Source organism: Apus apus, chromosome 1 (assembly GCF_020740795.1).
Source record: "Apus apus isolate bApuApu2 chromosome 1, bApuApu2.pri.cur, whole genome shotgun sequence".
NCBI lineage: Eukaryota > Metazoa > Chordata > Aves > Apodiformes > Apodidae > Apus > Apus apus.
In genome coordinates, this window is record NC_067282.1 from 99,250,594 (window position 1) to 99,322,682 (window position 72,089).

General features: G+C 42.5%; 1 protein-coding gene across 1 annotated transcript; it reads left to right on the plus strand.

Annotated features, from left to right (window-relative positions):
* Positions 1-2,271: 2,271 nt before the first annotated feature.
* On the plus strand, positions 2,272-55,552 carry UMODL1 (uromodulin like 1). Its single transcript, XM_051614358.1, has 22 exons — positions 2,272-2,359; positions 7,242-7,484; positions 15,520-15,681; positions 16,056-16,162; positions 17,272-17,464; positions 18,361-18,501; positions 18,990-19,113; positions 20,548-20,671; positions 20,783-21,086; positions 22,515-22,627; positions 24,713-24,932; positions 28,644-28,781; positions 29,318-30,052; positions 32,274-32,386; positions 38,736-38,949; positions 40,474-40,611; positions 42,258-42,715; positions 43,415-43,557; positions 44,688-44,924; positions 45,686-45,845; positions 52,208-52,292; positions 54,533-55,552. The coding sequence occupies exons 1-22, from the start codon at positions 2,272-2,274 to the stop codon at positions 54,718-54,720; spliced, it is 4,428 nt and encodes a 1,475-aa protein (XP_051470318.1). The 3' UTR covers positions 54,721-55,552.
* Positions 55,553-72,089: the final 16,537 nt, after the last annotated feature.

Below are 72,089 nucleotides of genomic sequence, written 5' to 3' on the forward strand. Positions count from 1 at the left end.
GGCAACTGCAGTAATAAGAAGAGCACATGCTACTGTCTGGGATGCAGGGCATCATCTTAAACTTACTGCAGTTAATGCAGTGCAAGAAATTGTCTGGAAGATGTGAGAATTGTTGTATGGGACATAGGATGCATGTTTAATTGCCTGAGTGGTCTCTTCCAGTATCTACATTGCTAGAAAGTAAGTTGCTGTGTGCCTAGAAGAAACAATGCAGATATATATCAGAACCTCAAAGAATTAGCAAGTTACAAGGTAAGTCCTGAAATACACATACTCACTAACTTAACTTACAGTGTTGTTTGAAAATGGGGTTCTTCAAATCCTGTATTTAGGAACTGTTTTGTTCACTGCTGCAATAAAGTTGCAACTCACTGTTGGTTGCCTGACCCTGAGCAGAAACCTGCTACAGCTGCCAGCCGTAAGACTGAGCTGTAAATACACGAAGTTTTATCCATGTTTTTTAATAGTCGTAAAGATGAGCATGTATACTTAAGTCTTTTAGAACAGGAATGCTAGTCCTTTACTGCAAGTTGGAAGTTCATACTTCAATCATAGAAGTCCTCAGCAGTGAAGATGATGACGTGTTTGTAGCTAACTCTGGAAAGCAGCAACTGTTTCAGACATATGGCAACCCTATCCAGCAATTTAGGATTGTAAGTGCAAGATGTAATCCAATTCAGATGCCAGTCTGGAATTATGTATATTTGAATTTGGCCAGGACATACACTTCTTGAAGAAGGTGCCAAATAATTCTTAAGTTCTATAGATCTTTTTTGTTGGCACTAGCTGAAAAAAAATTCAATCAAGACTTTTTTTTCTTTTTCTTTCCCCTATAAAATTAGGGTAGTCTGTTTGAAAACAAATCATGTGAAAGGCCAAGAAGAAATATTACTATTTGCAGATTGAGCTTCACTGACTCAAGTCCTCTTTTTCCTATTAGTGGGGCTTTTGAGTCAAATTGCATCCCCTGTGCAATCTACAGCCAGGGACTCCCTGTTGCCTCCCTGTGCTGGCAGGAGATGTAGATGGTGCACCTGGAGGAGCCTGACCACACATCCTGTTGAGTGCAGAAGAAGGATGTTAAGGTACACATTCTCCTTAGGCAGAGCAGTAATACTTCCAAACTTAAATATCTTTTGGTCGGTGTTGTTTTTTTTTGATGGGTTTTGTTTTTGTTTGGTTTGTTGTTTTTGTTTTTTGTTTGTTCGTTTTTATGTTCTGCTCTACCCATTTTCTTATTTTAGTTGAAGTTTGGGAAAACCTTACTTTTATTATTTTTTTTAAATTTCTTTTTTTTCTTGATGAACTTGGTATTTTATCTTCCAAGCCAGAAAAACAAAAAAACCAGCTCTCAAGTGCCTCAACACTTGAGAGAGTTCTGTGGTTCCAGCTCTGTTATGTCTGGCTCTTTCCTCCGCATGAAATTGTCTACAGTGCTATAGTATGTATTTAAGTGCTGGTCTGAACGTACCGCCTTAGCTCCAAGAACCATACCTGTGATTTTCCACAGTTCACTGTCAGCTGCTCATAAAATACCATATTGTGTTTTCTCCTTTCCTTTGCATGAGCCAAGTGATGTTGCACTGAATTTATTGTCTTGCATTGTGAAACTGCAGGCACATCTATCTTGGGAACATGGCTTCACAATTTACACAATGAAAAGGAAGGGATTTTGGTCTCTCAAATCTCCTGAGTCATGCCCTGCCTAATAAGGTTCTTGTTTCCCTAGCATTGCTCTCGTTTATGTGAGCCTGAAATTGCAATGAATTGAGGAGTTCAATGAGAGCAGCTTATGAAACAGCTTAAATTCAGCGAAAAAAAAAATAAAATTGACATAGACATTTGTCTCTTAGTTTGTTTTCAAAGTATAAAATAAAGACCTAAAAAAGTATCACCTGATGTGTGGAAGGAAATGAAATTCAAGATGCGTACACCTGACATTCGAGTTATCTAAATCTGGCTCCTATCTGTCAGTGCTCAGAAGGATAAACATGGACTAAACCAGCAATTTTGAAATGCCTTTTTCTCAAAATGAGGTGGAGAGGTGGGGCCAAGCTGAACAGGTAGAAGAGGCAGGTTCCCCGGGGAGAACATGGAGGAGAGAGAACTGGCAAAATTCCCACCGGAGCCTCTTTGTTTCTGTTGCCAGTAGTTATCACCTGCAGAAGGTGAAAAAGCAGAGCACCTTTTCCCCTAATCCAAAACCCTGCATGTAAGGACGATCAAGTTCTACAGCCTTGGAAGCAAAGCAATATGGGGGGCTTATCCAGGATGGGAAATAAAATGGCCAGGATCAGTCTTATTTCTGTTCTCATCGTCTGGGCAGCCACACAGCAAGGAAGGGGAAATGAAATTACAGGTGAGTGATGCAAACCTGGTCAGAGGACCACGGCTCTTATGAAGGGCAGCTTAGCTTGGATGTAGGATACTTCTTTATTTGAAATAAATGGGCCAAGGTGGTCACTCTGGAGGCCAGGCAGTGTCTCAGCAACCATTTAAAATCTTCTCTTGATAATTAAAGAAAAGCTAACCAAATCCAAATGCAACCTTTTTCCCAAACTGTTCACCCCCAGGCATAAGCCTTGTCATTTCCTTTGTGCCAGAAATGAATGAATAGGATTCCTGCTTTGTGTTCAGTAATGTGCATTGTTTTCTGACAATTGTCTTTAAAATAAGCTTTTGGAGGAAACTGTAATAAGATAGCTGGCAAAGTCCATAAAATGAGGCTGTAGAAAACAAGTTTAGCTTCTGTCTATGGTATGGACTGTAATTTGGAAAAACCTAACCCAATTGCTAGGTTGTAAATACTGAATTAAATAATAGTTTTCTCTTAATTTCTGGTTTGATTTATTTAGATGAGAAAAGATTGTGATTTGGGGCTGCTTTTTATTGCATTTTTTTACTTAAGTGATTTGCAAGTCTCAGTTAAAATATCAACCATATTTTTTAAAGCCTTGCAGACTCTCCTGTCATTCTGTCAAGGTGCATTTAAGAAAGAGGCTGTTACAGACTGGGGGCTCAGCAGAATCCCGGTCCTAGTGCCATTTAAAGTCAGTGGTGTTGTCTTTAAAAAGGATTTGGAATACCCAGAAAAAACTGAGCCTTGAATCCCCTTTTCCTCATGTTTCAGAGCCTTTGCATTTTAAATTAGTTTGAATTTGCCCTCTGTGAACCTGTTCCAACAGATTACTTTTATGGTTACAACAAGACTGGAAAGGGGCTTGTCTTTAGCTTTTGCTGTTCTCCAGCAAGAAAAGATTTGCAGATCCCAGCTCAGAGTGGCATTTCTGGCACTTGAGCAGTGAAGTTTCCAGAATAGCAGCTAAGTCTCTAGTATGAATGCTATCAAGCATTTTTTATTGCTGATTTTTTAATCATGCACTCAGATCCGATCTGGGTTTGACCTTGAATTCTAAGCAGCCTGTTCCTAATGCAGACTTTCAGCCTTTTCTCTCAGTATTTGTTTCTATTAATAAAGTATTTGAGCTAATTGTTTGTACCCTTGCTTAACATGATAAAATGCATACTTTCACTGACAGTGCTGAAAGCTGGTTGTTTCTAAGACAAAAACCTGAAGTCCAGAGATGACAGGTGTAACGTAGCCCTACTAATGTCAGATGACTGCCTTCTCCTCCTTTGCGATTGGCTTCAGCTTTGTGCTGCTGGAAACAACAGCCCATGCATTTTAATTCCATTTGATAGTGCCATAATCCCATAGATGGGGGTAATGAGAACCAGAAAGCCAATTTGCTAAAGAGCCCAAATTGATCTAAGCCACGTTGCTCAGCAGGAGACTGCTGTCAGCAAATAATTGAACTCTGAGAGTGTCAAAGCTTGTTTTAAACTGGATGGAAGTGATGAATGACAGCAAGGTTGGCAGTGCTGCACCTTTCCCTGTCCCCTTCAGGCTAAGCTCTTCCAGTGAGGGTATCTTTTTGTACCACCATAGCCATATCTCAGACTCTTTTTTGGCTTTGGAAGACTCATGCTATAGCTAATATCAATGTTTAAGTATGAAATATGATTTCATATCTGCTCAGACAGCTGTAGCTTCTAATTATAAACTATATCTAATTCTATACCATTTTATTCTCAGTTTCATACCTGTATTTATGTTGCACATTGCTGTAGAGCCTAAGCCAGCTCAGCTGACTCTGGAATTTTTAGTTTTCCAGTGCTACATCTTTGCTACAGCCACAGCTCTGCAGGGACAACATGAATCTTCAGTGCTCTCTGTACTCAGTTGTTCTCTCCCAGTGCCTGCTTTGCTGTGGCCATGCTGATATGGGAGCTCTGGAGAAACGGAGGGATCATACTAATGAGGAGCCAGGCTGAAATCTTCTTCCTTATCTGCCCACCCACCTCTCACTTAGTTTTATACTGTAACAGTATGATTTCTTAGCGCAATGTTTTATTTTTCTCATTTTCACAGAACAAAACTTGTCCTGTTCCTCCCACCTTCACTGATCACTAATAGGTGTTTCTGCACTTTCTCCAGCTGGAGGCTTGATCAAAAATGATTTATGTACTCTTTCCATCCCTCTTCAGGTATTTAGCCATTCAGGTCCCAAACTAATGAAAAAATAACCCAACTGAAACAAGATATTTTATTTATTTATTTGTTTGTTTTCCCCATGCCTGCATGTCTAGAAGCATTTGCTGGGGAAAACATTCTTGGAGCACTAACATGTGGCGAGGGAATGATTTACAAAATGCAATGACAGCTACCTGTTTCTTGTAAGGCACTTATGCCTCATGTGAAATCATAATCAATCAAATGCATTGGATAAAAAGCTGCCCTTGATCTCTGATTTCTGCTCCAGAACCCACCTCACATTTGTTCTCATTTCCCCTCTTCTGGAGGGATGTCCTAAATCCAACCAGGGGAGCAAGGCCACATTACTTTCTCTGGCTCACTTCACCTTAAGTTTCCTTCTGCACAGCAACCTACATGCCACGGCAGGATATGGGCTTTTAAGGCCCTGGTCAGACCTCCATCCTGGCCATTGGGGTCCTCTCCTGGGTCAGGCAGGGTGTGGGTTTCAGTCCCTTAGCTTGGGACTGGCTGGGTGTCTTCCTTCCTTCCCCTCATCACCATCTCCTTTCACTCACTTTTAAGGACGAAGAACAGCCCTGGTGCTTTTTAGTGACAGGAAGGTCTTTCAGTTGCTGTCTCTGCAGCTAGCTTCAGGGACCAGATGCAGCGATGTGCTGCTTGAAGCTGGGAAGGAGGAGGAATGGGCAGGGGAATTTCTAGATGTGCTGTTATTCTTTATATTTCCCTGCTGACCTGCTCTAAGCATCAGCACGGGGCTCCCTGGAGCCGGCTGGGAGATGTCTTGCTCTCACACGCCCCTTCTGTAGTTTGACACCCTGGCATCGAACTGCCTTTTGCTGCAGGGTGAAGGCAGAGATGGGTTAGGCAGAGCAGAGCTGGACTCTCAGGGGCCCAAAGCTTTCCCTGGGTCAGGCCAGACACAGTTTTTTTATAGTCTAGAGGGAAGGCAGGGAGTGACCTGTGGTCAGTCCCAGCTACCCTGTCCTTCCTTCTGCTCTTCTAAAGTGCCCTTTTCCTCAAGGAGGTGTCTGTGCCTCTGTCTGGGAAATGCACCAAGCAAATCTATTTTTCTTAATAGCCTTTTGAATACCTAAGGCAGGAGGTGTCTTTCAGGCTGTTCTTATTGGAGCAGTTCCTAGGATTAGGGCTGGAGGAACATTTTCTGGGTGATGTGGTTGAGCCAACTTTAGGGACATATTGTGTCCTATGGTGTGTGTCCAATGCATTCTTCAGGACTGCCCTTGCACTACAAATGGATCACCCTGTTCAAAGCTCTTTTACCACTTCTGTTCAAATTCCACAGGTATCTCGTTTGCTACAAAAAAAAGTTAAAGAATCATGTTAAAAGCACATGATTCCTAACAACCTGACAATTCTTTCTTCTTTAATTGGTTTTACATGTGTCATCTTTTCAGGTAGATAAGCTGTACAAGTAAGATTAGCTGTAAATATTTTCATTGTATGCTTGTTGTGTATGTTATGTTAGCTTCAGTCTGTCTGTTGTCTGGCCCTGCTCCCCTCAGAGCTGTCAGAAATAACAATCCTGCCATACTTGAATCTCAGCAGTTAATTAATATTTATCCTTATAAAAATTTCTTTTACTTTGTCTAAAGGTTGATACAGGCATTTTAATTCTATCCCATCTGTTTCCCAAATGGGACACAGGGTGACTCAGCCCCTCTGGCTTCTGTAACATCTCATTAGGAGACAGCCTGGTGTCTGTGACATAATTGTAGGTTGCTTGCTGCTAATTCTTAAACTCTACCTGGTTTTGTTCCTCTTGTTTGGGTTTCATTGTGGTGGGTTATTTTTTGGTGTTTGACTGTTTTTTTTCGTGTTGCTGCTCAAGTATTTCAGTTTTAAGTAAAGCATGTAACAAGTTTATTCCTCATCAGGACTGTTTTCATAACTCCAGAAACTGAGTCCTATTCCCTGACTTGCATGAAGTTATGTAGTTAATGAACTTATTACTGATTTCATTTATACTGAAGTCAATGAATCACAGCAGTTCACAAAGGGCCTGGTCTAATATAATCTGCTACAAATGCAGATAGGAGCACATAAGAGCTCCAGGAATACTTTTTGTGTCAGATACCTGTAAGTTCTTTCCAATGATGCATGAGTACCCAGTCTAAGCCTAGGGCAATGTCTGAAAGATGTCTTATTCCAGACATCTACTGTGACTCATCTGCCCCTGAGTTCTTTGCCCTTCGTTCCCTTTATAGTCAGTGGAGAAAGATGAACATTTTGGCAGCATAAGCCTGGAGTGGACATCTGAAGTACTTGGATGACTCTGCTCTGAAAGTGCCTATTTCTCCACTGCTGTTAATTTCTATTAATATATATTAATTTCCTTTATACTTACTTGAGTTAAGTTGCCCTTTTCCTGCTTTGTGCCTGAAGGCACTTCTTTGAATTTTCTGCTAATCTCCATCCTTTTATGACTAAAGTGATGCCTATGACAAGTAGTCACTACTAATTCTTTCTTCTGTCCGTTTTCTGAAGTGATCTTGTTCCTAATGTCAGCTTTCTTGGAAATCACTCATCTGTGTTGATTCTGTCACAGCTTTCTCATAACAGGATTTTTAACTAGATATTGTGGGGAACTTATGCTCTGCAGTGACAAGTTAGTGCTGATCCCTTTCTTTTCTGTTTTTTTTTTTGTTTGTTTATTTCTTCCTAGAAAAAGGCCTCTCTTTGCTAGGGTACCATCTGTGCAACTATAGCCTGACCAAAAATGTGTTTAAAATGGTTGCCTACCAAAAATCCTATGAGAAAAGTACTTCCTGTGGAGGATGGATACCTTGGATGGTTTGTCCCCGGACATACTACAAAACTCAGTATCATACTGTTGAAGTCCCTGAAATCATCACACTTACAGATTGCTGTGAAGGATATGAGCAAGTTGGACTCTACTGCTCTTTAGGTAAGTTTTAGTCAGGTTAATTGTTGAAATAAATGTCGGATGGAAGAAGATTCACTGAAATCGAGACATGTAAAGGCTTGATTCACTTCTGGGCAATATGTTCCTGTTCACTGACATCACTGAGTCTGCAAAAATCTACAGTAAGCTTGGTCCAACCTGGTAAGAAGTATATGTGCAAGACTAACGCTCCTGATTTTTGGACTTTGCCACCCCTAGTCACAAATTCACTAAAGATCCAGGGTGACCATGAAGAAGGCACTTGCTTGTTGTCCGTACAAGGACTCATTACTTGTCCTAATTCAGGTCAGGTGCAATAACTTGCCTTGCCTGGTGCTGTGTCTGCCCTGAGCATGGTGAGCTTTTCTCAGAAGTAATTCAGGAAGCACTAGTGTTAAATGGTACTCAGAATGACGGTACCAAAAAGTGGTAATTGCTGGCCTGCCCAGGGCTGATAGGCTGGCTCCACTGCAGGGCACAGTCTAACAGGATAACAGGAGGTTATTATCAAGGTAAAACACCCCTACTTCGTTTTAGCCCCACCTCCTGTGTATCAATCAAGGACAAGAGACAAGTGTGATAAGCATGGTAATTGGATCTCAGCTTCTACTGGATGAATGCTCTCTGTTCTGTCAGCATGGGGTGCTAGTTATTTGGCATTAGCCTGCTGGCACCCAACCTTGCCCAATGTTGTAATAAACCTTATGTCTCATCCCTGTGTGTGGATTGGACTTTGCGCCCTGGGAAAATAACCTATTTGTGGATCTATTTTTGGGACAAGACTAGGATAATATCTCCTTTGATTTGGAGCAGGGTCAGTTCCCAGCATGCAAACTCAGTTTTGGTGTTAATTTAAAACAATCTGTGACCTCAGGACAAGTTGGTACCAGCTGCTTACCGATCAAAGCTACATTAGAGCCTATTTTCTTAGGGCCTCTTTGGTTACTTAGGGCTGTGTTGGAGGACTGGAATCTGGTGAACCTTTTGGTGTATCTGATCTAAGTTATGAATTTTAAGAAGAATACTTAAGAAGCCTTAATGATCTTCAACTGAAGGTGGGAGTTTTTTTCCCTTTCCCACATCACGGCTACAATTTCTTGTCAACAAGAAATTGCTAAGTTTTAGCAAAACTTGGGTCGTAAGTGCAAGGGATTCCTTGGGGAAAAGGAACTTAATTTTTTTCCCAATGAATAAATCTACATGCTTTATAAATGAACAGGCATATTGGATTAGCTAGGCCAGACTGAACTGTTCCAGCATCCAGGAAGGTTCTGTAGGACATAACTCTCCTATTTTCAGCATGACATTGCATTTTCTCTTTTTCCCCTTTTCAAGTTATTGTACTGGGAATTTGCACAGTCTCAACACTGTAATGAAAGATTTAAAAGGAAAGGTCCTGTTGCAATCCTGGCCCTGGCTTTGGGTCATAAGACTTGGGTGACTCAGTTATCTGGGAATGTCCCCGAACCTGCTCCTGCATCAGATCATGTAACGTGACATGAGAGGATATGAGCCATATGTCTTGTCATGGGATCTGTAAAGAAAAATGTGTTCATCCTACTTATAAGTTGCTTCAGAGCATTGGAAAATGAACTTCCAAACAGGTTTTCAAGGTATTTTCTCAACAGTTACTAGTAGAATATTGTGTCTAGCAGGGAAATTCCTTTACCAGAAGGGGGAACGCAGAAGTGGCCATTGTGTTTTACTTGTTCTCAAAATTATTTGCTAGAGAAGAGGAATGTAAGCATAATTAGACACATATCATCCCTCAGTTTTTGTATCCTGAAATTATTTGGCTCTGAGATGTGTTATGGCAAAATTGGACCTGCAGGTTACAGTGTATCCAGGCAGCCTTCTCAGACTGGCAATGGACCTGTTGTTGATGTTACGTGGTTTCCACGCAGCAGTTCCATGCTGGGGAATATCTCCAGTAGATCTAATTAGTGTTGAATAATCACTTCAGTAAGGTCTCTTTGATATACATGCATGTGCACACGTGTGCATGTTTGTATCAAATGACAAGGCTGAAGAGCAATCTGAGAAAATAGGTTTTAATTCTGTAGTGCAAGGAAATAGCTGTGTCGCCTAAATGTTGAAGAGTCACTAACTAGTTATGTTTGTCTCTATTTGCACAAGAAACTCTAGGAGTGATCAGGATGTTCAGGGTGTTTCAAAACCTCTGAAAATCAAAACCAGCTTCTTGGGTGGAAAAAAAGACATCCTGCTAACACCTTCAATATATTTTTTCCCAATATGATTCCATGCCTTTTAAAAGCATCTCTAGGGATGTTTTAGGCTTGAGAGCTGCTGCTGAGTTTAATTTATTTAACATTAACTAATCTGTAAATCTCTTGTAAAGCTTAGCTGCAGAATTTCTGCCTTTGCCACTTTGTTGTTGGGCACTCTGGTCCATTGAACACTGTGGTTGCCTTGACACTTTTTCCTGTCAAAACTAATTTGGGAATATTTTAAACCATAAAAGAATTTACATGGCTTCTAGGTGATTTCTGTGTGTACGTTATTCCAGTATCTTTGCTTTTCAGGGCATTAGTCATAAATTCTGTGAATGGTAATGCACTGTCTAGACACAGTCTTAAATAAATGATGAAAAGAGAAAACTGGAACTGGTGAAATTACTGCACAGCATGCTGTTGAACTACTGTTATTTTCTTCTTGACATTATTCATGCTGGCATGCTCTCCATCCTGCTAGGAGTGGAAAGGTCTCCATGACCTTCCATGGTAACTGCTCCTGGCCACTCCCCACCTTTTCTTCCTAGAAGGAAATATTTACCCCCACCCGGGATATGGCAGGCCCTGCTTTTCTTATTTCTTTACTGTTGGGGGAAAACTGTCTATCAGTAATAAAGTTACTCCAGTTCTCACTAGTTGCCTGTGAATCCCTTAGGATAACATTACACGTGCACATGCAAACTACTGTAACTTTAAAAATAAAAATCGCAAAGTTAAGTATCTAAAAGTTAGGAAGTGCTAGAATTAATTCTAAAGGTGGAATTAAATAAAAACTAATCTTGCTTTCTCTCTTTGTGCCTATTCATGCATATTAGTACACTGTAATTGCCTGATTGGGCACTGCCTTGTCCCCAGACTCTCCTTTACCTATGGTGCTCAGGGATGGGGGAGCCCCTCTAAGGAACTTCCCAGCAGCTTCTTTCGTCCTGACCTCAGCAGTGCTCAGCTGAGCCTCTCTCTGAATAGAGAATTATTTATCACCTCTTGAAGTGAATCCTGGGGTGACTCACAGCATTTTGTCTTCCCCGTGCCTGCGGGAAGGGAGGTTCTCTGACTTTCACGGTTGTGCAACTGAGCTGCAGAGAAACTGAGATCAAACCATTTCGTGTGCCCACTCTCAGGGTGTGGTTTCAATTTTTTCTTAAATTTCTTTTAATTTTCAGTGCACTCAGCACTACCTTTAACAACTTTTGTTAAGTGAGGTGCAGAGCCTCATGTCCTCGATGGTGACTGTTAAGCAGTGCCCCAGTTGCTAATCAGATTCCAGGCTGGCAGATTAGGTTTCTGGACTTGTGAAACCCATGGCTCTTGAAAGGCTGTTACGGGTTTGCTGTACAAAACTTTCCCAGCATCTTGCAGGATTTATTTAATATTTATTTATTTAAGGTACAGTTAGGGTCCAATTCCCCAGGCTAGTTTCCAGCTGCTTCACTTAGTGGCATGGTTACTTCTCCTGGTAGCTAGTTTACTGCCTACCTTCCACCAGAGAAGCTATAGGCAAGAGTCTCCTTCCTTACCTTCCATCTAACCCCACTGGATCACAAGCCAGGGACCAGAAGAGTGCATCAGCATGTGAGGAGGGCTGGTTTTAAAGCACATGTATACAAAAATATATTGAAGTAAGAAGGCCCATACAATTTTAATCCTGGAGTTTATTAAACTGAGAGCACTTGATTTGCAATGTTAAGGCCCCTCTTGGGCTGTCACCAGAAAGCCATGGGACAGTATTGTCACTGGAGGCATGCAGGCAGCACTGCAGCATCCCCCCGGGGTGGGAAGTTGCTAAATTCCCTAAGGGGCCTCACCCAGAAGCAGATGTCTCTGGCTGCCCACCACTTTGGGTCCCTTGTGTGCCTGCAGCAGTCACAGAGCTGGGATTATGGGTGTTGGAAGGTATGACCCTTCCTGTTCCCTGTGGTGTCTGCTTATGGGCCTGCTGCCTGGGAACTGTCTTGTCTATTTTGGAGCCCAATGAAACTGTCAAGCTCTGTGCTCTCCTGTGCTGACACATTGCAGAAGTTCACCCCCCTTTGGGTAAAGAACTCTGTGCTTTTGCCCGTCTTATTATTGTGGACTTTGGTGGGTACCAGCTCTGCTTTCACCTTACCCCCTGCTTTTGGGATTTTGTATATTTGTGCATCCTCTCAGCTTTCTCCTTTCTGCAGCAAATTTGCAGACTTTTTAGTAGTCTTTCTGTCCAAGTTATCTGCTCCATTCAGTTACTGTAAGCTCATCACCTGGTGGCTCTTTGCTGATTGCTGGTGTGAGCACCAAGGAGGTGCTGCTGGCAGGAAGAACCCTTTGGAGGTGGGAGTGCCTAAATTTCATTAAGTTTATTCTGAGCATGTAGACTGTTTCTGTGCTTTGAATGCCATGTTCCTCTATGATCCAACAGCTGCACCCTTGACAAATTTCAGCTCGTGGCTCCTGAATGTGTTCTAGTGAATTATGAGGGAAGGGTGTTAAATATTTGTCAGGTGCTGAAACAGAATATGTCCTCCATCCTGACTAACCCCCAGACAGGTAATTGGGATGGAAGCATCTGAGTGGGTAAAGATTAGCAATGCTCAAAGACCCCCAAAACAGAGTAATGTGACAAATCCTCTCAGTCTGCCTTTGTAATAGGCTTTGCCAGGAGTTCTTCCTATAATATCATTTTCTGGTGACTTTGACAAATGCAAAGCTTTGGTCCCCAACTCTGCTGCACCCGCAGGATGAAACCTGGCCCCTCCAGGTGGAAGGAAGGAGAGGAATGAGGTTGTGGCTGAGATAATAGAGGCCCTCAGCATTTGTCTCCTGGGAGATCTGCTCATCCTGCAGTCACAGCAGACCCGAGGGCTCTCGTGTGGGCAGGCTGGTTACTGAGCTTTTGTTGCTAAGCGCTGGATGCTGCATTTCTGCTTCTGTATGTTTATGCAGACAATGGAAGAGAAGAGCCTAAACTTTATCTGACTGATGGAGGAGCTGGCTACCTTGCTCCCTAGTGCTGGCAGTGTTGCTTGGTTGGTGACTGTCCCCAGGATGATTGAAGCGGAGGGAATAAATCAGATTCTCAAAGCGCATCTGTACAATTAGGCAGAAGTGTGATGTGAATCCATCTCTGTTTCCGCTGATGCGAAAATGATGACCTTTTGATTTTAGAGAAATGGCTAGCATGGCACGCGGCCAGGATTCAATAGTGTTTTCTGAGATTGCGTGTGACTCATTAAATCCTTTACACCACAGTTAAACATGCCAAAAAAAAACAAAAAAAAAGGAAAAGAAAAGAGAAGTAAAGAAAAGACCTGGGTGGAAAAAGCGTCTTCGAACCTTAAACCTACTTGATCTGTACCTGAATCTCAGAGCTGGAGGGATTTACGTGCATGAGTCCATTTTTGATGTGGTGTTGGTAGATATGGTTTAGGGGAGAACTTTGTAGAGTAGGGATGATGGTTGGACTCGGTGATCCCAAGGGTCTTTTCCAACCTGAATAGTCCTATGGTTCTATGATTCTATGAATAGTAAAGAGCACTGATGATAAACTAACACAGTAAAATCCCTTGGTGCTCATAGCTGGCAAGCTCCCAATGTAAGAGGCTGCTTAGGTTCCCTGCTTGGGAGGCTAAGACAGAACAGTTGCATGAGATATGTGGGGGACTCATCCAAGGGCAGCTGAGCCTGTATCACACATTATTGTGGCTTCAGACTAGAAATCAGGAAGAGGCTTTCTAGCAGTAGGACCTGTTTGGGGAAATGGCCCATAGTGCCAGCCCCAGAACTAGAAGTGGTCCCTGGTCCAGGCTGGGAAGCAGAAGAGGTCTACTGGAGCTTGCTGGATCCAGAAGTAACATGAGTAAGATTGCACAGGGTTTATACTTTTTTTTTTTTTTCCCCTCAGCCCCACATTGCAAACCTACGCGTATAACTCAAAATGAACTGTGGAGGTAGAGCTGGTTGTGTGGAATGCTAAGGCTGCCAAGGGACCATGGTTTGAAGACATGATGGGTCCCACACCAAGCTGCATTAGGTAGCAGGAGAAATCCTGCTCCTGTAAGGCAGTCAGCTGTTCATTGGGGTTGGGGGTAGTCTTTCCTAATTTGCTGCCAATAGCTCTGGTGCGTCTAACACCAACTCAGCTTGAAAGGTGCTCACAGCCCTGTTAAAGCTTGTGCTCATTGACCATGTGCACACGAAGTATACACACAGAGTATATAAAATACAATATAAAATAGAATATTAGACAGGCTGAGAGAGTTGGGGCTGTTCAGCCTGGAGAAGAGAAGGCCCTGGTGAGACCTCATAGTGGCCTTCCAGTGCCTGAAGGGGCTGCAGGAAAGCTGGGGAGGGACTTGTACAAGGACTTGTAGAGATAGAATGAGGGGGAATGGTTTTCAATTGGAAGAGGGTAGATTTAGATTATATATTAGGGAAAATTCTTTAGTGTGAGAATGGTGAGACACTGGCACAGGTTACCTGAAGAAACTGTGGCTGCCCCCTCCCTGGAGGTGTTCGGGGGCAGGTTGGATGGGGCTTTGTGCAACCTGGTCTAGTGGGAGGTGTCCCTGCCCATGCAGGGGTGTTGGAGCTAGATGGTCTTTAAGGTCCCTTCCAAACCAAACTGTTCTGTGATTTAATGAACCTATGAGTGTAGGCAAGTGCTGTACCAAGTATTCTGCATGGAAATCTTTACATTTACACCTGCAAGTAGCCTGAATACTGCTAACAGGTCTCAACTCAGTGCCTTTCCTGTTTTCCAGCTTGTGGTTTTTGGCAGGTTTTTCAGTGGAGGTGTGGACCCCCATAATTAAGCTATGCTGAGTTTTCTTAATTGCCTTTCAGAGACCCTTGACAAGCATATTGTGGGCCCCCAAAAAGACACAGATCACTGTCTTAAAACCACTGGTATTGGCTATTTCTTTATGCAGATATGACTGCATGTCCAGTGGATTACTTTAATTGCCCTGTACTGGAGCAAGGGTTTGTAGGACCAAAAACCTGTAGACACAAAATGGATGGAAAAGAGAAATCTTTTATGTTGATTGGAAAGACCAAAAATGAGCATTACTTGGGGCTATGTATGAGAGCATGGATGAAAATAATGTTTGTGGAGATTAGAAATATTTTATTCTTCTCATCTGGAGAAGAGTATGTGCCAGTATTGAGCCAGGACCAGTGTCTGCCCTTGGCTTGAGAAGCAGTAACCCTCTGACTCAGCTGCCCTTTCTCTGCAGGGCTGTCTGGTGTGGGCTAGCAACCTCCCAGAGTGGCTAGCTGGCTGATATGGAGCAGGTGCTGCCAGGGTGCTACCATGGGCTCAGTTCTGGTCTCCAGCCACTGAAATGTACTTTTGGTCTCCGTGCTCACATAACGCCTTTGATTATTTTAACTAAATGTTAACTTTGTTGCAACAAAAGGTTAAATGAAAACTCCCAATTTCTAGCTTAGATATTACCTGTTTCCTTTGATTGTTGTATATTATTTGGCTTAGTCATAGCTGACACCAGACACATCTTCTGTTCTGCAGTGCTTCGATGTCTCTATATTTAGAAACTGTCTGTCTATGCATAATTATTAATGGAAAATTATGAATTCAAAATTTCTGTAACAGCAATGTCATAGACAAGAGAAAAATCTGAGAACATTTACACTCTTGAAATGATATAGTGGTATTTTAGCCTGCTGTTTTATCCCCATGAAACCTCGGAACAGACAAACTTGTAGAATGGGGAGGAGATGTTTACTGTAAATGAAATTTTATGGAAGCGATTTTCTATATTTTTGTTCTCAAAAATGTTTTTATTACTTAGCACTCAATAGATCCAGTGTATTTGCCTCAAGACCTGGTGTTTGTCCAATGGAGAATATGAAAACATCTGATTATCCTTGCACGTTTGATACTGAATGTCCAGGGCTTAAAAAATGCTGCAGCTCATCCAAAGGAGGAGGCTGTGTGGATCCCATGCCAGAGGGTATGTTACTGATAAATTCAAGACTGCTTCTAATAGGAATATGCTTATTTTTTCCTTCTGAGCCTGGGAATGGGCAGGAAAACTGTTACCATAGCTCTTCATAAAACAAATATGGGAATCTGCCCTGCATCAATTTCAGGTTATTAATTTTCAGGTGCTGCAGGTCCAATGAACTTTGCTCAGGTTTTTCCCCTTCACTGGCCCTGCTGCCTGTGGTATCCAGTGAACGAGGCTGTAGCTGATGTCTGTACGTGGGCCTTTCCTATTTGCCAAGTTTAAGCTTGCTCTCGTTTCTCAGAACCTTCCTATGACTCTGTTGCTTTCTGTAGCATCAGACCTCAGATGACCTGGTTGTTTCATTTTGTATGCTCCAGGAAGAACATTCTGGTACAACGTGACAGTGCTTGTGAAAATGGATTTTGGCGAGTTGATCAGAGTGGATTCCCACCTTCTGAATCATTCACGCCTTTTGCACTCCATGGTATGTGCAAACATGAATGTTTCTGTGTGTTCCTTTTTGCATCCATGTTTCTGTTAGTAACCACCACTTGCTCCAGCCCAGGAGGGACCTCACAGTCCTCTGTGCTTGGCTTAACCTTGCCAGACAGCCACTGTCCCTTTGTTCTGCCAGATAATTTTTTGGGGCCTCAGTTTATCCCTAACTGGTGAATGTCAGCCTCATCCTCAAGGAGCTCAAGAAACAGTGATTTATCCACGTCTTTAGAAAAATGTTCAGGTCTCTTCCAAGGAAAATTTAAAGATATTCTGAAAGATAGGATTTTTTTCCTGCTTAGGTGTTGCTTAGTCCAGGTCTGTCTCAGTTCAATTTTGGGTCTATGACTGTCTGGGTCCAGATTTCAGGGCCTGCAAGGCATGATGTTTTCTGATAAGGAGCTTTCAGATAAGCCTTTCACGAGACAAACCCGACCTACAGCACGGGGAACTACAAGGCAGATGGGCTCAGCAGCACCCCAAGTTTTGTTGTGAAACTTCAGGATTATGGCAGGGGACTATGTCTGGGTCAAGGGCATTTCATTGTCATTCTTTTCACAGCAGCAGTGCTCTGGGGGGGATAGCCGGGTGCTGCTTTTGCTGTAGGACCAAGTCCCTGCCCCACGCACAGGTTAGCAGTGGTGTTGGCAGCAACATGTGCACATCCAGCCAGCAGCAGCACAATGTGCCTCTTCCCATCCCGACATGGCAGGTAGGAAGAGTCTGAGGCAACCGAGGAGAACACAGCCATGACAGAGGCTGAGGTGTTTGTCTGCTGGCATGCTTCCCAAAAGGAGGATCTGCAGGAACATGGGTTGCATCCTCCTGCCTATGCATTTGAGATCTGGCACGCAGCTCTGTGCCTCCCTCAGCTTGGCATTACTGAACTGTAACTCTTTTGTGTAATGGGATGCTAATAAGAAGCGCTTACCTTGCACAAGTACACAGCTAAATGTTTCCACTTTGCTATGGTTTCTGAATTGGTGCCTTCTACACTCAGATTCTGATGATAATCATTGCCTAGTTTATGCCTCATGGGTATACAGCTGTGCTGAGAAAGGAATGAGATACTGAAGTGCTTGTTTCCCTGTTTTCCAGATTACTGGTGCATTACAGCCCCTGAATGCCTCTGTGCACCATATCCAGAGTAACCGTGCAGAAGTATATGCTGGGACAGTGGCCTCTCAGGTTCTCATTGGACTACACCAGCTGGCTCCACTGGTAGAGGTTTCTTCTTCCTTGAAGGACATTGTGAAGCGCACATATGAAGTGATTAACATAGAAGTGCAAGGTTAATTATTATAATTATAATCCTGTCATAGGGGGAAGCTTTTTCAGGGGGTTTAATCCTTTTTGATGTGTAGTTTTATCTGTATGACTATCCATTTTCTTTCAAAAGTACAGTGTAGTGAATCTTATAAAATTTGCAAATATGGCCCTAACCTAACCATTGATGAAGTCAATGTTGATGAAGCGGTAGTCAGTTAATAATTATGTTGGAGCAAATAGTTTGGAGGAGAATAGTTCTGCTTCCTCAATTAAATTTATTTTCTCCTCATAGCATAGCCCAGCTTCAAATGAAAAAGCAAAGGTGTTCAAAATTGTAACACAATAATTAATGGTATTAAACAGGCTCATAAAGGAAATGTTTTCTTGGAAAGCATATACACTTTGCTTTTATGTATTACTTCCAGTAGCTTGCATGAAGCAATAAGTATTTATAGACTGTTAATTACTATAGTGTATTATTACCTTTTTAAAAAAATGATATCTAAATATTTAAATATATTTGGTTTAAATTATTTTAATCTACTTATTTCTGTGTAGTAATCTGAACATTTCCACTCCTGAAATGCATCCATGAGCACTGCTGTCATCACTTCTTATTCTGTGTTTACTTTTGAAAACTCAGTCCAACTTTCAGCAAAGTCACTGGGTAGATCTCCTTTCCCCTGTGCTGCTGTCTCTTAGTTTTGCATGACACCCCGGAACTGTAAGCAAGAGCTGCCACTAACTGTCCTCTTATTCCAAGGAACTGGAGAAAAGGTGATAGCATTGTAACTGAATGGGGGGTAGTTTTGGGGAAGGGCAGCTGAGTTTGTTGTATCCAGAGCCTGGTTTACACCCACTGTAGCTCAGTCTTGACACTGCTATCAGTACCTGTGCAATGTGTTTCCTTTTCCTTAGATGTCAATGAATGTTCCTATGCTGAATTCAATGCTTGTCCTGAGAACAGCACTTGCATAAATCTGGAGGGTTATTACAGCTGCAACTCTCAGCATGAACATGCAGATGTCAACCCTCAACGTCTGAGCTCAAGCGAGGAAGGTAGGAAATGTAGGTCTCACCTTGGGAAGTGCTGAGGATGCTTCTGCAGAACCTTGTGGTCTATCATAGGAGCCACCTACAAAGCAAAGAGGGACACAGTGCCCCTTCTCCTCCTAGTGGGAGAAGGTGCCACATATGGCAGCTGTTGGGTGAAATAATACTTCGTGGCACCAGTTCAGCAAAATACTAAGGCAAAATACTTCCAGCCTACAGACATCAATGATCTTGCTAATAGGCTTAAAGATAATGAGATAAGTAAGTGCATGCAGTTCAGTGCTTTAGTTAGAATACAATTTTACAATCCTTTAATCTCAAAAATTAAGATATTATATTACTTTATGCTTTTGTGATATGATAATGTTTATTTTGATTTCTATTTATATTACTTGTATTGCTGCTTTTCAGCTGCAGAAAACATGAATGGTATTAGTTTGGATTTGCTTTGCTAGGAATGTTTTAGCTCTTTGATAATACTGTTTTTCCCCTAGGCATGGCAGCATCTGCTCTAGGTTCACTGTTGGATCTCATTAACATTAGCAATAGCTCCCCATCTATAAGTAACTCAAGTGTCTTGCCCATGACTAACCAATCTGCAGATGCTGAGTGCTGTAAGTAACCTTGGATTTGAATGAATATCTTCTTGCTTTTAGTTCAGCCACTCTTTGATCCCTTTGTCCTGGGGCTGGTTGAGTTACAGGAAGGTGTTCACAGAAGCTGATAATGGTTTTGGAGTGAATCTCCACCTATGGAAAGAGAGGCTCCCCCAGTAGATGGGGACTGTGATGCTGAGGAGTAACCACTGGTGAAGGCCTACTATTATTGCCATGGCTGCTGAAGGGAACTGGCCTCCTAGAAGTGGAGGTGGCCACGCTGGGCTCCTTGAGCCACTTGTGCCTAATGAGCCATTCAAGTGCAGGTCCCATCATAGGGCTTGTGCTGGGTAATCCTCCAGCATGAGAAGCCTGCCAGCAAAGGTTGTGCAAGGCCAGCACCACTCACTCGCCCTAGACTCAGCTCACCATGCATCCCAGGCTTGTCCTGGAATGAGGTATGGGACGACCTGCTGCTGACACCAGGAGCTCCTCCTGGTCATGGCCACAGGAATGTGATTCTCTTGATTTTGAGTCCATGAAGCTGTTGGTGGCTGACTGGTGAGTCAGAGAGGTTGGTTGCAGCTCCCCCACACTGGAGTTAGCCTTTGTGAGCACGGTCCCTGCTATACATGATTGCTGTCAGAGGGACTACAGTGGGAGCAAAACCCAGTAGATTTGTCTTTATATGGGTGACTTGAGCCCTTTCAGGCAGGAGTCATTATGATTCTTCTAGTGACATCCTGTTCTTGTGGGAGGAAACAGCTTTAAGTAGTTCTTTGCCTAGGTTAGAGACACAGACTGGATATTCTTGAATTTCACCCACAACTTTTGATCCAAGCTGAAGCTAAAGGAATTAAACTGAAGTCCCTCTAGAGGAGGGGTGACATGGCTTTGGGGGCACTTGGCTGCCATATGATTCAGACACCTGGAAACAATTGTGTCCTATTGAAAAAGAGCATATATTTTTCCTCAGGCTAGCTGTTAGCATGAAGGAGTTGAAGTTGTGGCAGCAGCATGCCACAGTCTCTAGGTTAACAATGGGGATGATGGTCATCTCACCTGACTCCTGCTTTTTACAGGAGTGTGTCTAGTCTCGGCTGTCTCTCTGGTTAGTGGAGACAGACAGGATCTGCTGGAGGGCACTTATCCCTACCCTGTTTAGACACTTTCTCCTCCTTCAAGGAGAAGAATAATCTCTGAAGGTTCCTGTCTTTTCCCATTGACATGATAATGATTACACCGGACTAGAGTGACATGAATATGTGAAATACTGCCCACCATTCTGCCTCCAGTCTCTAAAACTTGGGGTCTGCAGGGTTTTTCCAGGCAGGAATCAAGGCAGCCTTCGCCCAAAGAGGTGCATTTTGATGATTAAAGTGACAAGAGGCACAGCAGGTGTGAACTTATGTAGAGTGCACAGATTCACTATTCTGAACTTATTTCTGTCACTTAGACCTGTAACTCACTGGCTGATTATTAGTGGAGATTCAACACAAATACAAATAGTAAAAGGAAATAAAAAGAGTGAGCACCCAATTAATTACTCTAGTGGGATGCTTCATGGACAGGGGGGCCTGGTACTGTGTTAGGGGCTGAATCTGTCCTGACCTAATGTGAAGAGGAGCCTCTCCTACTTATTCTCAAAGTGCTTGGCTGTAATAGATTTAGGATAGCACAGTGCTTTAAAGATTAAATGTTGTTGTTTTTCTGTGATGACTTATCTGGGGACCGCAATAGATCCGTCTGAAGTTAGAAACCACCGAATCTTCCAAGTTACCAGCAACAGCTTTGAAATGTCCTGGCATGTTGCTTCAGCTCTGAACCATACTTTCCAAGTCCAAGTGTTCAAGGGCAAAGAGATAGTCCAAAACCTGAAGACAGAGGAAATGAAAATGGATGTGTCTGGACTGGAAGCAGGTGTGATGTATTCAGTAGAGATCAGCTATGAAACCTGTGGAAAAAACAGCGTCTCCCGTCAAAATGTTAAAACAGGTAAATAGCCACTTTAAAATAGAAATTATTCTTTTTTTCTCCTTCACTCTCCCTCTTTCCACTCATTTGCAGTTCAGCAATCATCCATTTGGTCCTTCCTGAGCTGCATTTCCTTCCTCTCTTCTCTACCCCAGCATTTACGCAACCGGGACTATCAAGCAGCACAGGTCTGGCGTTAGTTGATAAAGCAGGGCTGGAGCTGACTCAGACTGTTACAGATATCAGGCTAAGCCACAACACTTTTTTTTCCTTATTTATTTATTTATTTGGTTTGGTTTGGTTTGTTGTTGGTTTTGGTTTTTTTAACCTGGCACTGCATTCTGCTGCCACCCCTCTCCCATCAGGCCCCAATTTTTCCTGGTTGATGGATGTGGCCAGTGAGAAATACAGTCAACTGGTTTGTCAAGGGCTCAGCTGAGCTAATGTGAGTGCCCAAAGGAAGGCCAGATTCTGTTGAATATTTATGAGTGACCAGGATTAAAGGGAATAACAAAGGCTGTGTAAGAAAGCTTGCAGAATACTTGCATAATTTTGTTCAATTAGCCAGTGATGCTAGCTTCACAAAACCCTAGTGTGTTGATCAAGCATTATTTTGTTTTTTCTTTATCCTGAAATTATTCCCTAAGCCTTTATGCAAATAAAGAAATAAATCTCTCCATGTTTTCTTCAAAAAGCAGGCAGTGAACTATTTAGTACTGGCCACAGTGAGAATGCTGCTGTTTATGTTTAGTCACAAGAGCCTTTCCTTTGATCAGATGAGGGATTACTCCAGTTTGGGTCAGAAGGAAATTACTCCCTTTGTAGAGGGAAAATGGGAGGTCTAGTAATTACGGAGACAGGAGGCTGAACTTCAGAGTATGAAATTGGAGCCCTCGAGAAGAAGAAAAAGTTTTCCAAAGATCAGTCCAAAGAATAACAGCCTCACATTGTTTATACAGGTTAAAGTGTTTAATAGATTCCTTGGCTCATTGTTATGGCTCACATGCTCTGTACGTTACCTGTCAGGGCTTACCAGACAGAGAAGTGCTGTGCACTGTTTGTTTCTTGTGATTATTTTAAGTTTAAGAATATACTTACTATCCACACTATCAAGATCAGGAAAAAATGATTGTGACTGGTGGACCAGAAATGAACTCACAGACAACTCAACTGTTATGTAAGGTCAGGTCTGCAAGAATTAGGGATATAACTGGTCCTCACGCAGTTGTAATTAGACACCTAAATATCTTTTTGGACCTGGTGTAAGTGCATCTTCTCAATGTATAGGAAGCTTGTGGCAGAATATTGGCTTTATTTTCTTGGTTTAATACCAAAATCTCTCAACCTTCTCCCTCCTTTCTCCCTCCACCATCTGAGACTTTGATCTGGGTACATCAGTTTTGATTGAATCCTCCTCTTCTGCTTTGTGTGTTTTATTGTGTCCTACAGAGGCCAAGATATTTGGTATTACTATGAGGATTCTCAACTACAACTTCACTGATGATTTCCATAATGCCAGCAGCTCAGCATATGAAGAATTTTCAAGACTGTTGCTTACACAGGTAATGCTAAAATATCTATGGATAATATATTTTTTTTTCAATTTAGCATGTATTTAATATAATAAAGGATTTTATGCCTGGCTGAAGTATCCCTTGAAAATCATCCTACTGTTCCCTCTGACCTTTCTTTATAATTAAAATAAAATTCAACTGACTAAATAGATCAAGTCCTTGGCCTTATTAGCAATGGAACCAATGAGAATTTTCCTCAACAGAAAAGTAAAGGGATTAAAAATGCAGGCATGCAACAGGGACTGCTTTCCTTGGATCTTTAGTTTGGCAATAAACTCACACTAAATTGACTTGAGGCTTTTGAATGGATTATTGAAATGACATTGCTGACATTTATTTCAATGCTGTCTTCTCAGTAAATGACTGCTCTCAAAGCTCTTTCTTCTTTAAGGAAAAGTGACTAGGTCAGGCTTTCTTCTCCAGCCCCATTCTTTGCATGCACACATGTAGCCACTGCTGAGGTGTAATCAGCTGTAGAAAAAACTTGAGTCATGAAGTCTGTGGGCAGCTCTCAGCTTTTCGCAAACAGGGGAAGTGTTTTAGATACAGCATTCTCCTACAGGGTTTTTGTAGACAACAGGGCCCAAAGAGAGTAGCTTGGTTCTCCATCCAAAACGAGACTTTCCCAAAACAAAGGGGGGCTCATAGCATATGTGAACATAAATCTCAGTTAAAAACCCCACAATATCAGAACTATATTTTCAAAGGCATGAGAAATTGCAAGGTGAACCTCCTGACATGGTTTTGTTTCTCACAGCTGCAAGTATTTGCTTTTTGTTGTGAAGGAGGTTTTTTGTGGGTGAATCTCCTCTGGGAACAATGCAGACCTAATTGGCATCATGGGACTGAGAAGGAAAAGGGGCATTGCCCATCTGTGTTGCTTCTGCCTCCTTGGGTGTTTGGGAGAACAATAACCCCCTTACTTCCTCTCTCCTTCCTTTTTCATGCATCCCCACCCTGGTCTGAATTTAGACCAATTAAAACAGCTGGTTTGTAGGAATTCTTGGAACAAAGGCTGGCTGGGAACAAAGTGGTGTTGATTTGTGGCACCACACGTTGTGTGCTCAAAGGCATGCTTTGAGGTGCATATAGGAACAAAAGGTTCAAGCATGGAAATTCCTGCTGGACATGTAAGGTGAAACTACCAGTTCCTGCACAGCTCAAACACTGACAGCAGTGTGCCAGCTTTAGTGTTCAGAGTAACACCATTTGTAACTGATATATCTACTTGGCCCGATTGGTAAAGATTAATTATGATACTGCCTTGAAGTTGAGTTGCCTCGAACTCATTTTTTTGAGCTTATCCAGCCACATTTTTCTTGTCTCTGATTGTGAGATTGATCACCAGACTCATCTTCAGGCTGGACTTGAACTGGAGAGTTTGAAATAATCCCTGGGATGTAAAGGGATTCCCATACTGGGAAATTAAACATTTTTTTAAACTTCCTCTGGCACTGACAGCAATTGGCACAAACCAGCTTGCATCCGTGCAGTTGGGTCTTCCAAAGTAAGGTGGTCACATTCACATTGCCTGTTGGAACTGGCCCCTGGCCAATGCTAAGCATCATCCCCTGCCTGGGCACTGCCTGCGGGACTGCTAGCTTGTAGCAGCCAAAATTCAGCCAGAGTTTGCTCCTATGGAGATGACCAAGTTCTAGTGTCTGGGAGCTAAGGTGGATGTACAGGAGGCTTGGGATGAAAAGTTTACATGACATGCAGAGCTAATATCAAGAATCTGGTGCATGCAGATCTTCCAGGCCAATTCAGCTGTGAGGCAGGGAAAAAGGGGCAGAAGGCATTCTGCTCCCTTGAGCCAAAATGAAAATAGGTTTATTAGACCAGTGGTCAGATGGGTACCATTTTCAAGGGTACCTAAGTGCACCAAGGAAATTCACACTTCTTTGTGACTCAATAATGTCTGAAAAGTAAAATTTCTGAAGCCCTGAAACTTTTCTTTTTGCATAACTTTCTACATTGTGCATATATAAATCTTTAAAATGGCACCACCATAGTTTTAAAATTAGTTATTCTTGTTGAGCTTCTGGTTGTTGATGCTTCTCTCCCTTTACTCAGCTTGAAAATTCATTTCCACCCAACATTTCTGCTTTATACCAATCTGGGAATCTGAAAGTGCAGATTGAATCCCTGCAAGCTGGAAGCATCATTGTGAGGCTCAGAATCACTGTGCAGGATCCTGAGTTTCCAGTCGATGCCTCCACATTTGCCCCAGTGCTTTCTTACCTGCACAATGGCTCTACAGTTCTGGTGGATCAGCAAAACACTGTGGTAGAAGGTAATTTTTATTATTCTTATCTTTTCAAAGAAGAAAGCAGGGTTTGTATTTTGATCATGCACTGTATCGCCAGCATTCTCCTTGAAAAGTACTTTACAGAGAGACTAGGTATGTGATTTGTTGAAGGGAAAACCATGGGATGAAAACTCCTCCTTGGGCTTTTATCCATAGGCCCAGAAGGGGTCCGATGAAGGAGCCCTAGGTTTCCCTGTTAATTTTGCTCCCTCTCCTCTTTGTAGGCAGTTGGAAGTTTGCCATATCTTTCTCAAACTGAATTGCAGATATGACTACTGTAGAATATTTGTAGCCTTTAGATACACATGCCCTCTAGACAGTTTTGTGCTTCACGGCTGTGGGGTTGTATTTGGGTCAGGGTTTAAGAAAAGAAGTCTAACATCTTCACTATAGAAATCCAGCAAAAGAATTTCCCAAATGTCCTCTCAGTTAATAGGACTAAAGAAACATGTATGGAATTTATGTTAAACTAGGCCTTTGTTTGACCTTCAGTAATCACCATTTTTATCTTCACAGGTTTTGGCTTCAGGTTTCCCAGCTGGCAGAGCCAGAGTTCAGGAAGTAGCCAAAGCCAACAAAATGGGTTATTTCTCTTTGCAGTGTATTGTGCCCTTAAAAAAGTTTATTTACTGTGATCAGGGAAAACTCACTTTGTAGCTGAAGAGCCTATGGAGGTTAAGGGAAACAGGATGGGAAAAAAACAAGTTGCATCTGAAGCCAACAAATATGGCAGTGGTAGCAGATATTAAATTGCAAGATGCTGATGCCAAAATGCTTTACAAATATTGATCCTGGACTGAAAGAATGGGGAGGAAGAAGGCAATAGCTCTGGACTCGTTCTTTAATTGCAGAAAACCATCTGGCTTCCAGTAGCACTGCTCTTAGCCAGGAGCACAGCCCTGGCCTCCACTCCTCCTTAGTCATAGAGAAAAGAGGTCTATTTCTTAGCTCTGCCCAAATGAGCATTTGTTTGACAGGAGTTTCCTAAAGTCACACGTGAAGAATGAGATGAAGAACTGCAGTACATTAAGGAAAGATTTGTACAATGAGCTGTTTTGCTTCCTGAACCACAAGAGTCCTGGGATGTGCCCTGTGACAGTAAACCTGCACAGATCCTCTTGGCCCAGTGAAGCAAGGCCACCTGGATCCTCTGTGGAGCCTGGCCACCAAAAGGTTACGTGCTTGGCTTAGTGACAGTGACAGAGCAGGGAATTCAACTTTGAAACAGGAAGGATGAGAAGTCAGAAGGGAGAGCGCAGCTGAAGGGAATGGAGCAATGCACCTCTCTTTGAAGACTCATGAATTATTAAGTTTACTGCCATGATGAATAGAGACACTAAAATGTCTGTACCTTGTGTGAGGCATGGTGAGAAAAGAGAAAGGGATGTGTGCTGAGTCAGGTCCAAGATAGATCTAGCACAATATCATGTCCTTGGTAGCAGCCAGGAGCCAATTCCTGGAGAAGTGTAAGGATGCAGCAAATGTAGATGATGACTCACTAAATACTCTCTTAGCTACCAACTGCTTTCAGCTCCAGAACTCCCTGAATCCAAAGTGATTTATTTGGGTTTCTCCTCCATGGGTTTCCCATGCAGTCATGCAAACCTTTAGCATGTGCAACATCATTAGGCAAGGTATTTCACAGATTTGTACCTATTACATGTACTTCTTACGGGTATAATGGATAATGAGAGAGAACAAAAAGGTGGGAATGTGTGGGGATGACACTTCCCAAATGTCAAAGGCCAGAGAGGTGCCAAGAGTGCAGAAGGAGAGCACATTGGCTGAAGTGTAATGTTTATAGAGGAAAAAAGTGCATTGTGTGTGTATATATGTGCAAGTACTACGTACTAGTGCCAGTGAGCACTGAGAAGAGATCACAAGTGCTTTAGCCTGATGCGTGACTGAATGTGGCCATCAGAGGTGAGGGAATTTGCTCAGACAGCCATGCTAAATGATGAAAAGGAAACCCTTAGAGAAAGTGGAGCCAGTGAATGTAAGCTATTCGGCAGTTAGCACGGGAGCATCTCTCAGATAGTATTTGAAGCCATGGAGAGTCACAGTTACTTTATAGCATAGTAAGACATTAATGAGGGCACTTTCATTGCTGGTGCTTTAGTCAATCCTGCATGTTTGTGTATTCCCCCTAAGTGGCTTAGCCTGTAATGTAAGAGGCAGATGCTGGCCATAGGCACATGAAATTGTCTAATGAAAAGAATCATGGATTCAACAGCTATCTAATGAGGAAGAAAGGAAAATAAATTGAAATATTAGCTGGAAGAAGACGAAAGAGGAAGGCTGTCTGCAAACAGAAAGATGAATGCATATATGTGCATGCACACACCTGCTCTGTGCTTTCTGTTTCTAGAATGGGACTTTCCTTTTTTTCAGAGAAATGATCACAGTGATTAGTCTCTGCATGTTTTCAGAACAAACACTTACGATAATGTGTTGTTCAAAACAGTTTTCTAGCCTCTGATCAGAATTGCTTGTCCCAAAACACAGTTTTCAGTCTAGTTTTCTGCTCTTCTTCACTTACAGCCCTGGGGTAGTGAAGGTGTATGCACAAGAGAGTGCACACAGGAGCACTCCCATGGGATTCACTGAGATTATTTATGTCCAAAGCATTAACCTGGCCTTTACATGTTTGCTAGAACAGGGTGTGAGTGGTAATATAAGACTCCAGATCTAAATCTTTCAAGAATGAAGAGACTCGGCAATGAAATAGGTCTATAACTTTACGAAAGAAGCATCTCTAACTGATCCAGGGCAGCTGAAATTAGACATAAGGAACACCCTTAGAGCATATTCATGCATTGATGAACCAGGATCTCTTTTTCTGAGGCTACCAGAAAGAGAGTCACAGTTTTAAAGTATTGCCTTTCAGAAGAAATCTTTTACAAAATGAGGTTTTTTGCTGTTACCACTTCCTCTGTTAAGATCTGAAGAGTGCTTCTCGTGGGAGTTTCTTGTCTTTTATTTGAAGCAGAAGATTATTTGGATTAACTCTCTATTTCAGATTCCATCTACTGGTAGCTAGTGGTAACTTATCTATTAATTACCTGACGTATCTGAAGGTACTGTACACAGAACTTGGCATAATGTGTGCTTTTGCTGTAGCAATAGTACAAACCTATGATATTTTTTTCACTTCAAGTAAGTATTTACTTCTAAACAAAAAAGGCTTAAAAATTCTTTACCTGGAGAAAAAGTTTTTCAGAGCACAAGGCCAAAGGTTGTTTTTTATGTGAGAGAACAGGAACACAGGTCATGTACTGCATCACTCAGAGCCTGTCTATCAGGTAAGCAATGAAAGAGGAAGACCACATCCATAAATTGAAGAACTGAAGAAAGGTCTATTTTATAGAATCACAGAATTGTAGAATACCCGGTTAAAAGGGATCTCAAGGATCACCTGGTCCAACCTTTCTTGGCTAAAGCACAATCTAGACAACATTGCCCAGTGTTCTGACCAGCTGAATCTTAAATGTATTCAATGTTGGAGGATCCAGCACTTCCCTGTGGAAATTATTACAGTGGCTGATTGTTCTCATTGTGAACATTTTTCCTCCTTTCTTCAGTTGGAATCTCCCCAGTAGCAACTTGTACCCATTATCCTTCATATTTGTGATTTTTTCTAGCATAATGTAGCCAGAAGAGAGGCTGTCTGACTGATTTTGGTTTTGTTCTTAACAGACTGGGATGAATGTGCTTCTCTTGCTGAGAATGACTGCTCCACATTTGCAGAGTGTATCAATTTGATGGGCTCGTACCTGTGCAGATGCAAGACAACGATGGATACCAATCCATCCCGACCTGGAAGAAACTGTGAGGGTGAGCAGAAGATTGGAGTGTAGTTCCCCTTTGCCCTGAAAGTTTGGCATAAATAGAGGTGTTTTACCTCTACTTTTATTGCAACTGTTTATAGAGCACACTATATATATAGATGCACCTTTGCAATCTCTGGCAGAAGGACTGGATATGATCTGTCTCAGAACATGAAGGTGACCCCTTCAGATGAAATCTGAGATTCTTTTTGATTAGCCTAATAACTGACTGTTGAGCAACATGAAGTGTACTTTTTACTCCTTTGGAATGTTTGTGGCTAATTTCCTCTCACTGAAATGATCCATGACCTGCCAACCAGGAGAGGAGACCAGGAATCAAATCTGCTTCTTTGTGTAGGTACAAACCAGATTCACCACCAAAAAAATCGTGTATGCTACAATGTGTTCAGGAGATACCCAAGACCTGTTTCTCTAATGCTGTTATGGGTGGCTGAGTGGTCTCAGTCCCATTTTCAGGTCAGACCCTGGTGCCTCTTTGTCCAGTGTGAGGTCCCATTTCAATGTGCATTTGCTGTGTTGCAGGTGAGATTGTGGACCCTCTCACTGAAATGATGGCTCCTGAAGTAACAAACAGCACAGAGCTTGCTCCTGAAGAAGCGAGTCCTGCAGGCCCTTCTTCCCCTGCCACCACGGAGATGGTGGAGGCTGTAGGCTCTGAGCTGAGCACTGCTGTACGCCTCCCTGTTGCCCTGCCCCTGGGTGACAAGCAAGCACCCCATGGTCGTTCTCCCACCGACGCTCCTCCAGCAGCTTGGAGAAAAGTTCCAGCAACACAGATGGGTTTCAGCAGGGACAACAACTCCATGTCCAAAGGAACTGCAGCCAGTGAGGAACCAGCCATGAGTGCAGAGCAGCAGCTGGCTGTAAGTCCATCACAACAAAGTTCTGCAGCAGAGGCTTCCTCCAGTGCATCGCAGCAAGAGGCTGCCCTCACAAACGTGCCCACAGGCACAGCTGGCCAAGAGCAATCCAGTCCACCATTGCTGGTCTTTCCAAACCAAACAGCCTCTGCTCCCACCAGAAGTCGCACTACTTTTGGTGTGCCTCAAGCCAGCTCTCAAGATGGCTCCAGTATCACTCTGCCAGCCACTGGGGATGCTGGTGTTCCCACCCTCAACACCACTCTCAGAGCGCTTGTAGAGATTAGAAGAGAGAACAGCTCTTGGGCAGAGCAATATGCCAGATCCCTGGGGCCACCAACTTTGCCAGGCATCTCTCCAGCTCCCAGCCCAGCACCGAGCCCCGCCATGGACCAGGGTGAGTGTGCATTGGGTGGGGTCTGCACGTGAGGTAATTCAGCTGCATGAAAAGTAAAGCCAGGAGAGATGCACAGCTGGCATCAGTGGTCTGGGGTAAAGGTGTCTGAAACTAGTTTTTCAATGTAACAATAATTTCCTTGCAGGAATCAGCACTCTTTTTTTTTTTTTTTTTTTTTCTCTCCCTCCAATCAGCACATAAAAAAAAATTATCTTTCTGGTCATTTGACAGTTAGTTTTATCAATGTTATATTTTTTCATCTCGAAGCAGACAAAGCAACTTGTGTGGCTCATCAAAACATATGCTGCTTGTCCTTTTGCTATACGGCAGCAGAGCACTGCAGCAGCAGCCACCTATAGAGTTACCTTAGAGACCTGGGAAGGCAAATTACCTGCCTGGCATGGCTGAGACCTGGGAACAGAGCTGGGCAAATAACTGATTTGGGACCTCGGGGGCTAAATGAAGGAAACCAACTATTTTTGACCAAACAACATGTTGACCTGAATAAAAAAAGCTCCATTTACAGCTTTGCTTTGTGTTCCCTCTGCCCCTTTTGATGTAGGAAAGAGTAGAAGATGTGGTTGATTTTTATTTTTTGTAATGGAAACAAAAAATGTTTATTAAAAAAAATATCAAAATAGCTAATTTTAACTGACAAAAAAACCCAAACCTTGTTTTCTTCCAGCAGGAAAACAATTTTAAGAATTCTACACCAACAATTTTAGTTGAAAAAGCTTGTTTTATTTTTCTGTTCTTTTTCTGATTAATCAAATCCTAAGCGAAGTGCTTTTGCTGGGAAAGAAGCTTGTGAAGGGATTATGCCTAGGAAACAAAAGGAAGAGCCACCATAGAGGTATCCCACTAGCCCAGGGCAGGAAATTCAGACGGCAAAAAACACGATGTTTGGCGATTTGTGATATATAGCTCCTCCTTGTGGTAACATCTCTGATCTGGAGGGTCAACCTCAGCCAACTCCTCGTAGTTCATCACATCTTTTAAATACTGATTATGTATTTTTTCATTCAAGAATTGTTCAGAATATTTTCCCCTCTCACCATCAGATAACTTAATGTGGTTTATCTTCTAAATACCAATGTTCATATGACAGGACAAGCCATAGCTAAAAGCAAGCCCAAATCCTTTGATCTGACTGGTGGTGGTAAGGATTCCTTTGAGATCAAAAGTATGCTGGGATAAAGGAAGCCTGCCTCGGTGGCTTGCTTTAAGCAGGCACGACTTTCTCCTCTCCCCTGCAAAGCTTTGCTTGATGAGTGTTTCTTTTCCTCTAGTACCTGTCCCAGTTCAAAGGACTATTTGACCCCAATGTGACTAGAACCAACTCTGATGTAACGTGGTACACAGACTTTATGCAAAGCCCCACTTTTCAGTTCTTGCTGCTTCAGAAAAAAGCAGCTAATATGTGAGACTGAAACTTGCTACAGGAGTCTGACAGTCTCAGGGCTGGAACCTGGTGCCCTATATACTGCTGAAGTCAGAACAGATGTGTGTAGGGAGGAAAACAAGCTGGTGCACCAGAAAGTAAAGACTGGCAGCTTGATTCAGAAACCATTTAAAAATTAGTCCTCATTCAGATGATGGAGTTCTTGAAGGCTTTGGTGAAGACTATGCCATTCATATAAAACATGGAAATGTTAGATTTTGGTATGCTAGAAGTGATGATCTGTGTGAAGGTTTGCTGTCAATGTTCATGGTATTGGATTATGGCAATCAGCTTGGCTGGGTAGCCACTAAAAAGATGCTAAGGGTATGAATCTTGTCTTGAGAAGCCCTTCTCTCCTGCTGTGATCACCTTCAGTATCTGTAGTGACAATGTCAGAATCAGTGATATTGAGAAATAACCTAAAACATTTGAGACTGCCTTAATGTGATTCAGCAGATACAGCTTCAGGGAGGAAGTATACATCCTCCTAGGGTTCATCTGATCTTACAAAAGCCATCTAAAATGTAGGTGCCTAAATCCTAGGCAGGTGTCTAGCCTTCCTCTGAGGTTGGAGGATAAAGGACCTTGGTGCTGCAAAGGTTTGCAGCAGACTATAGTACTGGATGCCTGTGTTTAGGCATTTGGAGTTTGGGCTACATTTCAAAGGGCTGGCCCTCTTCTGGGATAAGCTGATGCATGCCTCATGTGGCCAGGCAGGCCAGTGACTGTCACACACTTGTGTGTGACACGTATTTAAATTGTCTTTTTCTTACTTTGCAGCTGTCCAGAAACTGAGTGGCACGGTGCGGATAACAAATGTGAAATACTCTCCAGGCTTTAGCAATACAAGCAGTGAGGAATACCAAACCTTTGCACAGCTCTTTCTTGATGAAGTAAGTGGCTAAGAAGGATTTGACTTGTTACCAGTCTCAGTGAAACCATGTGTATGATCTTTTTTCCATGAAGGCTGTATGCCACATGTGCGTCCCTAGACAAACTGCTCGGTCTGAGCTCCCCTGACTGGCTGGGGCTGCAGGATGACTGTGCAGCTGAGTTTTAAAGTGACATCAGGATTTGGGGATTCTCTGGCTCCTCCATTTCCTCTGCTTCTTATACCCGGTTAATACTGGCTAAGTGGTTTCTTCCCAGGGTGTGGTGAACAGTTAATGAGTATTTGCAAAGTGCTCTGATATGCTTGCCCTGCACAGCGGTATATTAATGAACTGTTATTACTGTTATTATCCTTCTTCATAGAATCATTTTTGTTGGAAAAGACCTTTAAGATAATCAAGTCCAACCATTAACCTAGCGCTGCCAAGTTTGCTATCATAGTACCTTAAAGTACTTCTTATAACTACCCTTGTTTTTGTAGCCCTGTATCTGGAAAGGGAGTGGTTTCTTGATAAATCACCTCTGCCCTCATTTGTAATTAGAGTGCAGGATATTAAAACACCCTGCAATATCAGCTCTACCTTTAACACTCTCATAGTTCTTAAGAAATGTCTTTAGCAGCATTGCTCCTAATTTCTTACTGAATTTATCAGAAATTTCTTCCTGCTCATGTTTACTCAAGCACACCTGTGCTTGGAAAACTGCAGGTTATGCTGGGCTGCTTTATTGCCTGCCTTAGCCCCCCTTAACTATCGGTGGTTTTAGAAGCCAGGTTAACTGTGATGATAAATCCATTGCTGACAATTGTATGAATTTCCAAATCCTTCAGAAGCCTCCCAGAACTCCCATTGTGTACCATTACAACCTGTCAGAGAAATACAGCTGTCTGCAGGGGGTGCACTGACAGCGTCAGGCCAGGGTGGGCTTAGGGACAATGGAGGGAGGGAAAATAGCAATCCGTTTAGCTGTGCATCATGTTTTGTTAGTCATCAAATCAGTTTCCTGCTGGTTGTTAACTGGTTTGCACCTTTCTGGATGTGGTAGTGGAGCACAGCTTTCTCCCAGTTGTTTTGGCCCCAACCTGTCACATCAGAAAAAGAGTCACAAAGTGAGAGTGACGTGATTAGCAAAGTGAAAAGGGAGCAATTCACCACTGACCTCACTCCCATTCAGCATCCCTCCCTGCCCGAGGCTATTTTGGAATAGCATAGTATTAAAATGGACTAAAGCAAATATATTATCTTCATTCAGATACCTTAATCCACATAAACACGGGTACAAATATATTTGGAAAATGTGTATAATCATTGCATAAAGGAACCAAAGTAAGCTTTGTGTCAGTTTTACCCAGTTCTCAAAGCTTCAGGCAGAAAATGATCACTTGTGATTATAAGGAACTAACTCCTTTTTGCAGCGCACCAGTTTTGTGGCTCAGGTGGTGAGATGTGTTAGTGTTACTTCCATCTACCTCTGAGCCACTGCATCTAGGCTATAGTTGCATAGCTGCTGTATATGGCAAAATACGTTGCCAGCATTTTGTTGCAAACATTGTGTTTCTAGGTGTCAAAGGAAAGAAAGTTTAGGAAAACAGAAAGATCTACATATTTTCTTTTCAGGCTCTAAGGGCCAAAAATTGATCCTTCTAAGTAAGTGAGGGAAGTTCCGTGGGTTTGAAAAGCACTGTCAGGTTCCAGTTAAATACACTTTGCCAGAGATTTTTTTTTTAAACCTCTTTGGAGTCACCATCGACAATTCAGAGGATTTATAAATCCTAATGTGTATAATGTTCTTTAGTGTAGAGCTGCTCCCATACCTAAGTGCCATGTGGTTAAATTGGCAGCACAGCAAATGGAAATACCATCTTTTAAATAATGTGTAGATGAGAATGAGGTAAAACCTTGATGTGACAGCTTGCACTGTCATTGTCCAGGCTAGCTGCACCATCCTTCTTGCAGTGTAGATGGAGAACAACATAGCTAAGGGCGAGAGAATATTTTAGTCTTCTTGGATTTTGCTCAGCCTGTCTTTTGCAACAGCCAAGAAGAATATCATGGCAGCCATGGCTTGTTCTCAAGAAAATGAATCAGAAAAAAAAGGTTTTAATTGAAACAGTTTTAACTGAGGTGCATTCAATTCGAGTGGAAAGGTTGTTTTGAATTTGAGTGTTTTAAACTTAACTGATTGAGAAAAAGTGTGAAACTAATAAATGATATTGCCTTATCAAGGTGACCCCCCAAATTTAGAAGTTTCGTAGCCTTTGTTTGATGTAGCTTAATGCACTTAAGAAGATTGCAGGTAAAGCTATCTGAATATGGAATGAGTGTTGACACAGGGATTAAGGCAGTTTCCTTATTCCAGTGAAATTTCACCCCTTTTGTTAATTTGAGTTTATCCACCATATGAGACATTCTTAAAGCTACTGGTGATGGTGGCTGGGCAGATGTGTGCTCTAGTACCTTCTCTCTGAAGGTGCAGTGGGGACTGTTTTTGAAAAAGTAGTCTTCATGCAGGGTTCTGTTCAAATTAGTGTACCCTTTACTTATTTCCAGTTTCCAGACTGCCAGTGCGTTCCCTGCTCTGCCAGCCATGCAAGATCCTGTGCAGGCAACCACAACAGTTCCAACAAGCTGCTGACATTTTGCCTGGGACCTATGGATGGGTGGTCCCAGAAAACCTGCCAAACATGCTTCAGCCACCCATGGGGTGAGCCTCACAAGCTGGGTTGGCCACCCTCCTTTTGCTCAAAAAAGCTATTGGTCTTTCCCAACCTGTTAAATTTGGTTTAGTGGGACTTCCATCTGGCCCTGAACTTGGACTTTGTCTGCCTCCTGTTTTTCTTTCCTGAGCAAGGGACATTCCCTTCCCTTAGTGCTGGTGTTAATTTTGATCATGTTCTCTTCCGTTCTTGTGGCTCTTCTTCTGGCATGCTGGTCTGGCATCGCTTAGGCTTCGTGTGTTTACAGAAATTGTAGATAAAATGATGGATCCCAAAATAATTTCTTTGTCTAGTGAGAAAATCTCATATTGAATATTTCCTTCTAAAAAGTTCACTCTTCCTTTCTTTCTAGCCGCACTTAATCTACCATTACTTTGATAACCTAGGGTGTGGTACCCGTCGTGAAATCATGTAGCCTACTAGATAAAGGGTTTTGTAGTGTCACCTAGTGGCTAAATACGAATACTGTGAATGTCCCCTGACACTTTTCAAGCTGTGAGTCCTGCATTGTGAGGAAAAATATGACAAGACAAACAAACAAACAAAGACAAAATTTTCCAGAGCCTTAGGTAAAAAGAAGCACTACTAAAATAAAATCTTCAGGATAGATGAAAAGGGAGTACATATGAAATTGGGGACGGGCTAAGAGGACCTCACAGGTATGTGTATTTAGTGTCCAGACAAAAATGATGAATGATGAAAACTTAGGGCTGACTTCAGCCCCTCTAGGGCTGATGCTTGTGGAGAAGCAGAAAGGGAGAGGAGAAAGGGCCCAAGAGCGCCCTGGCTTGGTGAAATGGGAGATTTTGGGGCTAACAAGGACAGCCTATGGTCTGTCCAGGCTTTCACAGGGAATTTAGCTCTGTCCATCCTCACAACTCTGCCTATGTGTCCCATGGGGCACTGCAAGGTTTGCTGTTTGGGACTTCCAGGCGTGTGGGCATCCCTTCCAGGTGCTCGCAGGGGGTTTGTTCCATGCATGTTACCTTTTCACCGAGCATGTGCAACTCGCATCAGCTCTGACAATGCAGAAACAGGCTGCAGCATGTCTGCAAAATCTGGGCCTGTCTGCAGGGCTGGATAATACACAGCAGGCAAGTAACTCGAGGCTGGATAGCACACAGGAAGAAGGTGAGTCAGGCTTGGCACGTAGATGTGCAAGAGCTGTGGTCACCTGGGAGAATCCAGCACAAAATGCACAAGCTCTGTGCATGGATGCAAGTGAAATGAAGGTGCTTCTCCTGTCAGCTCCCACTGCTGAGCCTTGCCTTGCCTCTTCCCTGGGCTTTCCCTGGCGGTAGTCACTGCCCGAGCCCCTGAGCATTACACTGCTGTCACAAGCTCTGCCTTAAACCCATGGCTGAAATCCAGCCCTGCTGCTCCAGATATTTCCTGCAGAAGATGTGTAGAGGAAGAAGGGGTTGGAGGTGACTGCAGTGTAGCCCCCATCTGCCCCCTTAATTATCCAGAAGTTTGAGCTAGGGAAGGAAGTGAGCAGTGTACCCTAAAGAGAAGCCCTAAAACAGAGTGAGATGCTGGGAAAAAGGTGTGTGACTCTCCTGCACAGGGCAGTGATGTGCCAGCTCTCACCCAGGCCAAGTGCAGCTCACCTGGCACTTACGATGCAGCTACCTCTGCTGCTCTGTGCCTGTCTCTCTCTGCTGGCATCTCCTGGGAGCCTGACAGCCACAGGAGAGCTAAGGCAAAGAGCAAGTATCCTGAGAAATCACAGACATTCAGATGTTTCTGTGGCCGTTTCCATCTCTGTGTTTGCTTTGAAGTTAGTGGTTGCTATGTACAAGGAAGCTACGTGTATTCCAGGCTCAGAAGGGTTGACAGGAATGGTATGGGATTTGTCCTTCACACACTGCTGGGATCTGCTCTCCTACCATGGGCAGTTGTCTGTTGCGCTTTTCTGGCACTTTCTAAGTGCAACTTTAATACCAATAGCCTAGAACTGTACTGCCTTCCCTGATGAAGGTTTGGAAGTTATGTCCCACAGTCTCTGTTGCTGCACTTTTTATTTGCAAGTGTGAAAGAATGTAAAAAGACTTCCCAGACACATATGAAAGATACTAAGAAATACAGAGGATCTGTGAGCATCTTCTTGAGAAAGGTAGAGCAGAAAAGATACAGTTCTAAAGGGAAAGTTAATTACATTGCTGGATGGCATCATTCAGCCTGTGCTTACCATGGCATCTGGTCTTCATCTCTTTGTGGTGAGATTGTCAGGAATAGGTCTGTATTTCCGTGTATAATGTTTCGTCAATGTGCTCTTTAAAGCTGAATTAATATTAGCCTTGTGTCTTGTTTGGAGTTGGTCCTGTGAGATAATGCCATCTGACCTGTGTCTGCTCCTCCTGTGGCTGGTGCTTGGCCTGGAGATGAAGGGGCATGGTGCTGGAAATGCAAAAGCTGTTTTAGGTCACCACCGGGCTCCTGCCCCGTGGACTGCCCTTCTGTGGGAGTAGGAGGAGACGTTCCCATGGGTGGCTGCCCTCTGGAGGTACCATCCGGCCTTGGAGGGTGGAAGAGGTCAAACACAGCTCCAGTCTGTTAATCTCTTAAAGAGGTGCTGGTGCCTCCATCTGAGCTGGACAGTGGACAACCTGAGCAGCCCAGCTGAGGGCTGTGTTTTCCCATCTGACAGAAAGCAGACCATCCTGCTCTCCAGTGTGGTAGAGGAGGTGGCTTCTGAGGCTATAATGACTAAGGCTCAGTGTGCTTTGAAAAAGGTGGCACTCTCTTTCTTAGGCCACTGGAGAAATCTAATGTTACTGTGTACAGACTGTGATGTTTATTTTATTGATTTCTCTAGACTGATGTAAGCTCAGCTGTGACTTGGTGCTGCAATACCTTGCGTTTCCTTGTTCAAAATAGCTCAGAGTAATTTCCTAGCCTGGCTCTGGGACTCTTGAGGAGGGCTGTGAATCAAGGCTGTGTGCCCTGACGACAGTCAGAATTTGCAGAAATAATATGATACTCCTCAGGGAAGACTTTAATGGACTGTTTCTGAAATCAGATTGAAGACTATCTTGACGGGAAGTTGAACTGTGTGGCAGGGATGGTTAAATGAAACACCTTTCTGGTTTTTTTTTTGACCCTGGTCTGGGCATTTAAAAAGGGCATTATTTGCTTGGCTCTGGTGAGAAATCACTGTGAAGAAAGGCTTGAGGGTGTTCTGCTATAACCTCTAATGTGCCTGAGCTGAGGGAGATCTCTGAGATATATATGCAGCATGGTGTCAGGAGGCACCTTCATTTTCATCAGCAGCTCCTCCTTGCCTTGGGTTGCTCCCTCTTCCTGGAGGCATTTTGAGAGGCAGAACATGGCAGCTTCCCTACAGTCTCCTCCTTCCCTTGCTCTTACCAGAGTCAAGGACCTGTGCCAAATGACAGATGAGATATCTTCATCTCTTTGCTAATTTAATATTCACAGTTAAATACATACCTTATCCTTCAGCTGCTGTAGAGTGGAAATATTACAAAGGAAAAAGTCAGTTTTCTGCTGCTTCCCTCCAGAGTATGAAGCACAATTATAATGCATAATGCTTTCTTCTGGGCAGTGTACAAAGCCTAAATTGTAATTGCTTCTATCCGTTCATCTCCACATGCATTTTTCTTTTTTTATTCCAGGTACATAAAGCTCTGCCCCTTGAGGTTCTTCAGCAGATGGATGCTGGTTTGATTAAAGTGTTGATAACGGGTATAACTAATGGGAGCACAGTGGTAAATTTCAACCTACTGATTGCAGAAGATGTGGATGTCTACAGCGTCATCACCGCTTTTCATGATGCCTTTGAACAGAGCTCCTATTTCACAGTTGACAAGAGCAGTCTCTCCATACATGGTAAGGAGCAGCTCGTATCCTAATGCTTCTTTGGATCTAGAAAGATTATAAAGCCTATTATTTTTCTGAATATTTTGAGGTGAAAGGATCTGTAAAATGGATGAAAAGCCATTCTTACTCCGTATATTCCTCCTGCTTATCTATCCAATAAGCTTTGTCAGAGAACATAAAAAGATTAAATAAGAAGGGAGGTAATCATGATCCAGAAGGACAAAACTAACTGTGTTTTGTTTGTGTGTTTGTTTGGTTTTGTTGGTTTGTTTTTTCTTTGTTTTGTTCTGTTCTGTTTTGTTTTTCTATAGCTAGAATGAATTATATAGAAAAGAAGGTCCCTGTACACAGCCATATCTAGCTCTGGTTAAAAGAATTTTAAAACACACAACCCTCAGCTTTGCACTGATAATTTTGCATGAGACAGAAACCCCAAGAATCAAATAAATGAACATGTACATTCTTCTGCATTGGGAATATGTATTTTTCTTACACACCTGTGGGTTGGGAGTTCAGATTATAGTCCACACTTTACCAAGGCCAGCACAATGGCTGATTGTATTTCTTTTCCTTTATATGTAATTTAGGTCAGTAACAAGAAACATCAGTCTCCTGACTAACTGTTGTTGCATTCTGGTTTACAAATCTATGTGTCATTTCTGAAAAAAATACCAAATTCTGTATCCTTAACAGGACACATTTGTTCAGAGAATATTGTTATAATCTCACCATAGAATTATGTCAGAAACCTGGATATAGTCTGCCCTGTACATGCTCTGCCTGTTACCCTCACAGCTGTGAATCTGGAAAGTCATATATATCATGTTAATTAGTAAGATCATGACTACCTCATGTTAGTGGTTTGTAGAGTGCCCGCCCCCCCTTGAACCTGTGCTAAAATAAATTATTTGTTTTAGGGCCACGTCACCATAGAGCAGGTGGTTAGTGCTGCTTTCTGAGCCCTATCTAAGGTGATACGTCCTTATTTGCCCAGTTACAATCAGAGCTTGGGAAGAGAAAGGGAAGTAAAGCATATTTTTATTTTCAAAAGTAGAAATTTTGTCCAGGTAAAAATTAAAAAAGCAACTAGACTGCAACTTGGACCAGCCACAACCCTCCTGCTTCACTCATGCTGAGCACTGGCTGACTGTCTCCTCAGGAGTGTGAAATGGGGGTAGCAGCTGAGGAAGCCAGCAGGGTTAGAAGTGTCCCCTTGGACTGTGGATCAGTTTAGGAGGACAGGAGCTCTGCAGCAGGGTGCCTCCATTTCAGTGAGTATCTGCCTGAGAATCACTGGTAGCACAGCTCCTGGAGGGTTTTGTCAGTGTCTTGCAATTGGCCCTCTAGGCTGGGCTTCTGGTACCAACCTCTCCTAGACACAGCAGCTGCCTGACAAGTCCAGTAGAGTATGACACTGAAGAGGTGTAATGCCACCCTGAGATCATGATGATACAATGTGCTCCTATTTCAGAACCATCACTTTTTCATTTATACACTCTCCACCTTTGTCTTTTGCTTAAATATACCCAACAGATTATGATGAGTGTGAAAGTGAAGATGACGACTGCTCCCCGGATGCATCGTGCTTTAACACACTTGGGTTTTACCAGTGCAGCTGCAATGAAGGATTTGCTGATGTGCATCCAGAAAGGCCTGGAAGAAGCTGTGAAGGCAATTTTTTTTTAATCATCTAATGGCTAACTGAATTCCTAGTGATATGATTTCTACTGGATTGTGGTCACACTTGCCAGGGGTCTTGAAATTTTGACAGGGATAAATTTGGTTCATTGTTTTCAGCTGGATCCTAATGGGAAATATCTTGCAGATGTCTTTAAGTATTTCTAATGGCAATACACTCTCATGAGAGTTTATTATATTATTTACTATTTTAAAATTTAATGCTGTCTTTGTGAGGTTCTTTTACATGTCTGTTTCTTCATATTTGCCATTAAAATTAGATAGGATTGTCAAGATTGTTACTGATTTTAATTAGCAGCAGAGGGGACAGCAGAGATAATAGAGAAGGTAACAGAAAGCACTAGGTACGTGGTTTGACCTCTGTGTAGCAGCAGGGATGAAATGTTCATATTACAAACTGCTTTTTTTTGTATGAGTCAATGAATCTTGCTTCTCTCTTTCCTTAAATAATTTGTTAGCTGATGTATGATGGGTCTTTAAGCTCCTAAATTCTTTTAGGCTTCTTCAGTAGTTTCTATTTGTTTTTGTAACCACAGTGATAAGCTACTCTTTGACTGAAGTCACAAGGATTTGTCATCTGATACCAACCTTTGCTCTGTTTTGTTTAACCAAGATATTTGGCAGTATGGTGATGAGCTTTTGGGAAATTAAGCTCTGAGAGAGCTTAGACTTTTCTTTTTCCTCCTTTCACATTCAAATCAGCAACATTTTAATTTGAGACATATCTGAAAGCTGGGCAGTTCCAGAAGAACACACACACACATATATATCTACATGTGGCTTGGGAAATACATGCTATTTTGTATGTACAACCTATTGAAACTATTTAAGAGAATTTCTGTGCAATGAGACACATCCTTTGTGTTTCACTGCAAATGGAATTTAGTATCTCAGTGTTCTCTAAGTCAGTGGATGATGAAAATTCAGGTGGTTTTGACCAGCAAGGAGCTGTGGGGCAACCCCAAGAGCCTGTGCTGAATGTCAAGTGTTCAACATACACGTTGATCTCAACCTGTGCTTCCCCTTTTCCACTGCTTGCTTTCTTCCTGAAACCATTAAATGCTGCTCCAAACACATTTGTTCAACTCTCCACTGTCCCTCTCAGGATACACATGTGCAATGTGGGCCTCCTACATGTGATTTGTCCTGCACTTCCCTCAAAATGAGTGTTTTGAAGCACTCAGGGTCATATATTTTGGGTACCAACAGGTCACAAATGCAGACAGATTTTTTAACAAACTGCTCCACTTTATACCCCCAGTGTGCAATCTCCTACCCTAGCAAAACACAGGAACATTTGCTGAACGACTTACAACTGGGGATCACTTGCAAGCACTGATCTTCCAAAAGCTGTATATAGGTGTTGTACTTGAGGATGCAAGTCTTTGCAGCATTCAGGAAATAGAGCACTTCAGCTTTACTCACAGGCACTTTATGTATCTCTTGAGCTTTTTCTTTTAAAAAAGCCACAGTTTTGACAGTAAGTAGAGTGGGTTAAAAAAACAAAAGAAGATAGTTTCCTGCCAGTAACTGTGAGTTTCCTCCTAAGATCTTGCTTTTACCTTATGCAATCAACCTGAACCTGTAAATTACAACAGTACCTTTATTTTTGGCTTCAGCATTTCCTCTCAGCAAGAAGACAACAGTGACAGACAAGAAACCTGTACACAACACAGTGTTACCTGTGACAGCTTTGCAAACTTTGACTCACATTTCTTCCACTGCTTCATTGAACTTCTCTACTACTAAGCACAAAGCCCTGGAGGACACCATGTCCTCCAGCATGGTGCTGCCTTCTCTCACCAGGAATCCTGTGTCAACTCCCAAAGTTTCTCCTCAAGCATCTCCTGTTCCCCTTGTTCAACCTGCCCAGGAGATTTCCATTAAAGATGCAGTGAGAGTGTTTTGTGAAATTGAGAAGATTGTCCTTGCTGTCCAGAAGAGATTTTTAGAGCAGGAGTCTATCCCTGAAACCTCCCTGTACCTGGGGGAGCCTCCCTGCAACGTGAGCATCAGCAATGGCACCCACGTTGTGCTGCAGGCAGGCTGGAGTGACTGTGGCACTGAAGTTGAAACTGTAAGTCCCCTGAGGCAGTGAATGTGAAGTAGTCCCAGAGCATATTTTTCTTTTGGAGTTGGGGGGAGGGTGGGGAAATATGGTGTAAGGGGAAGAACAATAGCAGAACCTTAGCTAAGAGTGCAATCTATTAGTTGCTGAAAAGTTGGACTAATATTTTTGTAGAAAGCAACCTCTTTCCTGTGATAGAAAGTTACCTGTTTGGGACAAGGGGCATGCAAGAAAGAGAAGGGGAATCCTTGAGGTCAGGCAGAAAAACTCAGGGGGCTTTCCAAACTGAGGGTCACTTCCCATGCCTCTCTGGGTTCCCTTTACAGCTGCCAGGGTCTTCTCTTTTCTTAAAAGCAATCTCACCATTGTATTTAGACAAAGACTCCAAGTGGTACCAGTAGTGGGGACAATGAGTGCTGGCTATCTCTTTTGATCCCAAAACAAAGGTTAAGCTCTGGCTATGATAAAGTGTAGAAACTCCTTTGGGGAGCAATGATCATTGCAGACTGAGGAAGAGGAGGAAGACTGGTGGATTTTCATTGTCTTCCTGTACAGGAGCTAAGATACTAGAGGTTTAATCTCTTTGATTTCTGCAGCCAGGAGAATGCAGAATACCTAAGCACTCAAAGCTGCTAGGTAACCCTGTAGCTCTGCTATGTCCTTGGAAATGCTGTTCACAAGTTGTGCTTTCTTCTTTCTGTGTTGCAGAACATGACTAATACTGTAGTGAAAAACATCCTTCGGAATGATGTTTCTGCTCAGGGAGTTATCCACCACTTAAAAGTTGCCAGTCCCATTCACTGTGTGTTTCAAAACAATCTCTTGACTTCCTCTGGATTCACTGCAGAAGGGTAAGTAACAACTCTCTCTGCTTTGCAGTGCTGTTGTGTGGCTGAGCGCTGATGCATTCGGCAGAATCCCCAGGGACCTAAGCTGTATCCAGTAACAGGACTTTCTATGATAAGTAGTCTGGCATCCTGCAAGTCCTATGCTCAGGTGATCCTTGCTGGGTGCACCTCTCCAACTCCATCTAATGTGTGAATGGATCCAATGGTCAACAAGCTTGGCCATTGCCTGGCTAAACCATAGATGAAAATAAACTTTTGGAAGCTACTGGTGCAAGTTTGGGAGCCAGAATTTCTGACTTAATTTTGCCTTCCTGGGCAATCACATGCAGTAATATCAATATTTTCCTGCTTTTGGACCATAGCAATAATGTGTAGGCATGCAGACTGCTATGTGGGTGCTGAGGATGGCAGTTTTTAATCCCCACAAATCTTTATTTGATCAACTTGAAAACAGAGAAGATACACAATGCAAATACCTTTCTTATGGAAAGCTCCATCTTCAATTAAGATGGAATAAAGTCTACTGTTCACAAAAAAGCAAATTCATGTTCACAGTGAAGGTGGCAGCAGAAGTTTTGCTTTGATGGTGTATATTCTGCCTTCATACAAGTGCACCTTCTCTCTCTTGCCTTGCACCATACTTAAGCTATCATCACCAAATCCACTTTCTGTTTCTTGACCCTCCAGACATTGTATTTTCCTTTCTATCTTCCTGCAAAGTCTTTGTCAGGCACCTTCTCTGAGCTCTATAATTTTCTCATCTCACTCATTGTTCAGATTTCTCCCTTCTCCTTAATTTTTTTTGGCTTTTCTTCACTAAGCTTTTACTCTCCTTATTTTCAACTTTAAGACAGTCTTGTTCCCCTTCAGACCCACTCAAATATCTCCTCTGCTTTATTTGGTTTGCCAAGACATTCCACTCTGGATTTTCCCACTTGTGTTTCCATGCTCCCCACCTTCCCAACTAAAAACCTGATGCATTTTCACACTTTGCTCTTCTACAGTATCCTAACATTTGGACTGTAGGTAACTCTTCACTACTAAAATGCACAGGAGATGGAGAAACAGGCACTGATTTATAGAAATGCATAGTCAAATTTATGGTCTTTAAAGGAGGTTAATTGTTGTTTCAGACTTTACACCATCTTTGAGGATTTGCATGGATCTGGGCACTTCAGAACAGAAATGCAGTTATTTATTGGAAACACTCCAATACCAAAAAATTTCAGTGTCTCTGCCAGTGATGATATACTGATTGAAGTGGGGATCCAACGAGCAGACAGCAAGCTCAAGGTGGTCCTCACTGATTGCTGGGCGACTCCGACCAATAACTCAGTGGATCCCCTCTCATTTGCTTTTATCAGCAACAGGTACAGCAATGACACTTGCAAATAGCATGTGCCATACCTTGGATCTTTCAGTGGTGCTGACTACCAGTGTGTTACATTTTAAATGCTTTTTATGTGTTTTCTCGTAATTCATGTGCACAGTTCTTTACCATTCTGACTGGTCACACCTTATTTGAACAAGGAAGGTAAGTACAAAAATAAAACATTTTCAAAGGGTAATGTGGTAGTGGTTTGAGTTTGGTTGTCTTCTCCACAGTTTTGTAAAGGAATTGTAGTTTCAACCTGAGGAAATAGATTTTGGTCAGTAGTGAAAGACCACTGAAAAGTGTGTGCTTTTTCTATTTCTCTGTGGTTCAGATATTACCTGGAGCTTATGTGACTCTCATCAATGAAGATATAGGTTAGTTGATTCCTATGTTTTGTAACTGGCAGACCTGGTAAAACAGGAGGGTTTTTCCTGTCTGGATCCCTGATCTCACCCCAATGTTGTATTTCCTGGGCTTTCCCTCCACCACAGGATAGTCCTTTTGCTCAGTAACAGAAGCTATTCCTTTTAATAATATGTTCTTTCACTGTGTGTATGGTGAAGCAGAGTTTAAATCCTTTCTGTCGCTCTTTCCCTTCTTTTCCAACTCTCCAACCACTTCTTGAGTCTCCTATTTTGTTTGGATACTGTGAGAATAAAACAGCAAATATCCCCTACCACCTCTGTGCTGCTGGAGGGTTGCTTCATGGCAAGTCTGGCTGCATCTTTCTAAAGGAGCCTTTCTCTTCCTTTTCAGCTGTCCTATCCCAAATACATACACCACACTGCTGGAGAATGGGAATTCAAGCAAAGCACAGTTTAAGATGAAAATCTTTTCCTTTGTCAACAATTCTGTGGTTTACTTACACTGCAGAATTCGTATTTGCATGGAGACACCAGGAAGCACCTGCAGGACGGTAAGGGTTTTGCTCCAATGCACTGGTTTTCTCTGACATGCCATTTACAGTCCTGCTATGGAATTCAAAGAGTAATGTTTCCAAACAGGGTTTAAAATAGTTCGTGAAGGTTTCCTTCATTCTCTGCCAAGAGCAGGGAGGAGTGGGAAAGGAGCAAAACCACGTGGAAGTGTCCACCTTTCCTGTTCTTTATCCTTGTAGCTAAAAGCATGGAGCTTGCACAGAAATGGGTATCAGTGTTGGGGAACTTGAGAACTGAACCTTTCATGTCTGCTTAGGGTTGGCTAGAAGGCAATAAACAGAAGTTGCAATGATATAGGTTGTTCAGAAATGTGTTGGCTCAGATGGACATGTCACAGAAAAGCAAGCACCCAGATTGGCATCAGCAAAGTCTGGGTAAACATTTGGGATGTTTTTCTGTCCTTTTTCTTTGCCCTAGAGCTATACTTCTTCAGGTGAGGCTTGAGGTGCCAGGAAAGGAACCTCAATGGCATTAAGTTTCTAGGGCTGTGCATCTAATAGGGTTTATGATGGCTTTTTGAAGCCCTGTTTCTTTTTGAAGCAATAAACCAAGCAATGTTCTAATAACAACTTCAGTTTCTAATTTTCTGTGTTCCAAAGCATTGATTTGTGTTTTTTTAGTTCTTTCCATTCTTGTGTTTTTTTTTTTTTGGGGGGGGGTTTTGTTTTGTTTTATTTGTTTGGTTGGTGGTTTTTTGTGTGGGTTGTTTGTTTTGTTTTTTTTTCCCCTTACAGCAGACACACAGGAATTGTCCTCTCCCTCTGCCAAACTTCCTGGCTTTTTTTTTCTATCAAGGATGTTTTCATTAGCAGCTTGGTGTTTCTCCATTTTTTAACACTTTCCTTTAGCTCTAAATAACTCAGTTTAAGCCCATTATAAAGCAAACGAGCTCTTCCTAAACAATTAAAAATGGCCAGCAGAAGATACTAGTTTCCTTTCTCAAAGTATAAAGCTTCCTCCAGATTAAAAAGAAAAAAACCAGTTAGTAGGGACAGGAAACATGACTGACAGATGGAAAGATGGCTCCCAGGTTCATAGCTGACTTTGCATGTTAAAAATAAGTGCTCCAGCAACCCCCAGCCTATGCTCTCCTTTGGAGGAGGTGGTGTCCTCCTCAAATGCTCCTTGTGTCCTGCACAGCTGAGGAGGGACTTGGGGGTGGGGTGCAAGGCAAGGGAATAATAGGGATGGGCAGGAAAGGGACTGTGTGGGCTGCTATGGCTGCTGAAAGGAATCAAGGAGTTGCTTTTCTGGGAGCAGCTGGGTTTGCTGTTAGAGAAGGCTTTAGCTGTATAGATTAGAGTTTAGGAACAGAGTTAACTAAAGGACTGGCTTTAATTTGAATTACAGAGGTCAGTGATGGAGTAATTCTGCTAACCCAAGATGAGGTTGGATTGAGATTGCCATCTGCAGTAAACAAGGCACAGCACAGTTAATAGTGAGGCTCTCTTCCATGTATTCTATGTTATTAATTTCTGTATTATTTATAGACACATAAGAGACACATTGTTCTTTCTCCTATGCAAAATTTACCCTTATGAAAAGTTAGTGAATCCAGTGTCACAGAATCACAGAATCACCAAGGCTGGAAAAGGCCTTTAAGATCAAGTCCAGCCTATGACCTAACACCACCACATTGGCTAGAACATGGCACTAAGTGCCACATCCAGCCTTCCCCTGAACACATCCAGGGATGGTGCCTCCACCACTTCCCTGGGAAGTCCATTCCAATGTCTAATCAACCTCTCTGTGAGGAAGTGCTTCCTAATACCCTACCTAAACCTCCCCTGGAGCAGATTGAGGCCATGCCCTCTTGTCTTGTTGCTGGTTGCCTGGGAGAAGAGCCCAACCCTCACCTGACTACAGCCTTCCTTCAGGTAATTGTAGAGAGTGATAAGGTGCCCCTGAGTCTCCTCTTCTCCAGGCTAAACAATCCCAGCTCCCTCAGCCGATTCCTATAAGACTTTCCCTCTAGTCCCTTCACCAGCCTTGTTGCTCTCCTCTGGACCTGTTCCAGCACCTCAATACCCTTCTTGAAGTGAGGGGCCCAGAACTGCACACAGTACTTGAGGTGAGGTCTCACCAGTGCTGTGTACAGGGGGAGGATTACATCCCTATTCCTGCTGGCCACACTATTCCTGATACAAGCCAGGATGCCATTTGCCTTCCAGGCCACCTGGGCACACTGCTGGCTCATGTTCAACCAGTTGTCAACCAGTTCCCTCTCTGCCGGGCTGCTCTCCAGCCACTCTTCCCCCAGCCCGTAGCGCTGCCCGGGGTAATTGTGGCCAAAGTGCAGGACCCTGCACTTGGTCTTGTTGAATTTCATGCTGTTGGCCTCACCCCATAGATCCAGCCTGTCCAGGTCCTCCTGCAGCTTCTTCCTACCCCCCGGCATACCAACACTTCCCCCCCAAGCTTGGTGTCATCTGTGAACTTACTGAGGGTGAACTCAATCCCCACATCCAGGTCATCAATAAAGATGTTGAATAGGACTGGGCCCAGTACTGATCCCTGGGGGACATCGCTGGTCACCAGACGCCAGCTGGATGCAGCTCCATTCACCATCACTCTCTGGGCCTGGTCATCCAACCAGTTTTTGACCCACCTGTCCAAGCTGTGGATTGCTAACTTCTCCAGGAGGATGCTGTGGGAACCTGTGTCAAAGGCCTTGCTGAAGTTGAGGTAGACCACATCCACAGCCTTCCCTTCATCCACTTGGTGGGTCACCAAGTCATAGAAGGAGATGAGATTGGTCAGGCAGGACCTTCCTTTCCTAAACTCATGTTGGCTGGACCTGATCCTGAACAGGAAGTTATCTTCTATACATTCCAGAAACATCCTGGATTGTCCCCTTTCTGCTGTGTTGTACTTCCAGCAGACATTTTGTAAGTTGAAGTCCCCCGCAAGGACAAGGGCTAGCAAATGCGAGACATACCCAAGTTGTTGAAAGAACATCTTGTCAGTCTCTTTATCCTGGCCGGGTGGTCTGTAGCAGACTTCTACTAGGATATCAGCCTCATTGGCCTTCCTTTTTATCCTTACCCATACACATCCTGCCTTGGTGTGTCTAGTATTGAATTCTAGGCAGTCAAAGCACTTCTTAAAATATAATGCCACCCCACCACCTCTCTTGCCTTGCCTGTCCCTTCTAAAGAACCTGTAGCCATCCATTGCAGCACTCCAACCGTGCGACTCATCCCACCACGTTTCCGTGATGGCAATTATATCATGGTCTCCCTGGTGCACAATAGTTTCTGACTCTTGTTTATTTCCCATGCTTCAGGCATTGGCATATATACACTTGAGCCACAGTACAGATATCCCGACCGCTTGCGTGGTTACCAACCTATTAGTGAGCCCTATGTTCTTGTTGGCACATGTATCCCCATTTCTTGCCTTGAGTGGGACAGCAGACTGGCGGTCATCCTTAGGCTCATGTCTGGTGAGCCTGGTTTTGTCCCCACCCCTCTTCAAACCTAGTTTAAAGCCCTTTCAATGAGCCCTGCTAACTCACGCCCCAGGATCCTTCTGCCCCTCTGGGTTAGGCTTCCCCCACCTGTCGCCATGCCTGGTGTCCTGTAGGTCCATCCATGATTGAAAAAGCCAAAGTCTTGTCTGCTGCAGCAGTCCCAAAGCCAGGAGTTAATCTTCTGGCTCTTCCCGTTTATCCCCTCATCAATCCCTGCTACTAGTGGGATAGATGAGAACACCACCTGTGCTCCCAATCCCCTAACCAGCTGTCCCAGGGCCCTGAAATCTCTCTTCATTGCCCCTAGACTTCTGGTAGCTACCTCATCACTGCCTACTTGGAATAGCAGTACTGGGTAGTAGCCTGAGGGCTGAACCAGGGTAGGGAGCTTCCACTGTATGTCCTTAACCCTGGCCCCAGGGAAGCAGCTGACCTCCCTAAGAAGTGGGTCAGGCCTGCATATAGGGCCTTTGGCTCCCTTTAGAAGTGAGACACCTATGACAAGTACCCACCATTTTTTCTTAACTGAGGTGGTTTTGATACGAGGTACAGACTGACTTGGCCACAGTGACACCTCCCAAGTTTGGTGAACCATCATCCACATCACCATTTGGTTCTACTTGAAGAGCATTGTATCTATTTTGCAAAGTCACCTGGAGAGGGGGAGCTCTAGGGACCCCCTTGCCATGCTGCTTTCGCCGTGCAGAAACTTGCGGCTGTTGCTCCTCATCCTGTAGGCTGTCACACTCAGCTAGGCAGAACGGAGATAGGCAGTGGTCTGCATCATGAGCCCCACCTGTCTTTTGGGCCTGGTTCAGGGAGGCTAAGTCATGGCACCAATGGTCTAGCTTCCTCTTGCACTCCCTGATACTCCTAAGCCTCTCTCTTTCTCCTTCAGCTGTGCAACCATGCCGGGAAGATAATTTATCTGCTCACACCTCACACAGCTGGTGTCTCTGCCATTCTCCAGGGGGAGCGACAGGCTGTGGCACTCCCTACAGCCAGAGACCTGGAGCCCCACATGTCTGTGAGGAACCTGCGTTTGGCTTGCACCAGTCCTCCTCGCAGAAGCTTTTGCCTGGGTGGAAACCATACTTAATCCTCTTTCTTTTCTAGTTAGTTTTAATGACCTCTCCTCTCACACTCGCCCTGCTCACCCTGCCCTCTGTTACCGCTGCCTCTGCCCGCTCTCCTCGTGCTCTGAGGGAGCCCCCGGGTATGGCCACGTTTAAATGCCACGTGCCATCCCACTCTCTCTTGAAAGAGCTGCTGAGCCCTACCAGGTCGCTCCACTCTCCCACAGGCTTCCTGTGCTCCGGAAACTCCCCTGTCCATCTTAAATCGGTAAAGGTAGTTGTTAAGGCAGAGCACTTGCTGCAGCCGCTGCCTCTATCCACTCTCCTCGTGGTCTTAGACTGAGATGAAAATATTATGTGGAGAAGACAAGTTCTAGGCACAGCTACAAAGGATGACAACAGCTCTTGCAAAGAAGGGAGGGGAAGCTGCAGGAGGTACAAAGACCCAGGAAAATTAGAGCAAGAACAGAGTGTATTTGGCAATAATATGAGATGACTGGGAAAGCACCCAGGATCTGGGGTCTGATTCTCTAATTTGTCTGACACTCTGGAGAATGCTAACTTGCTTCAAGGCAGGCCTTCTTCACCTCTTTGCCCACAAAATTGGGACTTACTTCTTATATTATTCTTATCTGGTCTTTCATTGTTTTCTTGGTGTGAGTGAGTAAGATGCTCTAAAGTTTAGAGTAGAAGAAGATAGGCTGTGGAGCAATGTAGTAGGAAATGAGTAAGAAACATGACTTTGAAGAGGAAGAGGAGCGATGTGCCACCATCATGTATATGTTTGGTGGAATGTGGCTGCTCTATGGCCACATGGAACCAAAACATCCTTTACATCAGGGAGGAGCTATGTAACCATATTCTCTAATGGGTCCAACTAGCTGGGAAAGCTATTCCATGGTAGGCCAGAGTTGCAGCTACATGAGTATTTTTATGGGGGCTGGCCCAACTAAAGACACTGTTGCTGACAGTGGATTTTAGGGGTTTTTCTGTGCAACCAAGCTGGTAATGCCAGTGAGACATTCCTGTGTAGACAAGCTGGCAAGACACCCTTGCACTTCCCTGCTTTCTTTTGCTGATCATAGTATGGTATTGCAGTTTCTCTGGTTTTATGTGTGCTTCCAAGAGAGCCACAGTACCTTTTGAGTAACCCCAACAGGCTAAGGTTCCCCAACAGAGACATTTAGATTGCAACTTAAAACCAAAAGGTAGAAAACAAACGCAATGGTGCTACCAACGAAGTATGGGGAAGATGAGTGTTCTGTATATTCTGCAATGCTTAAGTATTCTACAAAGAGCTAAAGCAGCTAATCCCCAACATTTCACAGAGTAGGGCTTTCAAACTGGCAGCTTCCAGGTTAGGAGTTCACTTGTCACTGAAGAGCTGTGTGTTGCTTCACAATGACACACAGTTTGGCAGGGACTGAAAGTTGCTGCTGCTTTTGCAGCAGAAACATCCAACCAAAAATGTTTGCAAAACTCTGACATATGCAAGTAGTAATAAATTTATTCTCCCATAAGGTTTCTCTAAAACAAACAAAGTTAATGAAAAGAAAGAGATTTTCTGTATGAAATGTCTGGTCACAGCAGTGTGACTCATTACAGGATTTATACTTATGTTTCCCTAATGCCATTTCTTTTGAACTTGCATTTGGTGCTAGTTTCAGTTTAACAAAATATAACATTAAGAAGCAAAAGCCCCGATGAGTGGGGCTTGCACACTCATCAGAAGGCTTCGTGGGTTTAGTTAGTAGGCCATATTACTCATTGGTGTTTGAATTTTTTGTTGCAGAGGTGCCATGCAGTTCGATCCCTGAAGACTGGTGAAACCATCGCTGCCCACAGAACATCCTGGGGACCCCTATGTAAATCAGCTGGTGAGTAATCAATAGAGACTTACAAAAAAGGGGCACAGAGCAACCACCATTTTAAGAATCTTTGTCACTGGTGAAGGAACCTGAAAAACGGTGACACAAAGTTTTCCTGCCCCTCGGCATATTTTTCTGAGGAGCAGATGTTCTTACTGAAGTCATGTGGCAGTGTGGAAAGCATGTGCCCTCCTCTATGAAGTGCCTGTCAGGTTGTCAAGGGGATGTAGAAAAGAAAGGACAAAGTGCTTCATGTAGCTATTTGCACAGGGTAGCAAGTTCAACAGCCACAAAATTAGTTATTGCAATTGTAAAGCGCGAAAGCATTTTTGATCTTTTAGATTGCAGTTTTTCAAGGGTTTACACCGTTTCTGGATTGCAGTTGTATTGAGTGCTGAAGTCTAGAATCAGAGGAGGCAAGAAATTGGTGTTGTTCACAGCTACCATGCTGAAAGGTGACAGAGCCTCACTGGTGCACAGCACCTTGGTTAATCTGGCAGAGTGGTACAGTACAGGTTAGCAGAGAGCCAACACCAGCACTGTGTACAAGCAAGGCCAAGTTTGTTATGTGTCTGCCACTCCTGCATTTACCCTGATTGATGTTTTCAAGGGCAACTGTGGCCTCTAACATCATCAGTCATCGGCCTCCTCCAGCCATTTGCATTCATATCTTACTCGTGTAAAACATTTATTGAGAGTATTTGTGTACACCAACATCAAAGTTTTAACACTACTACGCATAGACAGTCATAGAAGTCACGCCCTTTCCTCCTGCTGGTTGCTTGTTTTGCCAGTCACTTAATGCTCTTCTGACCGTGGAGATAAGTTAATGGTGGATAGTTAACGGATTCAAGCAATTTTATCTCCTCTATTGTGATGGTCACAATGTTAGTTTGGAATTTGAAAGAGGCTCTGACTTAGCATATTGTATTATTCTTGTATTTTATGCAAGTATCAGTCTGTTAGAGTAGGCCTTCAGTGTTCAATTCTGACTTAGTTATTTTTTAAAATCTTAGCAATTAATACAGCTTTCTTTGTACAGCATGTAGCAAGTAGATCTCACTCCCACTTTCAGTGGAGGCCCTGATAAATCTGTACTATTGAAAAATGGTCACTAATCAAAAGGAACTCTGATGAGAGGAGCTTTGTTTGGGTTGTACTACATCAATTCCTAGGCAAAGGTTGCACTACTGGATGTTGTCTCCTATTTCTTTCAGAAATAAGCCTAAGTATATTGTGCAACACTACTTTGGCCCATCTTGGGATGATGCCCTGTACTTTAGGTAGCTCGGATATCACTACTGCATACCTCTGTGGTTGCCAGCAGGACCCTTTTCTCAAAGGTTTTGTCTCTAATTACAGGCATCTATGCATTGGTCTTCTGTGCGTGTCAGGTATTGCACAAGTGCTTGGCTAAATAAGAGCTGTCCTGAAAACGTATGCAAATGGATGTTTTTGTAGGTGCATCAAGCATTTACAAGAAGGAATTAGAAGTGTACAAGAGTACATTACAAACATGAATAGAGGCATGATGTTAAAGGGAGAGGGAATCCTGCTTGCAGATTTGGACAAATACTTGGCAATGTCTACATGTGACCAGGCAAAGGTGTTCTGCTGATGGTCAGTGAGGCCTAGGGAGACAGCTGGCAACAAGGGACTTGACTGTTGCCCATTCATAGGCATTTAGTGCTTGTTACCCACAGTGCCCCATTCTTTCCTTCACCTCAACATCTGGGTGCTAGTCTGGAAGAAAACAGGTCTCTGCTGACAAGAACAGGAGCTTAGAGACCCAGCACACATGGAGAATCCTTCCCTAAATACTTTGTGTTTAACTATTACATATGAGATAAATGAAAATCCAGTGGTTTTTAATAATCATAGAAAAATGGGGTCCAAGATTAAAATGGGAGAATGCTTCATCACTAGGGTAATTCTGGAAGTAAGGCAGCATTCCAGAAAGTTGCCAGTGCTGTTCCTTAAATTCTTATTTTAACAGAAAATTGTAGAGTCCAATTCCAAAGACACATCATGCTCATTTCTGCAGGGACTCTACACTTGTATGCAAAAAGAGAACTTGGACTGTGGCTCACAGGCCAATCACCCTCCCCAAAAGGCTGATTCACTTCTGTGTTACAGCTCTGTGCTTCAGCAGACATGCTGGCTAATTTGTAGGGAAGGCTGGTTTCTTACCCCAGGAAAAGGCTTGGGAATTTAAAAGCTTTTCTTCTTTCACCTCTTGTTTTCTTTAGTGTCTGACCTGAAGAGAGAGGTGGAGGCTGGGATAGGAGTTGGATACACCATCCTTATTGTCTTTGCTGTGTTTGGTTTCGTGCTGGGATTTGTGAGCCTTCTCATTTTCTACTACCAGCGAAAGACGGGAAGATACAACTTCAGAATCAAGTCTGACAACTTTAGCTACCAAGTGTTCTATGATTAGCAATTTCCAAGTTAACAAATGAATCATGACCAGTTACTTTTTTTAGCTGTTCACTCTTCCTGAAATGGTTAAATGCTTCCAGATGAGCATCCTCTGCTTAAGGGTATTTGAACTTCTTGTCCTGTTTGCTGTGGGTGAAGGTTGTAGAAGTAAGAATAAAATTCCTACTGTTCATCCCTGATTACAAGTGCTCCAGACTATGGAGGAGGAAGGCAGCCTTCTCTTCTTCATCTTCCTTCATCATTTTGGTCTCAGTCAGAGTAAATGACACACCACTTTAGAAGAACACCAACAACCATTTCATCAAAAAGCATCTCACTAGTGGTTTTAGATCATGGATTAGTATAATAGAGAAACTTTGCCACTCTCTTCAGGAATCTGCTTCAGAAGTTTATTTGCTTTAGAAGTTATTCCTTTCTGCAAAAGCTTGGGATTTTTGGTGTTTTTGTTTTGTTTTGGTTTGGTTTGGTTTTTTTTGAGGAGGCATTTTGCAATAAAATAGTGGGATATTAGACATAAACAGCTTGAAATTCTGTCAGTGCATGAACAGTACTTACAAGTGCTTGCAAAGAGTCTGAAAAGACAGCTCTGTGGAGTGTTAACCACTACCACTCGTCCTGCCTCTGGAACTTGGGAATTTAACACTTTTCCAGAATACCACAGGATTCAGCACTTTTTCTGCAAAATAGGAGAGTTCTAGCTGCTCACTGCTGGCTATATGTTGTCCTTCTAAGAGTAGGAGAGATAGGTGAGAAAGCTGGCTTAGTGAAAAAGAACACCTAACATTGCTTCACAACTCCAGGATGTTTTCTGTGGATCTCACCAAATTCTGTTTCTGGAAACAGACTTATTTGACACTGTTACCAGAGTTAGTTGTTGGGTCTTTCCTGATGAAGGCTTTATACATAACAATGAAGCTGCCATGACCATAGCAAACTCACTAGACTCATCATGATAGTATTTGCAGATAATTTAATTTGCTTCACTAAGTACAATCATGCTTAACATCTATTACAGAGAAAGTACAGGGAAGACTGCATCCCAGCTGTCTGATTTTAAACTCCTGCGTAGTCACTATTAGCTCTATTCCCCCTGGTCTTACGTTACAGGGTCAGTCCCTGTAACATCATGGGCAGCTCCAGAGAGATCACTGTAGGTGACAGTGATGCTCTGATTGCTTCCCAGAGACTGGGCTGGGCTGTCTGTCTAGAGACCAAAGAGACCAAAGAGAAGGTATCTGGAACTCCTTGGTACAGCTCCAGCAGCTATACAGTTCCATCCCTGATACAGGTCGCACTAAGGAGCTATAATACAGTGGAAAATAGGTCCATTAAATAAAAACCTGTATATGAAGCCTCTGAGTCTCTTCACAGGGAGAAGAATGGCTTGTCTTCATGCATCATTCTGCTCTCATCAGTTGTCACAGATGATTGCAACACTTGATAGTAATGGGAATTCTGAAGTTGTGCAATGATGTAGCATATATGGTATTTTCAGACTCAAAGTGCTTATACATGATCAGCATGTTGAAGTCTCAGCTAATGGCTCATTTTAGATGCCGGAACAACTCAGCTCTTCTTTCCTATGTATTTACTTTCTTTGGAAAGTAGTTGATTACCTTTCTCAATCATGATTAGTTTGCTTTCTATTTTTTTCTAGTTGGGTCATGTCTCATCACATGGAGAACTGAAGCTTGCCTTCACTCAGCATTACATTACTCTTCACAATGGTGGTCATGACTGGTTGCAACACTGACTTTTCCAAATGATTGTCACATATAAAAGGCTCCTGTGTCCCTTTTACTTTTTTTTTTTTTTTTTTTTTTTTTACAGTCTGGCTCTTTCCTGTTGTCCTAAGAACTAGTTGTGACTGCAGCTTCAGGTTAAAGCTAATTTTAGCAGTTTTTACTGTGAATGAAATAGAAGGGGAAAAAAAAAAAGACTTCATGGTTGTCTATTCAAGTTCTAACATTTGGCTCTCCCACTGTGCCACATTGCCATGTGCCCATGTTATCCTCAGTTGTGCCAACACTATTGACAAGATGCATGTTTCTTTAAGTATTCCAGTAAGTAAATCAGAAAACCCTGAGAGATTTCCTTTCCATTTGTAATTCACTATTTACTTAAGGTGAGGTCAAAGCTCTAAGCTACAGCAATGTTGAAGACCTAATTGTGCAATGCCTTAAGCATACGGAAGCTGGAGAACATGTATTGGATTTGCCATCAAATAAAGAAAAGGCACCACGAATCTGGGGCTTAACCTACTCAGAGTTGTCTTCAGCATGAGTTTTGAGATTTGATTGTAAATTCTTTAATTGACAAGGACAGAGTGGAAAAAAAACCAACCAAAACCAAAACTATTTTTATTACTGACAGCCCATGTTTCTCCAGCTAAGTCAATTGGTACTTATGTATTCTGTTTAACTAGATCACAATGATTATGCAGTCGTGCTGCAGAGCGTGCTGCCCACCCATGTGAGAGCACTCCAGTTGCAACACAGTAGTTATACATTTGGCCTGGATTTTGCCAGGCTGTGAGACCCTACAATTAGTGCAGCAGCAAAGGTTTAGCTTACATGCTCCATTGGATACAACAACAGACTGTTCAGCTGGAAAAATTGGAACCAAAATCTTTTCCACACAGTAAGCAGGACTCTTTTTCTGGAGCACTCTTCCCTCTGCTGCCCCAAACCTCCACTTCAGTGAGTGTGTTAGAAGATAGGAGAGTAAAGCAGTGAGGTAACTTGTCCCCAGCACCACTTGGGTCTAATTGTTTTATGGGCTTCTCCTACACAGTGACAGAGGCTGCTGTGTCAGGGTCTTGGGCAATTCAGTAATTTACTGTGTATGAGCTAATTCCTCTTAAAGTTCAATGGACACCATTATAGATAACCCTTAAGTGGAAACTCATCATTAACTTGAACTCACAAATGCTCTTAGTAGCCTTTTGCCATTTAGTACCATTTAGATACTGCTATTTTGGTACTGGAATAGCATTGGAAAGCTGCTTTTCTATCCTCCTAGTTCAGTTTCTGATAGGTAATATGATTACTGGGAAATGACTTCTACATTTTGCAAAAGGTTTTACTGATTGAGCTTAGAGGTTATAAATACACCTTTTAAATGTATCAATACATTTCATTTGCATTCTGCTTATGACTCAAGTAAATCTAAAAAGGAGTACAAATCTTTGACTTGTATTTTCCTTGATGAAATATCAGTTACCAAATCCTAATACAAAAAAGATGCGTTTGGTTGCAATTTATTAATGAAACTGAAAATTATCTTTGCAATCTTAGAGTCTGATGAACATAGCCATTAGATTTTGTTATGTAGGAGTCTCTTACTCAGTTTGCTCTCAAATATATGAGTTTGCTTTCTGCACATAGTGAAAGGATAAGCTATTTTATTATAAATATTTTTGTGTTTTTTAGTACTTACAATCCTGAAGTGCTTGAAAGTGACAGGATTAGAGGTTTGCCTATTGATTTCAGTGGAGTTCTGCCACTTACAAAAGCTGAGCACTCGTGTTCAGGATGAAATGAAAAGCAGTGGCTTGTTTTTGATACAGTGCATGCTCAGCAGAAATTGCTATTATGACTATCCAAGTCTGTTTAGTGGAGTTTCAATGTCTTAATAAAAGCACTTCTGTAACTTATTGTTGAATTTTGTAGTTGTATTTTCCTTTTATGATTTAGTCACAGGTATTAAGATGTGCATTGTGTGGATGTGGCAACTTCTGAAGACCAGGTTGCCCCATCCAACATAGATGGTAGCTTGCTAGCTGGGCTGCACAGCTACTTCCAACTCCTGTTTGTTACCCATGCTGTGTGCATTGGTATAGAGGCAAGTAAATTGAGCTATTGACAGTGTCACCTTTTTAGAGGAACACCCTAATTCCTTTGAGGCCATTCACAGGTATTTCCTGTGAATGAGGAAATGTATGAGGTACAGTAGGATCCCTCTGTCTCTACTGTTTCACCCCATTTGCTGCTCATACAAGGTTTGTTAGCTTTTGAGGGGTCATTTTAGACGGCTGTAGTCAGTTCCCCACATCAGTCATCAGGCTATTTCACCAGACAAGTAGTCCTGAGACCAAGGAGAACTCTTGTAGAGAAGCAGGATTGACTGTCTCCACTTTCCTTTCTTGTGTTGCCCACCTTTTCTTCTATTAACGAAACACTGGCTCTAGATAATAATTGGAGACAATGGTTGAAAAACCTGTAGAAATAAAATATGAAGGTTTAGTTTTGACCTCTTACATGGTTTCCTAAGAAGCACTTTAGGCCAATGGTGTCTGTGCCTAATGTCTCTATTGTTAACTGTGAACACAAGACTGCTGTGCAAAAATGCTCATTATTAACTTTTTCTCTCCTATTATAATGTTGCCAAACTTTGGTCCCAGCAGGGCTGGGAAAAAGCTGAGACAATTGGAATTTTTTCCTGTCCATTAAAATATAAAGGAGCAGAATTTTAATACCTGTTTGGAAAGTTTTCTTGTAGGCTGCGGAAGGAAACAAATTACAGGAACTGCAAACATGTAACTGCAATTGATCTAAAAGCATGATCTTGGCTATAATCTGGTAGAAAGCCTAGAGCACAGAGCCGCCTAATGGCTTCTTTACTTTGCTCCGTAACATCTTCTCTGCCTGGGGGTTTGTCCTGCAGGGCTTGTGGCAAACCTACAACTGAGTAGTATCCTATCTGTAGAAACATTACCTTTCTTCAAGACCCCTCTCATTTTTTTGCAGACTTCTTTTCTCCCCTTGCTATCTCCTGACCCTAGCAGGCCCACTGCGGACAGTCTTTCAGCCTCAAGTCTTCAGGGAATCTCTGCCTTTTTCTTCATTTCACCTCCCTCTAGCTGGGTGCACAGCAACTGCCTTTTGCTACAGACACTCTTTGGTACATAGTCTGGATGTCACACTGTCTGTCAGAGGGTAACACAGGAGACTTGTCAGTGCAGCACCTTTCCATATGCAGTAAATTCCCCTGACAGTGCTCTCTGCCTCTCCTTCCCTTCTTTGCCAAAACAGATCTTTTCCTCTGAAATCCACACAAAGAAGAGTTTCAGAGACTTAATACAGACACAAAAGCATGGACACTAAAAACAGTCATGAAACAAGTATAAAAGATGAATTGAGAAAATGCCAGAATGTTTGGAGATAGTAAGGAAAAGTGTGGTAAAGGACCAAAACAATGAAGTTCAAATGCTGTATGGAAGTGTCAGTAATAAATCACTCCAAGTAGTGCTCGCAGTGGATACTGAAATGTCCTCTCACACCATTATCTTTGGAGCAGTTGGTGCTCAGCCCTACCTAAGTGAAGGCTCTAAAAGTTTTGAGGTGGTTAGGATAAATGAGTGTTGCTGCCTAGAAACTGGATTTGTTGAAATAACTGTAAGGAATGAAAAAAAACCCCACAATAGTTTTATCAACCTACCTTTGTGAGCATTTTGGTGTGGGCTGGAGAAAATTCAGCAGGTTTAGGAATACTGCAATTACACATAGCAGAGAGCTTGATTTGACACCACTTCTCTCCCTTTTTCTCTCCCTGTCCTTTCAGAGAAAGAATTAGGGGGAGTATTTTTTCCTATGTAAGTTTCTCACATACAAGAAGATTTGATAACTTCTGCAAAATTGCAAGTATTTGTAGGCACAGATGAAGTAATAAGCTTTAATTCAAATAGTGATTTTCTCCTTTTCTGCTTTACTGTGGAAGTAATAAATTTCAAAAGAAAAGTGGTGTTTCTCTTTCATGATCTTTCTGTTCAATTCTATAAAGAACACAATCTCTTACTTTTTTGTTTTGTGTCTGCTTTTGCTAGAGAGAACTCCAAGGAGAATTGGAACCTAGGGACAACAAGAGGAGAAAATATGCCCCAGTTAGTTTGTTGATGGTGCAGTGAATATTTGGCACCTTGCTACATGGGACATTTTACTCTTTCCTCAACTTTTCTTTGGAAAAATCCAAGGGAAAAATATGAAAGCTTGATATAAGCATTGAGAAATGTTGGGGAGCTCCAGGTATAGTGGCACTGTGGGGCTACTTTCACTGATGTTTGAAAGTGGATCAGACATGGTGCAGTAGGTTATGGGGTAGCAGTATTCTCAACAGGCTGACTCAAAATTGTCCTAAAGCACCAAGAAACTCTTCTCGCTCCAGGATTGTGAAGGTAACTCTGAAGCCCAAGAAAAGGTTGCCTTTCTGACAGAAATAGTTGGCTCAAATTTTCATTTAGATAGAATCTTTCCAGCAAACAATGTCACTATATCCTTGGGAACATGCTGGCAGCTAATAACACTATTGATAGCGTGGGTTCTTCAAGACTTATGTTCAGTAATATTTAAACTCTTCAAAGCCACTCAGAAAATGTCTGGCTTTGCCTCTTGTACCACCTAGAGCTTTGATAATTCTGGTCACAAACAATGCTCTAATTTATCAGCTGCCTTTGGCATGTGGAAATTTGAAAGGATGAAGGAAGTACTTCACATCAATATGTTGAACAAATATGGCTATTGCTTGTACATGGAGATAGAAGGATCTTGTGTTTGTTCTAGTGCCAGCCTTGAGTGCCTAATTACTGAGTGTTATAAATTAATAGCTTTCTTAAGCTTAGCCTAGCATATATAATTGTTCACTGTGTCATACCTGCTCAGTGAGAACGTGACATTGCCCACTGAATTACTCAGCAAAGAATGTGAAAATATGGCTGAAGTGGAACTTGGAATGGGATGTTTACTGAATCCAACTTTATTTTTTAAAGAATAGCTTTTGCAGAGCACAGGATCAAACCAAAGGCCACAGCTCTTGTCTGTGTCAGTAAGGCATCAATCAAGAGTAACAGCTGAACAAGATGCTATTGGCTTCTGGAGGTGTTTTCTTAATGTCCCAGAAAGATTGTTGTTGGGGGTTACATTTATGCAGTCCATTTAAAAATCAACTGACTTATCCTCAGGAGATGCTAGATACTGCCACCAATTTCCTGAGTTTCTCAGCATTTATTTGACTGTCTTTTCTCCTCCTTTTCACTTGTTTGGCTACAAGTGTGACATCTTATTCTTAAACCAGAAGAAGGCACCTCTGTTGTCTTACAGGTCTATGAGAAGCTCCACCTTGAAAGTTTAGTCTCTCCCTGAAATGACATCTAACTCTCACCTGACTTTTATGAAAGCCAAAGTCAGTATGTCAGTATGTCCAGGCTGTGGTCCTTGTCCTATATGCTGGATGTCCTAATCCCAGATGTCCTATATCCTGAACTTCTCTTCTGAGACATTACTATTGAGGGTAACATAATCTCCCTCTTCTTGTACTCCCTAATACAGATGATTGAAGGCTGCATGGCCTCCCTGCGAAGATACGTTTAACAATTTCAGGTTTGTTATTTCTAGCACTTCCCCCCATATTTGTTTCTTAAATTGATATTGTTATTTTCATGGAATAAAGCCATACACATTAGAGAAAGGAACAGCTGAGATGGCCTATGCTGCTGACTTACTGCCTTCCTTTGTAGTAACCACAAATGGTAGTGTCTTCCAACTGATATAAGCAACATATATTTGTACTATGTCTTGATGTAGTGCATCATTGCTTTTACTGCATTCAACTCCCAAGCAAAGCAAGAGTGCCATCCATATTTATTTAACTGCTATGGCTGCCATTTGTCACTGAGAGCAAAATGTGACATGCGTAGCCTCACAGAAGCCTTCATTCATGCCTATTCAGGCATCTGCTCTATTATTTCATGGGGCAAATTAAATCTGAAATTAAGAGTAAGAAATGCAGTTGGACTTAATGTGCAAGTTCCTGATATTTGTGGAAAATTTGCTTGGCAATTTCTTACTGGAGCTCCTGATGCATTTGGCAGGTGATGGATCAAGCAGATTTGATAAAGGATTAAACAAGCCCTTACATTATCTCTGATTTTATGGCTTATTTTTCCTTTGTTGAGGAACATGTGTTTGTGACTGTCAGCTGAAAAAAAATCTATCTGTGCTCTATTCACATTTGCTAGGAGGTTGTTTTCTTCCCCAGTCCTGATAAAGATACAAACAGAACTGCCTTTTCTTTTAGAGCTTCCTCAGGGAGTAAGATGGAATTTACTAACTTACTTCTCTCAGAATCACTTAGCCACGCTCTGCACATTTAGTGACACAGCTACTTGCACGTATCGAGTTAGACACAAAATATGTCATTACAGCTGCTGTAGTTAAGAAGTGCTTCATGGTGTCCTTGAAAATCAATGTTACACTAATAATATAAGTAAAATCTCATGGAAAGTTTTACTGCATTAGTCCTGGAAATGCAGCCTTCACTAATACACTCAGCACAAGTGGGTTAGTTAATGTACCTGTTTCCCCTTTCCCTGTGCTCTCTGTGTATATGGTGGTGCCTCTGCTTTGCTAGAAGATGACTTCACAGAGTCATGAGAAGCAGCTCCTCAGAGCTGTATGGTTCTATGAACCTGTTTTGAATGTTAGATACACAATGGAACTTGGCCAGGCATAGACCAGCAGTCTGGCAGCTGGTACTGGCAGACCATTCACACCATGTTGGTGTCCATGGTCCATGGTGTCCATGAGGTTGGCTTCACCCTAGCCTGTTGCCCACCCTGAAGCCATTCCCAGCAGTGGCACAGCTGCCCTCCTGTCTCCTTAGCCCCCACTTGCCTTCCAGTCCTGCCTGGAGTGCTGATGGCTGTGGATGGCCTTGGGCTCCAGCTTTGAGCCCAGGGTGGCCCATTGTCCTCAGATGGTGCAGGAGGTGCCTCACCCCAACAAAGACCCCTGATGACAGTAGCAGGGGTCAGTGTCCTTGTTGAGCTCTGCCCTTGGGCCATTCCTGCAGCAACCAGTCATAATGCCTGCTGTCGGGGCTGGGGCCATTGCCTCCTTCCCACCCTGGGACTCAGGGACTGCTCCAACCTCCTTGAGATCCCCTAGTTGAGGGTCAGCCATTCACTCCCTGACCCCTGCCCATGCTTGGCCAGCGGCAAGTGGCTCCACCTCCTGAAGGGAGAGGGAAATCCCTCCCCTCCATTCTCACATGGACATAATTTTCCCTCCAGCCAGCTGTATTTGGTTTGTTTCTTTCACCTGGGTCCTGCTGTTGCTTTGCCGTGCACTGGTGCCAGTGGTGTGGGAACACCCAAGGTGGGCAGAGAGGGTGGAGGAGCCACTGGGGAGGCCGAGACCCAGCCAGGTGGATCTGCTGAGTGGCTTGGAGGTTGTCTGCTTGCTGCTTGCTATGGTGGGGAGGTGGATGTGAAGCTCCTGCGGAGGTCCTCAGTACCAGGTGTGAGGGGCTGCTGTCTTGAGGCAGGATGGACACAAAAGTGTCTTTTTTGTATCGCCTCTGGGGCTCTGGGAGACATTTTTGGGGACCTCTTCCCTTACAGGAGGCAGGGCCAATGGAGAAGTGTAGTGTGGATTTTGTAGCAGGAATTGCTCAGCTTACTGAGAGACAGGGATGGGGAGAGGGCCAAGACTGCAGGCAGCATGGAGGCAGCTGTGGAGGTCTGTGAGGTTCTTGCTGGACTGGAGGGTTTCTCTTTTCAACCACTTTCTCCACCATGAATGCTGCTCCCTGTCAGGGTTGTGTCCATAGAAACGTGAAATTTACAGTATGGGATTCCACATGGGATTTTGTATCTTATGTCCCCGTATTGTGATAAACTTCTTCATTACAGAGACAGATTTCTCCAGTGCTCATTATGCTGTAACAGAAGATGTGGATTGCACAGGTATTTGAAGTTGTTGTCACAAGTCCTAAAATGTATGTATACATCCCTGGCAGGATAAACAAACTCTGTGGAGAACTTATAGCAGCCTTCTAGTACCTGAAGGAAGCCTACAAGAAATCTAGGGAGGGACTTCTTACAAGGGCATGTAGCGACAGGAAAAGGGATAACAGCACCATCCCTGGATGTGTTTAAGGAAAGGCTGGATGTGGCACTTAGTGCCATGGTCTAGCTGATGTGGTGGTGTTAGGTCATAGGCTGGACTTGATAATCTTAAAGGTCTTTTTCCAGCCTTGGTAATTCTGTGATTCTATAAACTGGAAGAGGATACTACTAGACACTACTAAGGAATTCTTCACTGTGAGGGTGGTGAGACACAGGAACAGATTGCCCAGTGAAGTTGTGGATGCCACCTTCCTAAATGTTCCAGGTCAGGTTGGATGAGGCTTGGCACAACGTGGTCTAGTGGGAGGTGCCCCTGCCCATGGTGGGGACATAGAATTAGATGAACTGTAACGTCCCTTCCAAGACAAACCATTCTATGATTCTATGAAACTGAACCATACCACTTCTGGCAGGTCTTAAATACTCCCTGCAGTCCCTTCAGAGGAAAATACAAGAAGCTGATATTCTGAGCAGGGCCTAGAATCTGCAGCCAAGTAATATGGAGAAAGTGGTGTGAGCTCCTGCAGTTCTCTGCAACTTGGTTATCTGTCTTAGCGCTCAGTATAAGGATCCTCTGTCCATTCACCATACAGATCCTGGAGCCTCTTATTGAAGCTAGGCACCTCTTATCTGACTGTGGGTTTTTTCATAGAAAGTGGCCAGATGATGAGGAGGAGATGGTTCTAATCACTGTGCCTAATCCCACTTGCAGGATACTCTAATAAGCATGTTTGAAAGAAATTAGCAAGGGGACATCTCTGAGGCTGCATTGACCCAAAGTTGTAGTTAATGATTGGTGAGGTTGTTAAAGCAGTAACCTTGCATTAGCAAGACAAATTGCTTCAGCTGAGAAAGGCTGCTGTGGAAAGCATTTAAATTTTCCTTTCACATCAGCAGGAACATAAACAAGCCCTAAAGCTCATCTCTTATATTTAGTTCATATTTTACTGAGTAACACTGCAAAGTTAGTTGCCTTATTTTCTTTTCCAGATTTTATAATTATAAAATCAAGGGCAGACAACTGTACTACACATTCTAAGGTAAGCCAGCAATGAGTTATACCTGGAGAAAGCCTCACATTACTTCCTTGCCAAGTGATTTTTCACTGATGGATTTTCATTCACAGCAAAACATGGAAGCTGTTCAGTATCTGAGAAGAAAAGATTGTTTCATTCTCACTACAGTATTTCATTCTGTGGTGAGAACATTCTGGTGATTCGGCACATTATTCCTGTTTATCTGCCAAGCAGAAGACAACATATTACTAACTATTCAAAGTAGTGTGAAACCATGCCACAAATATATCAGTCAAATTTAAGTTTTATTTCCTGAGTATGGATGGTTGATAAATGAATTAATATAAATATTGTAACACTTGATACTAAACAAAGCAAATCTTTGTTAGAGAAGTTAATCTTCCCATTTCTAATGGAGTCACTTTTTGCATTACAGTTAACAATCATGAACACTGAGTATGGAGGAATTCTTCTACTTGTGGGAAAGCTGCACACTTACTAAAACTCTGTCTGGTAGATACGTGTACACTTATTAGAAAGGGACTATCTGCTCTGTCTTTGTATGGCCTGGGAAAATATTGTGTACCCTTAATGAGATGTTTGCTAATGAATCCTTAAAGACATGGAAGAAGATGGTCAAAACCAGGAGCCATGGACAAGAATCTCATTATTGATAATCCATGTGTGATACAGAGGTCACACACAAAACATATAAAGAGCTTTTCCCTAGCTGTCTGATCTGTAACTACCTTTTAGGTCTGTGCTGGTGGTTCTGATCTCAGGAAAGAATTTTCTCACTCATTCCTCCACACATTTCTTGACCTCTCCCTTTAAAGTAATAACAGCTATCATAATTTAGTTGTTTGAGATTGTTTCTGCTTGCTGTGTACTTTCAGCTGATAAATACCTAGTGACTATTACGGCTTTCTCTTCTTTTGTTCTGTGGTAAATGACACATTCTATACAATGCCATGCAGATCAAAGGCCAAATCATTTCCTTGCAGAACTGGATACTGAGTAGTTTCTATTCTTCTTCAAATGGAAATATGTTCTGTAATGTGGATCTTCTTCTATAGCTTTAAGTTACCCAAATGACTACTCTTACTGCAGCCAGTGGCATAATTCAAGCATTTGGGGTCATATGGGTTGAAATAAAAAATGAAATGCAGCACTCTGTTGTACACAGTATGATCTCTGCTACAAGTGAAGGCTCACATTTTGGAGGGCAGGGGTAGCCTGAGCCTTCCTTCGGGTAGCTTTGCTTCTGCTGGGCTCTTGAATGTATTTCCTGCTCATCTGCCCATGACCCCTTTGGAAAGCGTTCCATGGCCTGAAGAGGGTTTGAGGCCTGGTGCATGTATGCAGGATTTTAGCTCTTCCAACTACTGCATTCATGTATGTGGATGAGCCTGTATTTTGCACCTTCCCATATTTATGTGCAATAAAACATATATTCATCATTGATCTTTAGAGGTGACAAAATGACTCATTTTACAGTTCGAATACTCCATTGATAACCATCTGGCAAAGCCCTTAACCGTCTACTCACATTGTTACAGGGAATTTCCCCAGGTTAGGAGAACAAACCAAAGACAGGTATCAGTGAGCCAACATCAGGACTGGGTGTGTCATTCATTCTGTCCTACACTGATTCACTTTTTGGGCCAGCTTTGACCAGCTTGAATGTGAACAGAAACTTTCTTAAGTAAAACTGGAATGCATTTGCAGTTCTATCTTTTTGAGGTCTCTTATCTTGTGATTGCATCACTACTGAAAACTGCTTTTTTGTTCCTGATTCAAAGCTCTCTCTTTCCCCCTCTTTTCTTGAGACTCATAGGCAAGGGTTTCCCCGCACAGTTTCAAATTCTGTGTGTGACGCATGCACATAAATTTCTTTAAATAACACCAGGTGTGTACTTTTCTTTTACACTTGTACATAAATCTTCCCCTGTACATTTTTTTCACATGCTATCTGAGTCACTAACAGGATAAGTGAAGATTAGAAGGCAGTTTACACCTCAACATTAGCACGGCAAAGTGAGGTGTGCACTCAGGATTATACAATGAAGGCGAGGCTCCTTCCTTGGTTTGTCTCCCCATTTCCTTTCACCTCACCCACCAGTGTGATTTTCCCCACTCCTGTTCTTTAGCAGAGCTGAACTGAGAGCTGTCAGCAGCTTGTTGCAAGACCAATTCGGAATTATCTGGCTTGTGCAGCTAGTTTTCACTTCTTGAGATGGAGTTCAACAACACAATTGTCTTCAACAGTAACTAGAAAAATTGTTGATAGAAATGATAAACAAAGTTTTTTACTAATTTACATTACATTAGAGCAGGGAGGCCAGATTGGCTGTGAAGTCACTGTGCTTGGTGCTGACACTTTGTAAACAGGAGTGCTCCTTCTCCAAAGAGGTTGCAAGTGTAAAAAATTACAGTGGAAGAAGCAAACCTTATATGGAATACCCAGTTGCTGATCTGAAAAATATTTAGGTTTATTTTGAAGACATACAGTAATATGTCTCCCATACGGTAATATGTATCACATCATAGAAAAGGGAGTTATGCAGCAAGTGTTCTTTGTGGTTTATATTTCTTATGTGCATAATTTTGATATTGTGTGCTTGTATGCCATCTGCCATAAAGACCTTAGCACTGAAGCATTTTCATTACAGCCATTTCTGGGTCCACGTCCCCTTATGTTCCACATAAAGGGGCATACACCACCCTCCACCCAATCTATTTTACACAGTGTGGTTTCTGTTCACCTGGAGAAACCTCTTAATCAGGGAGGCAGATGTGGAGAATGAGTAGTAAATGAGCATATAGACAATGCATCTCAAAGTACTCTGGTTATCAATAGGTAATCTTTTCTTCCTTCCTTGAGGGAGCATTTATGATTCATTAACACTATAGGTACAGCACTTCCTTTTTAATCCATCTGGAGAGGAGGGGTTCATCTCAGAATCTTTAGTGAAAGACAATTGTGAGAACTTTCTGTCAACTATGAAGTCACTTTGGTATAGCTCTGAAAGGGCGCATCACGGGGGAAGGTCTCAGGGTCTGTGCTACAGTTGTACATGGTTGTGAGCTTCCACAGGAAGGCCACAGAAGTATTCTGGCCTATTCTGCAGTGTACCATGATTGCTGATTGCTGATCCAGTTTAGTAATTTCGTAGCTAGTCTATCATCCAGCTTGACAGTCTGAATATAGGCATCAGTATCAGCTTGGACACAAACAGCCATGAAGATTCTGTTGAGTCACCAAAGGACAGACCTCTTCTAAGGTCTAGTGCCTGCAGTGATGCCCCAGCTCTGGATGTTCAAACCAGTTACCTGTGTATCTCAGGTGTACCTTTTGGAACTTGAAAGGGAGCCTCAAGGAAACCTTGAAAGTTGACTGATTGAGGAATCTGCCACAAATAACTGAATTTTCTCTACTTCTCATGCTGGAGAAATGTCGAAAAAAGCTGCTTCACAAAGAGAAAAAACCTAAACCAACCCAATTCAAGAGTGGCTAAGTACTCTCTGAAAGCTCGGAGCTCCAATTTTAATCCTAGCTTACTATTATCCTTTGGTAAGGCTTTGCTGAGAGTGAACCAATGTCAGACACTTCAATGGCCAGCCTTCCTGCACAGGGGCAGGGACCACATAGAGCTAGCTTTGTTATGGTGTCATCCATTGTAATCTGATAATGAGAGTCTAGGGGCTTGTCTTTACCTAGATCTCATCAGTTAGAAATTATTGAATCTTGAGGCAAATTTGTATGTCAGCCAATGTCCCACAAATAATTCCTCTGTCCAGTTGGTGCAACAAGATGTCTGTAGAGCCAAGGTTCATACCAGGACTAACAGGAATATCAACCTCATCTTACATAAAATGCCGAAGAAAAACAGATTCTAGTGCATGCTGTAACAAAATTTTTTGTGTCATCAGTCATTTAGTGAAATGTTCAAAACTTGAATTCATTCAGTGAAATGGTTGGTTTTACAGCATGACTGTAACACATAAATCACATGGAAGTGTTGTAGCTTTCTTCTCAAAAAATCCTAGGGGTTTTTCTTAATATAGGAATATAGTAACATTCCTAAAGCTTTTCTGTTTATGTTCACCTACCACATAGTATCAATATCTACCTACAGCTCTCCTCAACTTGCATTCTTATTGTAAACAAACAGGATATATCCCCTCATGTTGCTTAATCACAAAAATTTGTTTGGCTTTTTAGCTTTCATAAGGGAGATAGAAAGTTTTCCAAGTGTTTAAAATGTCAACATACCAGTTCTCCACCTTTTGTAGTACCAATTCCTCTACTACACTCATTCACTTGAAAGCTGCCCTTGGCAGGAGTGGACAGATTTCTAGCCTCTAGGAAGAGGTGGCATTCATAGGCTTCAAGAACCCCTTTGTATGAGTGCTTTGAACCAGGTATCTAACCACTCATTTTCTCTGTTAATAAAATCAGGGAAATGAAGCTTAGAGAAACCCTCCGGGCAGATGCATAGTGAAATGTGGCCAAATCATGTTTGTAAAATGCTCTGAAATTCTTAAATGGAAAGAGCTTTAGAGACCCAAACTTTAAGACTGTGTTTCACAACCCTTAGGCATTAAAGTCAAATGACTTTGCCAATGTCAGCACTGACTTGAAGGGCTTGGAGTTTGGTCTGCTAATTATTAATAGTTTTGTTTATTTTAATATGGTTTTATTTGCTAGTGATCATGGATATTCTTGTCTTCCGGTACACTTCCCACTTGAAATGTTTTCCTAACTCAGCTCTGTGTTGTCAAGCTGTAATCCAACAGTACCTGCTTGATTTTAAATGTGCTTATGGCCTTTCCTCCTTACTTAAACACTCCACTGCCTTGCTGAGCTGTGATCCTCACTATCAGCAATGTGTTGCCATGCAGGCTGTCTAGATCCCTGAAGTGGTTATGGCATTATCGGTAAGCTGGTATGACTTTCCAAATTCACAGCTATAACAGTGAGCACAGGACATTCAGTATTTCTGCTAAACTACCAAGGTTTCAAAAAGCAGCAAAATTTATAAATACTTGACAGACTCAAAAGAAGGTCTGTAGCTATAACTAGATTAAAAAACAAAATCTGAGGAAAAGTTTCAGGAACAGTATTTGCTGTTTGGTTTGAACTTTCTCAGTCTTATTTCCTTTGCAGGCCTCATGTAGGAATTTGAGGACATTTTTTTAAATAATTGATGCTTCAGAGAAGAATCATAGCTAAATTTACTTAGAATAAGATCCCTTTACTACATCAACTGTTTCTGGGAATATCTTTGCTCAAATAAAGATGCCAGCTTATCACATGAAAATTTTGAAAGCTATGAACAGATAAGGCTGGTGGAGAAGAGGGTGTCCAAAGTCGGAAGGTAAGCTAGAAATATGTTAAATTAATATCTCTCTGGAGAACAAGTCAGACTAAAATAAAGAAAGTGAGGAAAGATCATTTTATAGAACTGAGACACAAAAAATGTCAGAAGGGGACAAATCTTAGTAATAGATCTCCTACTGGAATCTACAGAGGAAAGCAATAACAAGGAAACAAAGCCTATTTAATCCAGAATCTGAACAAAACAAGAAAATGGGTCCCATCCTTTCCCCATTAATTCTGGCAGGTCCCAGAAGAATAATTTGCATTCCAGGTAAGCCCTTGCTGTTGTCGTATCTGGCTCGCAAAATGGTTCCTCCCAAATAATGTTTGAACAGACATGGATAGCTGAAGCCTAGCTACCCTTGTGTTGCACTTATATTAACCTAAAAAGGACTTTGATGGCCTGGAGTTGCCCCAGACCAACATCACAGGCAAATCAGAAGTAATTCCTTAAGCTGAATCCTCCTTCATCAGCTCATGCAAAGCACTAAAAAAATTTGCTATCCTTGTTGGGATGATAGCAAACCAAGACTGATCAAGCTATCTGTACCCTAGTCACAAACATCGCTGACTTTTTGTTCCCACAGCTGTGTTTCATAGGGTCATTTTTTGTGTAGCTCTGGTGTACAAAAAGGGATTGTGCTGCCATGCCAGGTACATTGAGCAGTCATTACAGGCAATTAATTTTTTTCAAAATCCACAGAGCTTTGGACTGTTATTTCAGAGGGAGTAAAGAAGAAGCTGGAAGCATTCAATACGCCACATGCTCTTGGAATTAACTTTGTAACTAATTACACTACTTGGCATTGACATTCTGTTGTGGTACTGAGGACAGGCAGAGAGGTGAGACAGTCCTATTGTATGTTTATATAGAAGTTGTGCACACATTCAGCATGATGCTTGCTATAATGCATATAATATTTATATCAAACAATAAAGGTTAACCATGTAAATGCTAGCAACTTAATTATTATCAAGTTTTATACTAGGCCTAGAACATGAATTATCAATCTTAAAGAATTCTATAATATTTAAACTTAATGATAAAAATTACTTAATGTTGTTTG

Coding starts and splice junctions, on each gene's coding strand:
- UMODL1 (XM_051614358.1), top strand. CDS start 2,272: ATGGGAAATAAAATGGCCAGGATCAGTCTTATTTCTGTTCTCATCGTC. Junction 22,628..24,712: donor CAAGACTGTTGCTTACACAG/GTAATGCTAAAA, acceptor CCCTTTACTCAG/CTTGAAAATTCATTTCCACC. Junction 43,558..44,687: donor TCTGGATTCACTGCAGAAGG/GTAAGTAACAAC, acceptor TTGTTGTTTCAG/ACTTTACACCATCTTTGAGG.